General features: G+C 33.1%; 2 protein-coding genes and 1 non-coding gene across 3 annotated transcripts; 2 read left to right on the top strand and 1 right to left on the bottom strand.

Moving 5' to 3' along the window:
- Positions 1-13,991: 13,991 nt before the first annotated feature.
- Positions 13,992-15,350, bottom strand: LOC129220873 (hexokinase-2-like). The gene has a single exon (XM_054855306.1). It carries the CDS (start codon positions 15,348-15,350, stop codon positions 13,992-13,994), a length of 1,359 nt encoding a protein of 452 aa, XP_054711281.1.
- A 16,125-nt stretch (positions 15,351-31,475) lies between these two features.
- On the top strand, positions 31,476-69,686 carry LOC129221651 (60S ribosomal protein L35-like). Its single transcript, XM_054856178.1, has 3 exons — positions 31,476-31,604; positions 55,508-55,644; positions 69,428-69,686. The coding sequence occupies exons 1-3, from the start codon at positions 31,602-31,604 to the stop codon at positions 69,657-69,659; spliced, it is 372 nt and encodes a 123-aa protein (XP_054712153.1). The 5' UTR covers positions 31,476-31,601; the 3' UTR covers positions 69,660-69,686.
- On the top strand, positions 65,750-65,819 carry LOC129221657 (small nucleolar RNA SNORD61). Its single transcript, XR_008580534.1, has one exon. It is a non-coding gene; the product is annotated as a small nucleolar RNA SNORD61 (small nucleolar RNA).
- Positions 69,687-72,089: the final 2,403 nt, after the last annotated feature.

The raw sequence follows: 72,089 nt of genomic DNA, 5'->3' as shown, positions 1-72,089 counted from the left end.
ATTTTAAAAAATTAATTAAAAAATAACTGTTGGGAAAATAAAAAAAATTTCTGGGTCCATGTTTTTTTTTTTTTTTTATTTTTTTATTTTTTTTTTTGCTTATTCTGTCAGTTACAATGACTAAAAGTACTACTTTTGACTGGAGGAAACAACCCCATTGGTGAAGACTTGAGAAACACGAAAAAGTTGATTGAAATCGGATAATATGTTCTCTGATCCCGCAATGAGCCTTAAAATTCTCTATCTCTATCTCTTTTTTTATCCAAGTGCATTGAGAAAACGAAAATAGTATATCTAATTTGAATAATTTCTTTGATAGGTTAGTAAACACAAATTGCAACTTTTCCGCTTTATAGGGGTTTGAAGATAAGAATTTCGCTTTTCTTCGTATTACTCTGTTGCACAGGCTAATACCGAATTATCTACTCTATTTCTTGAACATGGGTCATCTCCCGAACTATCATCCTACTGATATCATTAGCAAATGTTTGAAAATTCACGAAAAGAAGAAAAAAAATTCATTTTGCAATAATATAAAGCATTTGTTAAAACGAAAAGTTAATCTGTAAACTGTAAATCGCAATATTAATTAATTTTCTTAAGAATTATAAGATGACGCATTAGTGCCGTCTTATGAGAACTTAGTACTTGTAACTTTTAGCTCTTGAGATAAAGTACCCCAAAACCAGCACCCAAAACACAGTTCCTAAAACTGACATTTTTAAATAAAACAAATATTTATGAACGATTTTCTAAAACAACTGGAATGGCTTTTTATCCTAAAACTCGCTCTTCTTTGCATTGAAAAAAGTGTCCTTTGAAACCCCGAAACACGTGTCTGCAATCAGATTGCTAATTAGTGCTTGTCACACACACACACATATACATTCTTCACTATTGTTACTATGTTATGAAAAATATCGATTCATATCTAATTTGGAATGAGTTTTTCTTTCTTAACAAGAAAGAAACATGCTATTCTGATTATCAGCTCGAAAATAAAGAAAATTAATTTTAGGACCTAATTTACCATGTTGTTGTTGGCTTGTCCATATGTCCATGGAACATTTAAATTGGACCGAAGGTGGTCCAGACAACCTCGGTAATTTCAGTGCAGTTATCTTCATAGAGGTTTGCGTGTGCCTTTCCAATCATTTGTTTCAGCTTCCTTCGGCTTGGCAGGGCAGAAAAGATGTAAACCGCGATTAATGCGTACTCGGGACAGTTCCTACAGTTATGAAATGTTCGTGTATTATCCTTTTGAATTTTCTTTATTCGGTAGTGTTTCGTCCTGAGTCTTCTTGGGGTCTTTGCAATGATTCTATTGGAGTTAGTTCGCCGACTTGATGCTCAGTCTTGATTGTTTTGTCATTGAGCTAGTTAGATTTTTCTACTGCGATAATGTCATTTTGAGTGACATGAGAGGATGAATCTGTGTTGCGGTCTCTCGCCTCCTTTTCCAAGGTATCGGCAGACTCATTTCCTGCAATGCCAACATGCACTGAGATGCATAAGACAATTCATGTTCAAATTAAGAATATGGTCTAGCGAACTGTGTATGATGCGAACGAGTCGGGAGCAACTTTTCTCAAATGCCTGTATAGCAGGCTTATGGAGTCGCTAAAAAAAACTAATCCACACTTAGCCATTTCTAGCATAGTTGTATCTACTCTTGAAAGAAATGGGAAGAAGTTTGTATCCTAAGTAAGTTCACAAAAACAAATTCACATCACCAAAATGGCTGACGAGTCGGTTTGTGTCCGTAGAATTTTTGCGTCATCCTGAAGAATTCTCGATGCCAGATTAATCTGGCAAGAGATGATAGTTTTCGTGACTTAGAAGAGAAAGGAAAATCAGAAAAACTTGAAAAAATTGCAAACGCGGTCTTCCAGAAGATGAATGCAGTCCAATTAATCATGTATTACGTCATCACCCTTCAAGAAGAAACATTTTTAATCTAAACCTCAAGTTATTTTGTCTTTAGTTTTTTTTACCAGAAGTATTTGATAAAGAATATTTTTGGTGTAAAATATATAGTCGAAGTTTATGAAAATATTTTCAAGTAATTTCCATCCAGTGATTTTTTTTTACTGACAGGTAAAAATTCTTTATACTGAAAACGATCAAAGAGTAGTTCGTCCAGATCTTAACAAGCCTACTTTGCCGTATTTCAACAACGGTTTTCTGACTGCCCACTCCATTGTCTGAAGCATCAACCTTTTTATGAATAAAAGGGACATATGATACAAAAGTATGACAAATGTTAGGGGTACCGACGAGAAGGAGGGAGGGTCAGGGCGTTGTGTCGCCATGAAATATTTAGGGGGGTATTTTGACAGGAGTATTGATCTTTGTATGCTCTGATTCGGAGGGGGGGGGGGGACGTGCTCCATTTCCCTTGGGTGTATGGGTACATCTGAAAATGTGAAACGTAAACAAGGAAGTTTATCGAAAAAACATGTCAAATTCATTCCGATAAGAATGAATTTCTCTTTTTTTTTCAGAGAATTACCTTTATGTTTTCAATTTTTTGCCTGTCCTAATGTCTTTGTTTTCGTCTCACTTTTGCATTGTAATATATGTTTTCTGCTCAAAATAATTTTCATTTCTTCCTTATAGTTTCTAATTCAAAATTTGAAACCTAATACTTGTGTTTATTTCAAAAAAAAATTTTCAAACCTCTAGTAGTTTTGTGCTTTCTACTTACTCTTCAAGCAATGTTGCATTTTGGGCACTTTCTTTCTTTTTTCGACTTTCAAACTATCGTTCGGTGCAGTATCACCAATTAAGGGTCTAGTTCTATAAAAACCAATCGAACCATCAACCGTTTTCTCAAATTACTCGTGATTTAGTAAATTCTAACTTTAAAAAAAAAGCAGGACTATTTAAACTCAATCACCTTTCTTTCAATATCTAATAGGTCAAAAATAAGAGAAACACAAGCAATTAAATCAGAACAAAAAGAACGAGATATCTTATGTCTATACAACGCACACACCGCTCACTATGAAATTTTAGTCAGTTCAGTCTCGTAGTCTGTTATGATCACTGACTAGGCACGAAAAAAATCTATGACTACATAGTACCAGAAATATTTTATTAATAAAAGCTTACTCTTGCACTTTTTTTTGCTTTTTAGTTTCATACAAAGTATGATTATGTATTTTAAAGTTATTTTAAACTTCTGTCTTTTATGCAATGAAAATATTTTGGGTTTTTAATTTCCTATAAGTATTATTACAACACTAAATTCTGTACATCAGAGCCAGAAGAACGTAAGTCACATTATGATAATTTTACAGGAGGAAGGAAAAACTTTTTTCTGGCGCATGCAAAAGATGGGACGCGCGCTCTTTTAACCCTGATAATAAAAAAAAAAAGGAAAAAGGGTTATTTTTTAAGAATTACGTTCACCTGGCTCGATGTAGAATAGGCTTCAACATACAATGCACATTTAAACGGAAAATCGTAGTTATTGGACTTACATCACTCTGGCCCTGAGTACAGAATAGTTGACATACTATTTAAGAAGAAAAAAGTTCAAAAAATAAAAACATTAAGAACTCATAAATATTTAATAATAAGAGTAATTAACAATAAACATACTAAATGAATATTGAAAAAATGTGGATAGCGAAATCAAGGGTGCCCATATAGGGGGGCAACGGGGGCTCGAGCCCCCCTCCCCCCCCCCTCCTTAGAAATTAGAACTTCCTTGCTTTTAGTAATTTTTTCTTTGCAAAAATGTAAAATCATTTCTTCTCCAGCCATTAGTGAATAAATAATTAAAAATGTCAAATTTTATTGACTCCAATCTGTCCTGAAATCCGCTTAAATGGGGAAAATATCCTGCTAAACCGTGGTTAAAATATCTGAGCACTCTCACCCCCCCCCCCCCCCTTACAATTTTGCATATGGGCGCCCATGAGCGAAATTAAGTAAAGCGAGTGAGTTTTGACCAGAAGTCAAGGTGAAAGGGACAAGGTGTCAGATCCTCACGTTTTGCTTTAAAGGGGATATCACGATCACACGAGTGAAATTACGGGACATCGCAACCGCAATAGGAACCGTCCGGTTTTCCTACTCACTTCCACAAACGATCGCTCCAAAATTCTCGTGTGCTATGGAAATTCGCAGTTGCTCGTATAGGGGCAAATTTTTTCCTCCGCTAGAAAAAAATTGCCTTTAATTCTAGGCAAGTTACGAAGGAACCAACCAGGGCGCTGGGATTTCGTGACGTCAGGCAGCGTCACTGTAAAATACAATTGCAATCGTTGCGACAGAAATGTGGGAATTCCTTTTTATCGTTCTATTTATTTTATGTTTCAAACATTTTTTCAGTTGCACTTTAAAAAACGGATGAGCGACATTTAATCTTTGGTTTTGCATCTGATTTTGAATTTAAATTGCTACTTATATGTTGGTTAACATCAGTGCAAATTTTATGCATTTCTTAATTTATATTGGTGCTTTTTGTTTCATTGGGTTTTTGAAAATTGTTTTGCACAAATATTACAATGCGGTCGTTTCCAAAATTTAAATGTGTTTATTTCTGAAAGATCATGCTTAAAAACATAGGATCTGACCATTTTTAAAGTAATTTGTTTTTGTTTAATATTTTAAAAAAATTACTTAAATAGTTGCGATTTCATTGTTTACATTTCTGTCGTGTGACGTCATAAATGATGAAATGCCATTTCGTGTTGCCATTCACAGAGCAAAATATTTAATTCGCATCTTTATTACTCATGTTTATTGGCAACGATAGGTTTGATAGCAAGCGTAGAGCGCAATTTTAATTCGCTTCTTGATTATCATAACGTGGAAACGTGGTGAAAGATGCGGCAAAGTGCATCATTTGTGAGTCACCAAGGCCACGCCTTGTTTGAAAAATCGGACATTTAAAAAAATTAATTGGTTGGAAAAATGGAAGTATTTTCTGTGTCCAAGTTTTTTTTTTTTTTTTTTTTTTTTTTGCTTATTCTATCAATTTCAGTGACGAAAGTCACTGAAGTCATTTCAGTCTATCAATTTCAGTTCAAGTACTTCTTTTGATTGGAGGAAACAACCCCATTCTGATACTTGAACAATTACAGTAAATTTTTTCCTTGAAAAGGTTACGTGAAAATTCCTTTTTAAAAATCATAGCATTTTGAAGCTGTACTTTTTTTAAATTCAAACTGATGGGCACATACAGTATGTACCATTTAAAAATACTTGAAATGTAGGGGAATGTGAGGCAAAGTGAAATGGTGAAATATTTACTCTACTATTAGCGCCACCTATTTAGTAATATTTTGACTGTGTAGTAACACGTGTACTCGATTCCAGTCAAGAAAAAAAATCCCTCTGAAAATCAAAAAATATGATAATACAAAGAATTTTTAAAAAATGATACGCACATTGTAATATTTTGTTGAGATGTAAAAAAAAAATATGTTTGGCATTATTAAATTATAAAGTTCTTTTTATTAACATTTGAAATATTGCTTGAGACCTACTAATATTCAATGCAGTGTTTATTTGCTCAGTATTAAGCTTATTTGTATTATAAAAGCTTGTATAGTTAAACATGTCCACGCGGGGCAAAGTGAAATAGTTCGTATCATATTCGGTCTTTGATCAAATCACTTACGTATTCAATTATTAATTAGTTCATTTACATTCCTTCTACAATACTTCCCTTATTTATTCATTTATTGACTTATTTTCTTAATAATTCGCTATTTTATTCACTCATGAATTTATTTTCGTTTATTCCTTCATTTTCTTTTCACTTATTCATTCTTTCTTTTATTTACACACTTATTTGACAAAAAATAGCTTTATTGATAGAATGGAAAAACTTTCAATAGAAAAATATTTAATTTTTCACTTTGCTCCATGGAAAAAAAAGATGAAAAATTACAGCTTTTTTTTTTTTTTTTAGTAATCTGGAATATTATTAAAAGTTTTAATTTTCTCAACTTTTTAACGTTACTAGGCAAGGTTCTGATTGTGTTAAACAGTTTTTCAGCTCAAATTATGAGAGTTCAGTCTGCAATCCCAGTTATTTACGCGTAGCATATTTAACAGAAATTTTAATGATTTTATTAATCGACTAAAAGGTGATTTTTAAAAAGTTTCAAAATTGTGCATTAAATAATACTGGCTTTTTTGCGCTTCTTCGTTTCATCACAACATTTTATTTTTAAATGTCTGGAACTATTTTAATAAACTCGACCACACATTTTTCTGTGTGCAATATGTATCTAGTGGCGTTATATTTGTGTAGGTTAAAGTGTTAGTTTAAAAAAATAACTATGAAAGACCTATTGATCAGATGCTGGCTCTTTTTTTTTTTTTTTTGAATTTTTCATGTTTGTTTTTAACTATGAATTTAGGTATAAATTTCTTAGAATTTAAATTTTTCCTTACCTGTCAATAAATGACTAATAATTCCTATCTAAAATTAAGATTTTATTTAGTAGTTATGGGGCGAAATAAGCCTAGAGAAATCATATATTCTGTATGTCTTCTTTAAATGTAACAAGAGTATCACTTTAAATCAAACATTCAATTAATAGTAATAAAATTTTTCTGTTTTTCTGAAATTTTCTAAGTTCTACAAATTAATGTTAAAACTCAAATATGAATTTAACAGGAGGGGCTTTGGAGACTGCATGAAATAATAATTGATGCTCTAGCTCTGAAATCATTGCCTTGATCATTTCCTTTTTTTTTTTTTTTTTTTTTTTGCCATCTTCTCACAAATTTACATACAATTAAAGCTGCAAGAGCTGCATTAAGTATTTGATTACTAATTTCATCCATAAGTGTCAAATTAAAGCGACGCAGTGTGATAACCAAATGCAGAACTGACGAAAAGCGATGAACAAGCGCAAGTACATGGATGTAAACAAAAATATGGTAGCCCCCGTTGTGAACAAATCGAGCAACCGTTCGCGCAACCGGCAGCAACCCTGTAGGCAAGTTCCTGTCCGAAAAAACAGTTCCAGATAGCGTTGACAGTTGCTATTGTGGTTGTGATTTCCTGTAATTTCTCTCCTGTGATATCCCCTTTAGGATGGATGTGTGAGCAACTTTTATCAGTTTTTACCTTTTATATTCTTTACAAAGTTACCGTTTTAGTGTTTCTGCAAATAAATGCTTGAATGTGTATCGTTTCCTGTAATGCATTGTAGAACTCGCATCCGCGCTATCGCTACAGCTCCGCATAGGAATTTCCGATAATTAATATAAATATTACGGATAGGGAAACTGTTCACATATGAAGCAGTGAGAAGCAAAGGGATGTAAGTGGCAAACTTAAAAATTTGGAGATAGCCAGTACAAATGGTAGGTGAACCCCTCGTCTGTGTTGTGGCAAGAGATGGTACTAGTAACCCTGGTAGGAGCTACTGTGCAGCATGATTTGGAAAACAAATCAATGAAAGCCTACCTAGGACGTTATTTTTAAATGCGTTTTACTCAAAACTTGAAAATGTCCACTTACATCCTTTTGCTTCTCACTGCCTCATATGGTCCTAAATGTTATGTTCGCAAGTGCCCCATCATCTACATTAGAACTGTCGAATCTTCTATCGCAGATCTTGTCTAAGCCTGATTGTTGAACATACGTCTCTTGACACAACTTTTATTTTCGATGTAGACTGTACAACGCAGCTACTGTCCAACCACGGATTGCATGGAATTTTCAAATGTCCAGATAAGACGAATCTATGTGAGTAAGGAGGAAAAGTAAAAATTTGATGCTCGTATTCCACTCGCTCGGATGAGACTCTGCTTCACAAAAGCTGACATCGATAAAAAAAAATAATAATAGATTCGTCTATTTCCGGCTGTAAAACGGATGTTTGTCTTTCCATACAATCCGTGGTCAGACAGTAGTTAATGATAAAGTGTTTGCATGACCATGCTTCTTTCGTACGATACAGGTACTTGGAGCAGAAGACATTAGACCAATTCGATTTTAAGAAAAATGTAAAATTATATTTTTGTATTTTTTGATGTCTTGTGAAGGATTCTATGCAGTTTCTGCTTCGCAATGGAAATCAATACAAATATTTTCAGCGAGATTCTGCCTGTAGTTTGATTTTAAAATGTGGTAACCTCATCAAAAATACAGAAGCTAGGCAGTTGCTTGAGACAGAAACTGTTCAAAACTTCTTGAATGTAATAGTAGTTTTGTTGCACAGATCAACATGTTTATTTGCTCTACTTATTTCAAATTCATTTCTATCTTTGTTTAAAGAATAACCCGTTCCGTTCCCTACATTCATCATGGAATTCCACGTAAAAAGTCCACCAAGTAGAATTGTAAAACTTCAAAATGAAATAAATTAGGTGATCAATTAATTTCCCCTTTCAAAAACTTATTTCTCATTCGTGATTAATCTGAAAATTCTCTCTTTCAACTTCAAAATGAAGAAAGATAAATAGTAAAAACTCAGTAAAAAATGTTCGTTAAAACAAGGGCACTTCATTAACCGAATATCACGTCACGCAATTAAAAAAAAAGGGGGGGGGTCATCTCCAAATGCATCCGAGGAACAACTTAGTCATATTTTTCAGCTGTCATTCAGTACTTGGAAGAAAATATATTCTGACAAATGCAATTTTCCCTTAATAAGAAGAAAAACTCATCAAATCTCAATTCCAAGAATAAAAAATTTTAATTTATTGTTATCTACACAAGTTTATCTCGTACTGCTTTTATCAAACCACATTGACAAACTAATAAATAGCAAGAAAAAATAACAATCGTGCTAGGTTTTATGTGTCACTGAATGTTCTTTTTAAAAAAATTCAAACGGCGGTGTCTGTGCCATTGACCCCCAGCACTTTTACTCTTCCCTCGTAGGCATCCGTGATTTAAGAAAGGTCGAATTCAGGAACTGTTTCTAATTTCCAAGTTTGGCAGAGTTTAGGCATTGCATTTTCACTAGGAGCCAAAAAACGTTCACCTTAGCGATGTCAAAAAAAGGCTCCGCTCCGTTTTCAATGAAGTGCGAGTAATGTAAGTTTTAAAAAATTAATTAATTTAAATTTTGACATCTTACCAGGAAACATCACGAGTTCAGTAATCATGAAAAAAGTTAAAAATGGTCGCATTCGAAAGAGTATCTTTAGAAAAAAATTTGACCCAAATATTGTGTGCCCTCGTCCTTTTGTTTTTGAGATATGAGGGGTCAAAGTCTGTCGAAATCTTACGAAAATTCGCCAAATTTCAAGACTTGGCAATAAATGGAAAATACCACGTGATTTCATCGCCTGCGTCTAGCAAGACTCTCATTTCCATTTCTGGTCATCTGCAAAGCGCGTAAACGATGTTTCGAATTAACCCTTTACTTGTGTGGGTAAAATTAAAAAGTAACTATGAAGCCTGTGAAATGGAAACTAGAGAGCTTTATCCAGAGGAGCTACAACTTTATAACGAAATTGAACGTAGGATTTAACTTTGTAATCGTGATAATAATGCATTTCAGAATTTAAGTGCATTTCAAGTGTGTTTTACTTAACGAATTTAAGTTTGTACTCTTGTTATGAAATGTGTTGTAAGTAATTAATAATTATGTACGAGAACTAATATGAATAAGTAAAAAAAAAAAACATGCTTATTAAAGCTTATATATTGAAAATAAAATGGATATTTTTTGATGTTGAAAGAAAATGATCATGGATTGTAGTATCCCAGCTCTTATTTTTTTTTTTTTCAAAAGTTATTATCATTCATGAAGTTTTATTGTCTGACCACTGCTAGCGAAAATGTTTAATTTTTAATTTAAAATCAAAAAAAAATAATAATTAAAAAAAAGAAAACAACGGATAGTAAATGTCAAAAATTTGCACAGCAAAACTAACGATGTCGGAAATTACTTCATAACAGATTCTTATCAAAAATTTTATAGTCGACAATCATTACAACAACCCCTGTAGTTCGAAAAAGTCTGTCACTGCAACTGAAAGTTGCTATAACGTAAATGCACATCATATTGCATGTTATTTACTCATTTTTAAAAATACCTAAGTCACTTTTACCAATTATGTTTCACGTTAAAAGGGAATTCAAATACGATCAAAATAAAAATTAATACAGTTTTTTTTTTCATTTGACTTGTTAGAGGGCTTACACATAACTTGAAAACGATACACATAACGAAAAACACACTGGAAATAACTGACAGAAATCGTTTTTTTTTTTAATTTGAGAACATGGTTTGAAATCTTTAAAAATGTCGTTGTCTTCGTATTTAGATACTGTTGAAGACTTCAGACTTACGACTTTTCAAAAAAAAAAAAGACTTTAAAGTGTGTTTACCGTTTCTCTACGGTTATCATATTTTTTTCAATACAGTTTCATCATCGAATAAACTCTTTCAGTGGAAATATTTCACCCTCAGAAGCATAAAAGTTTTAAACATCAGTTTTTTAACAGACAGTCTTAAGAATAACAAAAAAGTTTAAACTTTGAAAGGTATATTCAAATGTATTCAGTTAATACGTTCTATTGGACGCTAAAATATCATCACATCTGTGGAATTTTAAACGAGATTTTGTGCTCGAACCCTATGACAGATCGGTCGCAGTAATAGGAGGTCGTTCTTGTTGACTGCAGTTAGGAGCGCACTGGTGGGAGGCCACTGTGACCTCCCAAAAAATTTCCTTATTCGACAAAGTTCGTCTGACAGTTCGGCAAATTAGAGGATATAATTACAATTTTTTAACTACCGAAAGTTACTTTTCATACATGATTATTTGCGCATACTCGTATTTTATCGCTCGGCAAAATTTGAATTTTCTTTCGGTAAATTGAGAATTTTTGCTTTCCCAAAAGTTTAAGCTCGGGGAACCTCTCACTGCAGTATATTTTAATTTGCCCCGCGCCATGGTAGTCACCCCGAGTAAAGAATTAATGCGATATTTCTCACGCGCTTTGGTGGTGACCAAATATGGAAGTGAAATGTCTTGTCAGATGCAGATGTTGAATTCGTGCCGTACCTTCATTTCTGAACAAAACTCGCTAAATTTGGCGACTTTGCTAAAAATTTTGGCAATTTTTAAGACCTCATATTTCGATAACGTGGTCACGAGGGCACGTAGTTTCAGTGCCATAAACATGTTTTCCAATGCTCTTTCGAATGCCACCAATTTGGAATTTTTTTGAATTTCCTTGATCGTGATGTTTCCTGGTTAGATTCAAATTATGTTTTTCGCAATCGCGTGTGTGTATGTAGGCGTGTGAGTTTGTGTCTGTGTGCAGGCATGAGTGTGTGTGGCTGTGTGTGTACATGTGTATAGGTATGTGTGTAGGTGTGTATGTGTGTGTAGGTGTGTATGTGTGTGTGTAGGTGTGTATGTGTGTGTAGGTGTGTGTGTATGTATACCTGTGTGTGTAGGATATGGACGCAACGTGGAGAGGGTTTTCGCTAGAGGAGCAGCAGCGTGAAGTCGGTCGACGGTGGTGCTGCAGAGGGAGGCGGGAGGGAAATAAAATCATAGGAAGCAAAAAACAGTAAAATGAGAAAAATAAGCAATGTGATTGCTCAAAAATGGAGTTGTTTCCTTCAGTCAAAAGTACTACTTTTAGTCACTGAAATTGATAGAATAAGCAAAAAAAAAAAAACATGGACCCAGAAAATACTTTTATTTTCCCAAATGTTATTTTTAATTAATTTCTTAAAATGTCTAATTTTTCAAACAAGATGATGTCTTTATGACGTCACAAATGATGCAATGATGCACTGGTGCATTCAACTTGCGCGCGGAATGTTTACGCTTGCTGTCTACCGCATTTCCAGGTTATGATAATTCAGAAGCGAGTTAAATATTGCACTCTACGCTTGCTATCAACCATACCGTTGCCACTACATACAAGTAAAGGAGTGAATTAATATTGCGCTCTGCGCTTCCGGCAACATTGGATTGCAGTTGAAATTGCAGCTGAAGCGTAAAAAATAAAATTGAGTCTGCGCACCTTCTTTAATATTTTTTTTAATAGTAAACTTTGTCAAATTATTTAAAAAATGGCTAAATCCTGTGTTTTTAAGCATGCTCTTTCAGAAAAAAAAAATACTTTTAAAATTTCGGAAACGACCCTATTCTATTGAGGATATTGTTTTTTATGATCTTACTAGAAATTCCACTGATTTTTGACCGAGTTTGCCTTTGAAGAAAACAACCCCCATTGCAAATGTTCTTGAATTCACAAAATGTCAGTGAAATGATGCGTAGGGGGTGAGGTGCCACCCTAAGGTTTTCCTTAGTTATAACCGAAATTTGGCAACCTCACTAATGTACCAACTGTCTAAAAAAGCCTAATACAGGGTATCCGAGAAAGATCCGTACAACTTCAACAATTTATTGAAAAAGAAACAATAGGGTTACAGCGAAACTAATTAGTACATTAGATAGAATAACTCAAAAAGTTTTTTTCTGCAGTATATTTCTGACCATATATGGCGCTACATGTCACGCAAAGGAATATTAAAGCATTTTAGTTATTTTAATGGCGATCGCGTGAAGAAAGCTCAATGTGTTGCGTGGTCTATCGAAACAAAATCCGATACGCAAACACAACGGAACAAAACATCCAAACAGCTGTAGCTATTGTTGATGTTAGCATGCTTAAACGGTCGTGGATGGAATTGGATTATCGTCTTGATATTGTTCGTGCTACTGCTACGAAAGCGTCTCATGTAGAAATTTCCTAAGGTAATAACTTAAGTTATAGGAAAAAAACTTTTTGAGTTATTCTATCTAATGTATTAATTAGTTTCGCTGTAATCCTATTGTTTCTTTTTCAATAAATTTTTGAAGTTGTACGGATCTTTCTCGGACACTCTGTATTTCTAATCTGCAATAGACCGCTTAAAGTTAATAGTAATTATTGGGATTACACTTTTTCTTGCATTTGGAAAATTAAATATTTGCAAAACGAATATTTTTTGTAGCGCAGTGCTTACTTTTTAGTGTCTGCAACTAAATCGACAATAGTGTGATTCATTTGCAGACAATAAAACTCAAACTTAGATGGGATTTTATCAGAGTTTGAAGTTCCCAATGATAACAAGTAAGCATAACATTTGGCGAGTTATGGAAATGCGTTTGATAAATTAATTGCTTGTCCCCAAAATATTCAGCAAAACTCCATCTCTCGCCGAAAAAAGTTCAGAAACGGAAGTTTACTTTTGTCGAGAAATTGTCTTAACGTGGAACACTTGGCACTTTTACAAAGTTTTTAGCGAAACTAGTCGACACAAAGTGCTTATCTGCTTATCAAACGCGGATTAAAATAATGTTGCTGACATTTAAAGCTTAATGTCTAATTCTTAAACAAAGCTCACCATTATTGACGATTAAAAATTCCATTACAATAAAAAATAATCTGCGAAATTATTATAAACCATCATAAAGTAAAAAACTAGTCAAATAAATACATTATGTCATATCGAAGCAATAAACTTTTCATTTAATTTTTTTCTGAAAAGAAAGCAAGATAAGCAAAAAGTGTCAAAAGTAATTTCAGCAGCAGGAACTTTCATCGCCAATACGGCGTGTTCCACGTCATAAAGATTCCTTCTATTATGTGATATTTTGGCTGCTTGCTGCAATTCTTAAGTACCTTTTCCGTTAAATGCAATGTTTTTGAAAAGGTACTATCAGTTATAATGAGAACCATACGTGGGCGACTGGTTTTCGAGTAGTCCCCCATAAATAGCATTAAATTCGAACAAACCGTTATTAACAAATTGTCGATATAAGAGAATATGATCCACCTATTTGTTCTAACAGCAACCGCTGTTAATAGAACTTGGAACAGCATTGGCAAGTTGGAGAACTTGGCTTCATAGTCTCTCTATAACCGATAAATATGTTTGAAATTTTAACATTATAAAATAAGTAGTATACTATAAGCAGCCAGATAAGTCTGAAACAATTTTAAGAGTTTTACAACACTTTATTTAATATCTTACTTAAAAGAATGTCATTTATAATTTTCTGTCCTTTTCGCGTTTTTCTCTGACTGCCGCAGCAGCAACAAAAGCAGCGCCGCGCCCACTTCCATCTTCTGACAACATAAGTTTAAATTTATATCTTGGATCAGTTAGATCTGCGATTTTCTCCTCCATTATCTGCTTGAAAAATGGGTGGTATCTATACACAGATCCATCAACGCCAATCGTCGTTTCGGGTCTTTGCATTTTGTTCAGCAACGTGGCAACAGCCGCCGAAACTAAATGCGCTGCCCTTGTAGAGACACGTCTGCACACCCGTTTTAGAATTTCACAATCTTCTTCTGGTGTTTCAATGAAGCCTAATTTCCACAGAACACTTTTCGTTTTGGGGTACAATCCTTCGCCATCTTCTTCAATGTGAGAAACATATTTGCTCTTGAATGAACCTTGCTCTCTAACTCTATTGGGCAATCTCTGTGGAATCAGTCCTTTCTCGTCAAACTCAACTAAAACTTTTCGAACGATTTCTCCCATGTACATACCAGAAATCATCTTCTCGAACACTTGCTTTCCCTTGTTGCACGACTCCTTGTCAATTTCCTTATCAAATTTCGTTCTCAAAAAATCCAGGCAACCATCATCGCCGAATGCACCCCACTCAGTGTTCACAATCATTTTTTCCCGATCCTCATAACCAGGCTGTAATGTGTGAATGTTTTTTGTGTCTTCCACGTAGCAAGCATTACAACCTGTCCCAACTATTAAACCTACTTTGCAGTTTTCGTCCTTATAAGCACAAGTTGTCAGAGTACCTGTGGTGTCATTGACAAAAGCAATCACTTCGACACTGATTTTCCCGCTACGTTGAATGGCATCGTTGAGTAGTTGAACGACATCTCTTCCTTCTACGTCTGAACATTCGAATCCTTTTGTCCAAAATACAAGAGTTGCACTTGTTAAAGAATGTTGTACACAGGGGAAGCTGAAAGTAAAACCGAGTGGTAATGTATCTTTAATCTGATCAACGTCCAATAACAATTTCTCCAAGCAATTTACAATAAAGTCAAAGAGCTTATTTCCAGGCCCTTTCATGATTTCTTCAGGTATGCTATAAATATTACCAGCAATTTTTACGTCAGTTTGCATCTCTATGGTCAAAACTCGGAAGTTACTTCCACCCAAATCTAATGCAAGAAATCTACCTGTTTCTTTGCCATTGGGAAATGAAGTAACATAAGTAGGGAACATCTTTACAGTAGCAATACTATTATGTTCTGCGCTCAAGCCTCTTTCCATTTGTTGCAGTAACAATGAAGAAACTTTGAAAAGGGTGTCATCATCGAGAACAAACTTATCTAATATCGCATCCATCTGTTCCAACTCAGAAGCCATTTTAATGTATACTGTTTATTTGAAGCTGTTTATTTCAAACTTCTTTACTGTTGCCACAAAATAAAATTATCAAAACAATAAATGGCGATTACGTTTTAAAGTTTCTTCATTAATATGACTACAAGCAAAGCTTCGTTGAAGCCTTGCTACAAGGAATCATTTCATAAAATGCTTTTATTAAATTTATACAAAGACTGAACTTGATCTTAACTGTAAGAAGAAACAGTTGCCGAATCCAGTCCTTCAACTTTTGTCAAACTTAATCTTTACTAATAATAAAGCAGAAAGTCTCTCTGTCCGGAGGATGTCTGTAGGATGTCTGTGACGCGCATAGCGCCTAGACCATTGGGCCGATTTTCATGAAATTTGGCACAAAGTTAGTTTGTAGCATGAGGGTGTGCACCTCGAAGCGATTTTTCGAAAATTCGATGTGGTTCTTTTTCTATTCCAATTTTAAGAAAAAAACTATGATAAATTACGAAATTATCATAACGTGGAACCGTAACATGGGCATAAGCCAATTGGCGAGATACGAAATTATCATAACGTGGAACTGTAACGTGGGTACAAGCCAATTGGCGAGAAAATTCACCATACATTATTTGTAAATATACAGGCGAACCAAAAGACCTTTTAATTTTTCTATTACGGGCAAAGCCGTGCGGGTGCCACTAGTTACCAATATAACAGTTAAGTAGGTTTGATTGGGGGTGGCTTTTAAGATTCAGATGGGTGTCCCACTTACTCCATTAGATAAGGAAAATGGGACATCTCCCTTTTATTTAAATTTAAATCGAGCGTATTTAAAGAAGGGTAAATGGGTCATACTTAATGAAGTATGTACATTTTTAGCATGATGTTTTTTTTTTTTTTTTTTTGAAAATGCATCCTTGTATGAAATATCAATTTATTTAAATCTGTATGACGGAAAATTATATAACATAAAGCAAAACAAATACATCTGTGAAATTTGTTGAAAGCCTATAATAGGTAAATATTTTACTTTTACATACTAGTCGACTTCGCTAGCTGCTCGTTGCCGCTTGCTAACCACCGAAGATTGCTACGAAATCTTGTTTGGTTCACGAAGATTTAAACTACCTGTTAAGAAGAATCAGTTACAATACGCATTACGATTAGAACAAAATGAAAAGCATGCTCCCCTTCCCGTAAAAAATGAGAATTTTAGTAAAACACTCATGAAACATATAAAAATATTTAAATCCCACTCCGTCCCGAGGACAAAAAGAACTTAATAAAATACGTGTAACAAAATTGTTTTTAAAGAAACGCCTCAAAGAACACCCCTTTCCAAAGAGTACAAAATAACTGTACCAAATTAAACGGCTTAAGGGCCTCCTGAACATAGCAAAATAGTCGTTTTGTATGTTTGAAAAGTCGCTTTCAAATTCGTTGTATCTAGTAATATATTTTGCTGTTTATCTCCTAGCTTGATTTGAGCTCAGCCTAGAACTTTTCGCTAAAATAGAAACCCTAATATCTGCTGTTCTAATTCATTGAGAAAATTGGAAGAAGCTTTATTTGATGCAGAAAAGAAATCTCTTTCGAATGACATAGAATGCTGAGGGGTGTGGGAAATCTTTCATACCTTAAAAAGGCAATTTACTTGAAATTTAAGCTTAAAAAATTTCTTACAAAAAAACTAATTCGAAATTCTCTTAGACGCAGGCCCGCCACAGACTTTCTTTCAAAATTCTTTGACCTTACTTTTTTTTTCTTCAAATATATAGAGATAAGGGTATGTTAAATAAATGTAACACGGTTAGGATCAACTTAGATAAATTAGTCTAAATTATGGAGTTGGAAAAGAAATTTAAAACACTAAATGGGCAGCATCTACTTAGTTGGCTAAGAGAGAGCCATTATCACTTCCAACCTCAGTAATAATTCCAACATTACTGCCCGATCTTGAAAGTAAAGACTAGCACTCAGAATGGATTCCATTTTAAAAAGGGGCGATAGGTTGAAGATGGGCACTTTCCGCTCATACTCTCTGTCTTTTTCGACGCTACTTTGCAAGATCTGCTGAACACGTTATTTGCAACCTTTACTTCCCTCTCTATTTCGATAAAATTGGAGCAGACCTGACGCATGCACAAATTGACGCTAGGTCTCAGCTAAGGAAAACTGACAGTACAGTGAAACCTGTGTAAGTTGACCACTTGCCGTGCACTACTTTAGTGATCAACTTAAACAGGTGGTCAACTTATAGAGGTTGAATTAAATGCTATAGATCTAATTCTGTGCCTGAAACTAGCGGTCACCTTAGACAGGTGGTCAACTTACAAGGGTGGTCAACTTTACAAGTTTTACTGTATCTGCGTCAGGCAAATAAACACTGTTTCTATATTTCTATTCGTTTTAGCAAATTCAGCAGTTTTTTTTTTTTTTTTTTTTTCATTTGCATTTGCATCATGAACTTCAAAACTTAGAGCTTCATAACACTTTATGGTTTATGCAAGTTTCAAACACATAGTCCCAAGCTTTTGCAGGTTTTGTAGCTGAACTATCAATTCCTACTAAGTTTTCATAGTTATCTTCGATTCCACTAATAGAAATTTTTCATTAAAGTTGCTTTTGGTTTTAGAATCGTCACTATTATGAGGGATCCATTTGCCCCTTAGTGAGGGGGAAAGGACCCGCTTACCCCTTATGTGAAAAATTTATGGGGTAAGTGAGACCTCTACTCTTAAACACTTATTGACAATAATTTTGTGCAAAAACTCTTATTGTAGTCTGCACTACTACAAATGAAACGTTAAACTACACATGGAAAATTAATGAGCAAAAAATAAATAAATAAAAACTAACTTGGAAACACTTTTTGAAAAATATTGCTTGAACTCCTTATAAAATATTTTTTGTAACATTTTTTGACTCAAATTCTATGACGTAAACAAGAAGTTCGGTCTAGAACTAAACGAGCCTACTTTCCCGTATACACATACTACTTTCTAGTACCTGATCAATATTCTCAAAAAACTAACAAATAAAATAGCAGCACCTTTTAAACAAAGCAGCTAATGCATTTTTTTCCAGAATTTTTTTTAACAGCTTTCAAAACGAAAGAATAATAATTAAAATTAATAAATTCATTAAAATAAATACATCATATCAAAAAACAAAAAAAAAATTGTTTCTTTTTCCCCTGCTGCCAAAAATAATTTGAATGAATTAATGCACTTACCAAAATAAATAAAAACAATAAAATGTCAACTTAAAGAAATAATTTTCATTGTCAAAAAAAAAAAAAAATCGTCTGCGCATATCTTTATGTAGAAACATAAATAAATGATTTCGAATTTATCCGCCGAAAACTGAATACACCTAAATTAAAACTTTAGCGTGAAAATAAAAACAAGTCATATCAACAATAATTATTTCACAGTTAAAACTATAGCTGTGGAGTCGGAGTCGGAGTCAATCTCATTTTGAGATAAAGGAGTCGGAGTCGAATATCCAAGAATCAGAGTCAGTCATTTGTCCTCCGTGAATAAATTTTTGCCAAAGCTACGAAATCAGAGTCGAAGTCGGGGAATCGGAGTCCGACTAATTGTCGGGCACAGTAGTCGGAGTTGGGGTCAGGTGCCCTTAAATTCTAGGAGTCGGAGTGTCTGGAGTTTGGCGTCAAGAGCTATTTCCAACAAAATTTGTTTGAAGTAAATCCGCTTTCAAGTACGGAATCTACATTGACTTTCAGTTTCCCCGTAGGCGCTAATGTTAAGGGATTTGAACTGTTCAAAATTGAACGGAAAATTGTTCAAATCAAAAAGATATTTTATATACAAGTTTTTCTTCAAAAGCTTTTTCCTACAAAGTTTGTTTGAAGCAAATTCGGCTCACAGTTCGGAATTGCCTTGAATTTCCCCGTAGGAGCTAATGTTAAGTTTTTTTGAACTGTTCAAAATTGAACAAAAAATAGTTCAAATCAAAAAATGAAATATAGGAATGAGGTGTCCTTGCCGAGATCTTTCGAATAAAAAAAAAATTATTCGAATCGGACTATTCACTCAAAAGTTACTAGGGGGGGGACAGACAGACATTTTCCCCCATCTCAATACCCTACTTTCCAATTTTTAATATTTCGATATTTATTTAATTATTTTATTTATTTTTGACTTTTTTTTTTTGTTTTTCGCGATATTTTTAAGATGCATTAAGCCTTCTTTCATGCTTTTTTCTTCTTTTTCTGACTTGTACTGGGAAAGTAGGCTAAAAAAAGCTCCACTAAACCTAAATATATACAAAATCAATCACTGTGATGAAATGTGACATTTATAAAAAAGTACAAAAGTCATACCTCTATCAGTTTTTGAGGGGACCCATTTTAATCATGTAAAAACACAACACTCCTCTCCCAGTCTAACCTTAGAGCTGGAATTAGCAGATAGTAATTTGAAAAACGTTCTGGAGTGGGGAAGCAAAGGTTTTGTATTCAGCACATTTTGAGGGAAAAAACAACAAAATACCTTACAAAAATGCAAGGTTACATTACATTTCCAAAATTCAGAGGGTTCGATTGCCCCCCTCCCCCCCCCCTCCATCGTCGCCCAAATGATGGGCTTGGGGATTAGCAATTTTAAATACTAAGAATCCTTGATTGGAAGAGTTCACATTGTAATAGGTGCGAGGACAACTGTGTTTCAGAGGTTTATATTATCACTAGAGACGTACCGAGTATTCGGTAACTACTCGGTACTCGGCCTACTCGGTCAATTTGCCGAGTACTCGGTACGCGGCCAAATTCTGATCAGATACTCGGCCAATACCAAGTAGTTGCAAAAAATTGAATATTATTAAAGACAGATACTAAAATTTATATAAAAAAAAAAAAAAGAGCAAGCATTATATTCTGCAATCATTTACAATTGAAATTTATAAGTCAAATTTAAATTTTGAGAATAATGAAGTTTGTAATGCTTCAATGGAATAAATCTTATTTCAATGTCCGTAAAGTTAATAAAGCTTATTCATTAAAAATTATGCAAAAAAGGTAAGTATAGAAAATATGGAATTTTTATATTAAAAATGAATCTTTGCTGCAAACAAAAATTAGTTATAAAAAATATAAAAATACCTTTTCTTAAAAAATAAAAGGAAATAAAACAACGTTAAAAGCACAGTGCAGGAACACTGCAGACACGTGTTTTGGCGTTACAAGGAATTCCTTTTTCAATGCACAAAATGGGAGCTCGTGGATTTAAAGGCATCCGACAAAAGTCGGATTTTTTTGTCGAATGTCTTTACATTCTTTAGCTCACATGTATGCACTCAAAAAGACGTTCCTTGTAACGGGGGGGGGGGGGCAGAAACACGTGGTCTGCAGTGTTCCTGCACATTTGTTTTATCTGCTTTTAAAAATTATTTATGTTTGGGGGACTAGAACTATAATTGATTAATATACAGTGAAACCCCTCCTAACGGACACCCCTCAAAGGCGGACACCTCTCTATTGCGAACAAAAAAAAGTGTCCTGTTAGTGTCCACATTAGAGGGATTTTACTGTAATTTGTTTTAATACCAACTTGATTAATATACCTTTAGTTTATTTATTTTTAATTTAAAAAATAATGTTTTTGTAAAATTTTTGACACAAACAAAATTGTTTATATAATGCGTAATTAAATTTCAGCAGGAATTTAGTTTTAAAAACTATTGTATGGACAAGAAGGTCTAATCTATTCCAAATAAGTTCAAAATTCATCACATGCGTGTCGGTGGTTCTTCTTAAAACATAATTGGTACTTGGTAACTCGGTCGAGTAGTGAAAGGCCGAGTACTCGGTAACTTGGTACTCGGCCGAGTAGTGAATGGCCGAGTACTCGGTACTCGGCCAAAGTGCTACTCGGTACGTCTCTAATTATCACAAAATAAAATTTAAATTCTTCAAAAATAACAACTTTACTGTTTTGACTAAGTGAACTGAGCAAATTAAATTCAATGTCTGTAGTTCACTTAAATGGAAAATTTTCTCAATTTAAATAACTCAAGAAAATTCGTTTAGTTTTAACTGTTAAGACATTAAGTCAGTTTATCTAGAACGAATATATGACTTTCCATTTACCATATGACAAAACTCGAAAGACTTCCAAGTACAGAAACTTCGCCTTGCTGAAACTTTGCAAATTAAATCTTAACGACGCAAATACGTTAAAAGTCAAAATATTCACATCTGTCTTTATCTGTCTCCAGGAAGCGAACCTCACAAGTACATAATGAAGGTTTAAATATTTATAGCAGTGGAATGGCAACGGCAGATGTTTTACTCACGAGTTCCTCTTTGTCTCGTCTGCTTACGTAATCGCAAAGCAAAATGGAAATATTAAAATTTCAGCTGCTAAAATCCATAAGCGAAATAACGTTTTTATTGCGAATGCATTCCTCCCAACATTCTAGCATCCAACTGAGAATTATGTTTGCAAATCAACTGTTCAACACCAAAAACTACAAAAAAGAACATTTTCCTTTTGATTTACGATATCTGCATTTGGGTGGTGTCCGTTAGAAAGGGAAAAACTTAAAATGCATTTTGTTTCGTATGAAACATTGGTTTCGTTGACAAAGAACTAATAAAACAAATGTATTTAGTGTCTGTCAATTTTTAAAACACAGTATAAAATTCACCATTAAAAACAGAAGAACATACATACGAGTTAGGAAAATTTAAATCCTCAATTTTCGGATGAAAATCAGATTTCTGATCCAAAAAAAAAAAAAAAAAGTCACAAAAAAAAAAAATTAAATTATTTGAATTTTGACGTCTTGAGTTCAAGTTATGTTTTTCGCAATCACGAATTGTGGACAGGACTCTACTGGTTGGGTTTCTTGTTTTTATAAATGGAATATACAGAGATGTGAAAATTATAGTTAACTCTTGTTATGTTAAGGAAATAATACTTTATTTTAAAAATATTGATGCATTTAATACTGAGGGTGCATGCTCCTGTTTTTCATTAAAGATTTAAATCGTCGTCCTACTTTTTATAAGTTTTTGGCAATTTATTTGTATTTCCTCGTCATGGTGCCAAATTTGGATGAATCCTTCTATTAGACAATTCTTGTTTGTAAAGTACGATTTCTTTAACCTTTTCTTTACAATGGTTCAAATATTCTCAATTGGGATCATATCTGGACTGCTTCCATGCTGTGGAAGTGTTTATATATTTTTTTCTTTCAAAACTTTGGTCACAGATACAACTTCAATATACAGAGCTCCATCATCCATGAATGTGAAGTTTTCATTTAGAAGCAAATCTTTTAACTGTAGAACCTTTGCTCAAGCACTTTTTCATACTGATACTGATACTAGGTCATAATGCGTGTTACAATGTTTAAACATCCAGCACCCTGAGCGGAAATTAAGCTCTCATACAGAACTTGGGTACGATGTTGAACCGTTTGTGCTATGCAATTCGGAGGAAATTCTTTACTGGTACTTCTTTTCACATACTGACTGCTTTCTTTTGATATTTTAAACATTGATTCATCAGGAAACTATGTCTAAAAGGTAAAAAATACTTTAATGCACGTAATTTATTGAGAAATATTCTCCTAAAGAAGTTTTAGTCGCATTTATAAGCAGTTCTGAATTTTTAGTCAGTATGCAATAAATATGATTTCAGGAAAAGGAATGAGCGGAGCAAGTTGAATTCAACTGAATAATTGAAAGAAGTTTAATATTTCTCACGTTGCTAGAATTACTTACAAATTTTTTATTCACAATTTTTGCCCAAGCAAGTCTTTTTTACACAGCAAATATAATGTAGCCCTTTTTTGCTAGAGCAACGAGCATCGAGGCATCGAGTACAGCAGAGAGCAGAGATGAGACTTCTGTACGGATAGAAGAATCACATTCATTTCCTCCATACACTTGTAGATATATTTTTAGTTCATGATCAGTTGTTTATCTGTTGACTTTAGTAATTTGAATTAATTTACTTTCCGTTCTTGCAGTAAATTTTGCTTTTCCTACTGCGTTTCCCTGCTCTAGAATTTATATTTTCAAGTTTGAAATGCAAAACTCTTTTTATTTGACACACAGATGCTTGCAAAGTTTTTAGTTTTTTTAGCGATTTCTTGTTGCGTATGGGGATTTTCCTGGACGAGGCACTTTATCACTGCTAGTTTTCTATGAAAAATGTCACTTGCTTTATTCATGATCACGCAATTATCCTTTGACAAAAGAAAAAAAAGTTATCGATTATAAACTAATTAAAACTGCGAAATGAATCGCCTTAAGGATGAAATGCTACTGATATCAAGTGGGGGAAAGAAAATAAAATACTAGCACAGCAAGCAGATAATTTAAACATTTTGTTTTAAATTCGATTGTTAATCGAACACATTCTTTATGCAATGCAAACAATTTCATTACTTTGGATCAAATGTTTTTCTTTCTTAAAAATGCCTACATTTTTAGCAGGTTTAACAATACAAAATCCCCAAAACTACTCTAGAGTGAAATATTGTTTGGAACAACAAACCAAATTACTCTTCATAAATTATTGCAAGTGTATACGAAATTATTTACGAAAAACTGAAAAAATCACAATTATTATAATAATTTACACACCTCTGGAATCGAAATGGCCAAGAAAATGGCTCAAAAAAAAAAAAAAAAAAAAAAAAGATATATGTTTCACTTCTATCATGTTTCTTTACGACACATAATTTTTTATATGCATATACGAGTATGTATTTTTTTTTTATTCTGTTGGTGGATTGCAAAAGTCGCTAAAGGACAAGCTTTAAACTTTTCGCTAAGTAATCCGGTTACTTGAAAGAAATCCATTTTACCCACCTCCCCCCCCCCCCTGTTACTGTCGAAAACAGATTTATTTCTCGCCAAGAAAGGCGAAATACGTGCAGTACATATGCTCTTTATTACCTCCTTTTCGGAGTACGAAGTGACCACATCTTATTCATTATAATAAGCATGTATCTTACGCAGTATCATCAACTTAGCATGTTTCCGACTGATCTAGGTAATGTGGTCCATTGGCGATTTGAACTACAGTTTTGGAGAATTGTTTTGTATTTTAACGGATCTTTAAATGATGAATAGCGGCAAAAATAGGAAAAGAAATTTTAAAAAATAGTAATTTTTTAGGTATTTGGTGGGCAGAGTTACGATAACGTGGTTGTGACCATGGCTGCAGAGTCGGAGCAATTGTTATTTTTTGTTGGATGTTTTCGATTACTGCTTTCGTGCCAGAACTTATTTGAATTTGCCACCTCCTGAGAAGTTTCTACTAAGGCTACGGGCCCCGACTTGTCCCAGGGATACATTTCTTTTACTATTTTATAACTGAGATCAAAGTAAAAAAAATATTTTATCATTACTGTTTGAAGTTGATTACTTCTGATTCAAAAACTGCTTCTACTTACAAAATATTAAAGAACAAAACCTTTACTGACAGTCAAAAAAAAAAGATATAAAAACAAGCAAACTAGCGGGTCGGCGGATTTAACTCTTATAAAGAGTGAAACTTCGATAAACAAAGCAATCAACTTGTTGCCAATGGCAGTTATTTTCTTATTAGTTGGTCTTTATACATAAATCGCACCAATGTAGTCAGTTTTGTTTGAAAATGTAAGGACAGTCAGTGAAAGTTGAAGAAAAAATGATGCCTGGAGCCGGAATCTGCATGTTTTCCAACTACTCCTTTACCCCAAAATCAATCCGGCTCTGACTCTTTGACTCCGACTCCAACTCCACAGCCCTGGTTGTGACGAATGTTCAAAAATTGGCGCTACTGCAGTTACAAAAGTTGCATTAAAACGTAAAAATCCTACCAAATCAGTTCGGGTAAAAAAAATCATCAAATACTATATTAAAGTTTAAATTAATTTTTTAAAGAGTTTTTTATGCTAATTAGGATTGTGTGGGACCAACGTCCTTGTTTTCATGGTGACAACTGTTCTATTGTTCTTATTTTAAATGGCGTTTTTTTAATGCTATTGGACCTTTTCTGATGAAGATTTTCGTAACTATTCTTGACGGAGATTTTTCTAGTAGGGAGCTCGATATTATTCGTGATTTCAGGGAATGTTTTTCTTTTCCAAACCAAGTTCTATCTACTATTGTTCTCATTTAAATGGGAATTTTCAAAAACTCTTGTGCTTACTCTGATTTTAACGGTATTGAGCTTTTTGCTATTTTAAACGGGACCGTTGACGTTATTCAGAAATTGTTGACTTGTTTTTGATAGGGATTTTAAAAGACTGATGACTCTATTGAATTGACATTTTAGGAATTAGATTCAAATTAGGATTTGTAGTGTCTGTTGACGTTATTTTGAGACCTGTGATCTTTACATTTCAAGCGTGTTTTGTGTTTCTCCTTATTTTTTCAAAAGTGACACGTGTCATGTGATCTCTGTTCCTTTGTCCGGCAAGGAGCAATGCAACAATTTAAAAAGCCCACTCCGCATAACGAATGGGCAGCATATGATCAGGATCGAGATTTTAAGGGAAACGTTTTTATTTGAGAACTGTTCATCTTATTCGCTTGGGAGTTTTTTAGAATTGACCGTGTTAACTTCTTTTGTACTCCAATACGTTTTCCTAATTAGAATTGTGTGATTTTTTTCTTTTCTTTTTTTGTGTGTGAGTGTGTGTAACGGTTTGACAATAGCCAATATGTTGGCCAGGTACCTGAGTCGATTGACAAAATCTACACCACGAACGAAGCAAGTTTATTAGTAAATAAATAAATAAAATTCTTAATATTTAAGCTGCCTGTTTTTCATTCTCGTTGCTTTTACCGGTTATATTTTTCTTTACATTCAGAGCCTACTGTGTTGCGTTAAAAAGGGAGTTCCTTGAAACTTGAAACACGTGTACGCACTACTCTCCTAATTTTGTGCGAAAAAAAAAAATAGTTCATTTTCTTTTACTTTTCGGCACGAATGTTTTCTCAGCAGTTTTATTGAAGTGTACATTTAATTTAGTATATCGTAATTCTGAAAAACAATTCTATGCGATAAAATAAAATATTGATTGCTGATGCTGAGACAAAACGTCTTTATTCTGTGGATTCTGTTACCCGTCAATTTGCAAGATTAAGTTATTTGTTCGTGCTGCCATCTATGAGCTTTAAGTAGAAACAAAACAATTCTTTTCTTCTCTCTATTTCTTTGTGGTTACTTTTAATAGCAATAATAAAGTTTGAATAGCATTTTAAAGAAATAGAACTTTTTAAGACGCGGGGTGTAGACCTAAAGGTAATGTAGTTTTGTGTTGCAGCAGCCTATATCTTACTGACCCAGTTGTTTTCAACGTTTTGATGTAGATTGTAGGTACTCTAGTTAAAGACTTTCTTTTCCGTTTTCAAACTTCAGGACGAATAGATAAAGACTAACAATAGCGTATTAGTGTTTACATAGTTTTTTTTATTTAGATTCAGGTAAAAGTAAAAAAATAAAACAAAAAGAATCTGTGCATCTAAACTCTGCCAACACAAATAATTCAATAATTTTACAGAATATAGCGAATAAAAAAAAACTATCACTTCATAAAAAAATAAATTACTTTTTTGAAAAACAGATTCGTGGAACCCATCATATAATATTTTATTTTAGTTTATTCCCGAAAGACATATTTCCCCCCTTAATGAACTTGGCTGACAAATTTTCTTTCATCTTAGTATTCATTGACACTCATAAGGGGAGGCATACGGGACCCTAGCCCCCTCCCCCTCTGTTCCCCCCCACATCCCTCTTGACATTAGAACTGTCATATTTTAAATGTTGAGCATAAATGCAGAACCATTTTATTATGACCCAACAGTGAATGACTATCTAAACAGAAGAGCGGCTCTTGTTCTGGACAAACCGGACCCTTGTCCAAGACGGCTAATTTTATTGGTGGCATTTTGGCGGAGATATCTAAAATTCCTTTCTCACTATAGGAATGAAATTGAAAAAAAAAAGTGTTTTCAAAGTCCTATTTGTAGCTTGAAAGCCTTTAAAGTGTGAGTGTGGTATCAATTAAGTGCATTTTTAAATGTATTCATTTCAATGCTACTCTTTTTTTAGCTGCTGTTGATGCAAGAATGGACCATTTAGTTGAAATATGTAAATAAAGGTTTACTTTAAAACCACCGAATGTTAAATCCTCTTAAAGAATTGAAATTTGTATGTTCTATCAGTGGCGTCACTACGGGGGGTGAGGGAGATCACCCCAGGTGTCACCCGTCTGGGGGATGACACCCAAAGTGTAATTGCAAGTTTTGAAAATTATGAAGCTAAAATGCATTTTTAAGACTACAAATTTGAAAATCATCCCGGGGGGGGGGGACCCCGGACAACGCTCCTTAACATGCCACATCACAGAGGTTCGCTCAGGATTAGGTTCATATGGTCAATACTTAAAACTAGTTGTGACTTCATCTAGTATCAAATTTTTTTCAGTTTAAATCTTATATTTTGATACATGCAAAAGGGGAGGGAGGGTTAAATGTCGGCAAAACTACTGGTAACCATTTTTCTTATCTGATGCTCTCCCAAATTTGCCCGTATGGTTTCAATTACTGGACCGGATCCAGGCACTATCGTGTCCCAAGCGACAACTTCTAAGGATGACAAACGGACAGGACGCCCCATTAAAAAATTACCTTTTCTGACACCACAGCAGTGGCGGATCCATGGGGGAAAGGCGATTGGGTCGATCGCCTACCCCCCCCCCCCCAACACAACACAAAAAATCGCTTACAACTATTTTTACGACTTTAATTCCAAAAATATTCCAGGGAAGGGGGGGTTCCTCAACCCCCTCTTTCCAATGTCATTGAAGATCGTTAAAAATTTTGAATTTTTGGAACTTTAATTTCGAAAAATCGCCGGAATCGGAAACTTTTTCAAAAATGACGTTAGTAAAGGCTTTCAATTTCGTCTTTCGAACTTCAATTCCGAAAAAAATCCGGGGGAGAGCCGCCGTCCCCCGATCTCGAGTTTTCTTCCTAGCATCAATGAAGACCCACTAAAATTACGTTTCTGAAGCTTCAATAGTTGAAGTAGAGCTCCTGATCTTCCCTTACCGTTACCAAAAATGGCCAACCATCGCCCTTCAAGGCTCCAATTTCGAACAATTTCCCATGGAAAGTTCCAAACCCCGTTCCTTCCCCATATACGACGTCATAAATGATGGCTTACAACTGCGTTTTCAGGACTTCAATTTCGAAAAATTTCTGGGGAGGAGCCCCTATGTCCTTCTTTCCTCAACTTCCAACATCATTCAATAATCATCTAAAACAGCGTTTTTGGAACTCCTACATCGAAAAGTTTCTGCTGAACCTCATTTCTTCTGCTACGAAAAGTTCTGAACCCCATTTATTTTGCTACGTCATCAAAGGTGGCCTACATTTGAACTTTAAGGACTTCAATTACAAAATTTTTTCCAGGGGAAAGTCCCCAAATCCTCTAATATAGAAAAAAAAAACTGTTTGAGAGTTCCTGAATGTCATCCTTTCCCATCTAGAAAACAAAGAAAGCAAATAATTGTGTTTTCGAAAATATACCCTTAAATTTTAAAGAATTTCCAGAGAGGGAATTCCACACCAGCTTTCCTCTAATTAACTACCAAGTAGTCTAAAAATGCGTTCCTAAAAAGAATTTTCGAGGGGGGGGGGGGGTCCGCAAACACTCCTATTTATGCGCAAATATTAAACAACTCAATCAACAAACAAATCCATAACTACCTTCAAATTGCATTTACAAATGCAATTGAAGTATATTTCATTATGTTATGCATGGAAACTGACAAAAAGAGATGCCATCCTGATATTGCAACCTTTCTTTTATGGAAAAAAGTACAATTGAGGACCTGGAATGGTCAACTGAAAATACTTCACGAGTCCTCAAACAAATGTAAAGTTGAAGGGTTTAATTTAGATAATGGATTCAGAATATTAGTAAAAATTCTTTTTTTTTTTTTTTTAATTTTTTATTCTTGGTATTCGAAACACTAAAACTTTCATTCAAACTCCTTAAACGGTACACATTGTTCGGGGTGGGGGGTGGGGAAGCATGCTTCAGTTCTTAAACTTTTTCTAAATTTTATTTTCATCAGTCACCTCCCCCCCCCCCTATAATGCATTACTCAGTCGCTCCTCCCAACAGCATCATCTGGATCCGCCACTGCAACACTGAAGACAGCTTTAAAATATGCTATTAGGAATGCCTTTAGAGCTTCAGAGTTTACCACTCCTTCCTCTATCATCCCCAAAGATAGCGTTAGAATTGCGTTTTCTGAACCTTAATTCCAAAAATCTCCGGGGAGATCACCACAAAACTCTTTTGCTTCCCCTATCTCCCACTGTCATCACACGAGACACACACTCTAAACTCACTTTTTTGACTTTCAGTGTAAAAAAAAAAAAAAAATCAAAGGGGAATAACCATCCCTAGCATCTCAGCATATAGCCTAAAATGGCGTTTTTAATACTTCAACATCAAAGAAATTTAGAGAACTGACCCGAACCTTTCGCCTTCTCCAGACCCGGATCCATAAATTAAGGGCCTCCTGCAACAAAATCTGTTGGGCGCCTCCACAGGGACCATCAATGTATATTTGCAACGTTATAAGTCTTAATGTTTTTTTTTAGCAATCACGATTGCTTATTGTTCACACTTGACAGTCCTTGATGTTCCGGTTCCTTTTTCAGCTTGGACCAGGCCTGCAGCACCACCGTCCACCGGCGGCGGCGCGGCTGGTCCTGAGCACTATCCCCCGGAATCCACTTTTGCTGGGCGGTGGCGTCCATGTCCTACACACGCATGCTCATACGCAGTCGCCTACGCGCGCACGCCTTTACACACATACACACGCCTACGTACACACACGTAAGCCTACACACACACGCACACAACTATATACACGTAAGCACCCAGGAGGAGGGACATGCTTGGGCGGGGGAGCCATTTCTAGAAACAATAACTCTAACCAGTAGAGTCTTGTCGCAACTCGTGATTGCGAAAAACATAATTTGAATTCAAAGTTTCGGAATTCAAATTAGAGTAATTTTTTTCCCCCATTTCTTGGGCTGTTGGTCCCTTTAAGGATGTGGGCTCCCCTGCACTGCTAGGTCAGCGAGTACGCTAATCCGGGTCTGGCCTTCGCCTAACATTACAGTTTAAAGTGTTTTTCAGGATTTCTATTCAAAAACAGTTTCGGGGACAAGGGATTAAACCATTCTTTTCCTAACATTAGTTCTAAAGGTAGGTAGAGTTTTAATAAGATTTCAATTTCGAACATATTACGAAGCAGATCCGTATACCCTGACTCCCTCCCTACTAACAATTCCAATGATAGCCAGCTTTTCCAATGACAGCCCAAATCTGCGTTTTAAAACTTCAACTCCGAAATTTTTATAGGGAGGGGAGGAGGTTCCATCCCCCCCATTTTATTTAATCAATCAACTCCCTGCATAGCTTGAAAACTTGTTTTGAGTAATATCAGTTAGGGTGAAATTTCAAATCCTTTTTTCCCAAAGATAGCTTTAACTATAGTGCCTAGGCACTATACTTTAATCAACTTCGGTTTTGAAAAGAATTCCGGGGAACGACCCTCCCCCCCCCCATAAAAGTCAAAATTAGAAAGTCAATAGAAGTGCTAAAAAGATATCAAATGATTGAAAACAGCAAAAGAGCATGAGAATGAACGTACAAGCAGATATCAATACAAGAAATCAAAATATGAAAAGAAAACTACTAAATCTGTAGGTAATGAATTGTTTCTGCATTCGAAAAAAAAAAAAAAACAATTCCTAACAAACCAAGCACAAAATACGGAAAAAAGATAAGAATATCAATTACTAGAAATAATTAGAAAAGTAATGATTTATGGCAGCTTAATAGCAGAAGATAGTAGTAGACAAGTTGGTTCCGTTTTTATCCTAGTTACAGCGTCACCTGTTGTATCTTACGTTCGAGGACCTCGACAGGTAGCTACCAGCTGGTTGATCACATGATAGTTAATGATCACTTGCTCCAATCAACCAATCAACAGCTTTAAAACAGTAACCGGTGCGGTAACCGTTTGATCATAGAACGCTGCGGTTAGTACCGTTTCCCGGTTGAGCTTGTCGAACGCAACCTTAGTGAAAATCAAAATGAAAACCTAGTTTGTACATATAAGTGGCAACATCGCAACTTGCCTTGTACTGAAAGTGGTACCGTAGTGTTAAAATTGTAAATATTAATCTAAAACTTCGAAAATCTAAAATTAAGGATGGTAAGTATCATTTTGAGTTGAAATATATATATTGTTATGCTCTCCTATGTTATTAGATGAATTTAGCAATGTATAATGTGTTCTACGTGACCTGATGTTTTAGATGTGAATGGATTATTTACGTCACTTTTTCGATTATTCTCGCAGGTTTACTCCGCACATGTTCGTAATAACTTTTAAATAGTAGTTCGCTAACAGCTTAAATACTAGTGGTATATTGTGATAGTATAGCGATCGTTCCTTCGCTATTTAAGGTGAAGTTTTCGTTGAATTTCGAACTTGGACAGAAGAGGGTAAGCAAGGTGCATTATTCAAACGTGTTACGAATATTGTTGATGTGTGTTATGTTTTAAAGGTTTTCATTGAGACCTGCAATCAAGTTAATACCTTATGTGTATAGTAAATAATTAAAATGAATTCTTTTGCAATTTGTAATATCAAAGTCTAAAATCTTGTCTTGTGATTTGTTCACTTTAGATCTACAATTTAGTGCGAAATTTATTTGGGTTGAATTAGCTTTAAGAAACTCCTTAATTAAAAAAAAATACCGTTTGTTTTTTCAACATCTAAATGTCTTGAATTGAGCATTCTTGATAAGTTCTAGTTATAATTGGGCAATTCCACCGTTACGGACGTAACAATCACAGACTTTAAATACGCATAATTTCAATTTGGTTTCATAAAAAGCTACACTTTTTTTTTCTGTTGTATAGTTTGGTGTTATTAATGCTATCAAAAATTTGGGTGCAGATTGCTTTATTACAAAAAGTAACAAAAATTAAAAACTGCCTGTTACGGACGTAACTCAGAAAACAGCAAAATGTATACATTATCATACAATTGCCAATATTCCTGTGAATTACTCATAGATTTCTAAAATTTTCTTTGAAATACTTGTTCTAGAGATTTCAAATTTTCTAAAACCATAAAGTTTTCATGGATATTATTCGTAAAATTTATGATAGGAATTTATATATTTGTTACGGACGTAATATGTCTGATATGCTAATTGCACAAAGCAAATAAAAGCTTAAGTATACTAATAATTTTTGTTAAGAGAGTGCAATGGTCTAGATCAGCGGTTCCCAACCTTTTACCCCTTGCGAACCCCTTCCAAACCCCGAAAGAAGTTGGCGAACCCCTTGGGTACTAAGTAATAAGTAACAAGCAAAAAAAAAAAAAAAAAAAAATTGCGCGGGCACACAACTACACATAGACAATAAAATTTGTGAGATTTAGTTTGATGCTGCTGCATAGTTTATAACAAGAACGAAAACATAATTGTAAAATATTGAATTGCAAATATTACTACGAACTAAAATGATAGCTAAAAAATGAATGAACAACAAATTCAACAAAAAATAAACACAGTGATTGTTTTGTTTTGAGCTTCAATCAACTTCAAAATTATGAAAATAGGATATTTGGAACAAAGAGGCTCTAAAAGTTTGGCTGAAATTTTTCTGACCCTAGGGTACATTTATCTCTGTTATCACTAAATCAGAAGTGAATTAAATATTCATCTTTAAAATACCTTTCAGAGCACTCTCAGATTAACTAAATGAAATTTTTTTCTTACTGTAAAATGAGAAAGATCTCTCTGTCTTCTTGAAAAAGACTACGAGCCTAGCTGTTTGATAAAGATTTACTGCTTACATCAATTGTTTGATTGCCGAAAAATTTTCTTGTAATTATGCTATAAATGAGGTGTAAACTGCGTATATTAAAAAATAATAGAAGCGTATATTTTCAATAAACGCATTTACACTAATTTTTACTCAAAAGGTAATTTTAACAAAACAAATATTGTTAAGCTCACTCACTACATGAAAAATTTTCTGCACAAATCTCATAAATTCCTTATTTACATACAGTGCAAACTAAGTTGCATGGTTAAATTCCGTTGATTTTTTTTTACTGCGTAAACCTAACACTGCCAAACTTTCACCCTCGAAAATTTTCTATAGTAATAAATTTTTCATACTTCCTGTGGTATTTTTGGTTGCTAACCGTTCTTTCCCTTTTCCAACAATAAAGCTCGAAGTAAATTATAGTGTATGTAGGGTGAAAATTATAACAACAAGCAAGCGCGTGATCACACTTCTATGCATTTTTGACTCAATACAAGAAAAGAGCGATAGACCTTCGTCAGACTCAAATGGTAAAGAAACTAAACATGAAAATATTTTAGACGCTCGTATATGCTCCATACTCCATGTAATGTTTCCATCAAGTTTAATCAATCCTTCCGATCAAAAGCTTCTGAGGAAACGAACGCTTCCAAATTCTTTCATCTGAAGACATTGCATTCATAAGTAAAGGACGTTAAATATGCTCGTAGTCCCAAAGTCCTCAGGGTGAAACGATACCACTGGGGGTGCTGAACCAGGGATTGCTCTGTTTCTGGTCTGGTTCAAAAAATCAGAGCTGTCTTTAGGGTCCCATCCAAATGGTTAAGCCACAAAAAGTGGTAGGTACGTGGGATTCTGGAGTGAAGAGTAGAGCTTTTTTAGCATGTCTTCAGGGCTATCACCTATAATTGTCAATCGAAGCACTAAAACCGGCACTTCGCAATGACGGACTAAATCATTTAAATGTAAAATATGTCAGGAAGTAGGCAAATATTTTCAAGCTGAGAGTATCAAATGTGCGAGAGACAAATGAATAGAAAAGGAGCAAAATTTGGTTGAAACCGCTTGAGCATTAAACTTCATCAGAAACAGGCATGTTAAAACTCCGCCATTACAATATTTTTTTTGTGGGGGGTTCGCGAACCACCGGTTGGGAAACGCTGGTCTAGATTAACACATTATTTTGACCCTTTAAGTTATTCCTTAATAGTTTTTAAAGATTTCGGGAGGTAGGGAGCATATACCACCACGCATATACCACCATGTAAATAAATATAAAATATGAATTGGTGCGTCATAAAAAGTAAAATTATCCAAGGGGAAAATAAGCAAAACAAAAGTTAAATTATTCAGTTACAAATAAAGTTTTCAAATTTTTAACATAAACATGGAGAGAGGAGGGGGGGGGGGCTTCTACAAGGGAGTATTTTTACAGGTTGAGAATTTTCGATGATTTTCTCTATCTCTCAACAAACATATTAACTGCCAAATTACGTTTAAAGTTTAACAGTTGCCTTTGATTTCGATCGCTTTTTAATACATTGGCACGTTTTTACCAAAGGTGGAAAAAAAAAACGGTCAAAACTGACATCGGAAAAATACATTTTGGCCAACATTTGCCTAAGTAGTCTAAATCTTGCTTCAAAACTAAATGCTTTATCTGAGGATCAGATGTAGCTAGTTTAATATTTAGTACTTTTAACTCTAATCTAATTATGCTTTTTAATTAAAGTTTTAAAACTATAAAAAATTCAACGCATCAATGAAACAGTAATCTAAATATTACTTTTTTGTGAAGAGTAAATAACAATGAAAAGTAACTCAGTAACTTTGGTTTAAACTATTAAACAGGACAAATTCTTATCTCTAAGTTAGTTTTTAAATAAGAAGTAATATCAATTTGGCTATGCTTTCAGAATGATAGAAGTTCGAAGAGAAAAACTATGATTAATATCTGTAATATAATTTTTTTTTTTGAAAAAAAAAAAAAAACTTTATTAATAAAAATTATGCACAAAATGCTTTGGATTTCATCGTGTTAAATGATCAAGTAATTTTCACAAAAATCTACTTGGAGAACTATATTTTTTGTGTCATAGTGCATTGATGAAGCAAAGTGTGAGAAATTAAGGAACCCTCTAGAATATTTTTCTGCACGTTATTAAGCATTAATTGCTAACCTAGAATTATTAGCACCAATTGAATTTATTGTATGATTTGGAGGACGAAAAATCTTACCTTGAGAGGAACACCTCAGAGCAACAGTAGGATATCTTAGTGATATTCCTAGGATTAAATGTCTTAATGTTGCTCTGAGGCGACGATGTGTATTTCAATAATTTAAAAAAATAAAATTAAATATCCACTAATATTTATAACATTTTGGAAATCACAGTATCAGAAGTTTTTTATATCATATTACATGTCATACCCTATATTTTCATTGCCATCTTGTACATTTTTCTTTTTAATTGGAAATATACATGTGTTACGGACGTAACGTACTGCTTTTTGTTACGTCCGTAACAAAAAATGTTACGTCTGTAACGCCATTTTTTTTAAAATAAAAGAAATTCTAATGTTTTAAACTATGGTAAACAATTACTCTGATGAATTGCTAAAAGGAAAAAAAAAGATTTCTTTAAACTTTGATTTTTTAGGGAGTAACGACAACTTTTGCTAAATTTTTGTTAGATGTAACATTGAACTTCATTTTTTTTAAATTGCCTAATTTTATTTTGTAAAAAAATTAAAATAAATGCATGTTATTATGGTATTATGTTAATAGTTTAAGCTGTACTGCAATTAATTTTGTTTATTTTTATTTTGTTATTAGAAATAATCGTTTGAAAATGGGGTATTTTTTTCTGATTGTTTTGAAGACCCGACTATTGTACTTCCAACTGGAAAAAAATTTATTACTTAATTTTTATTAAAAAAGCAATGCAATATTCTGAAAATACACATTTCAAGCTTTACAATGATGTATAATATAGCAAAATAAATGCAATATGAAATTTTGACCTACTAGTTTCACTTTTCATGGAATTGCCCAATTGCAATTGTCGGCCAATTTAGTTTTTTTGTCGTGTCTATGAAAGTTGTATCAGAACAGCTGTAAGCTTGATGATGGCTTTGGCAATTTTATTGTTTTTAGTATAAAGTTAAGGCAGTGGTTGCGGCACCGACCGCCGGAAATGCAATGAAGTACCGACCTCCTTCTGCGCATGTGCAGAGTAGAAATTACTGCCTTGGGGTTGGGATTGTTTTATGAACCCGACCAAGGGGGCGTTAAGATGGGCGGGATCTAATTTCAACAGCCGACCAATGATATTCTATGCGGTCGGACGAATTATGTATGGCTGACCACACAAATTAAGATACTTTCCCAATGACCGTGCTAAACGGTCGGACGAAATATGTATGGCCGAACACACAAGTTAAGATTCTTTCCCAATGAGTCTAAGCGGTCGGACGAATTATGTATGGCAGACCACACAAATTAAGATACTTTCCCAATGACCATGCTGAGCGGTCGGACGAAATATGTATGGCCGACCACACAAATTAAGATTCTTTCCCAATGAGTCTAAGCGGTCGGACGAATTATGTATGGCAAACCACCACAAATTAAGATACTTTCCCAATGACCATGCTGAGCGGTCGGACGAAATATGTACGGCCGACCACACAAATTAAGATTCTTTCCCAATGACATTCTAAGCGGTCGGACGAGTAATATATGGCCGACTACGCAAATTAAGATATATACGCCGAGCGAAATGATAGTTCTGGAATTAATATAGATATTAAAACGGCATACACGATCTGTAATTATGCTTTAATCATAATTCAATTATTCGATGCGATACATCGACCATCTCCGACCCATGCCCTCGAGTGCCGCTGCTTTGGGTCGGACATGATTCAAATAGACCTTATGAAATTCTATGGAGGTCGGATGTATAATATGAGACTTAATATGAATTTCCAGTGAAATACTATATTTAGCGATAATTTAATAAGAATTAAGGTAGATTTACGGCGACTAACCGATGTGTGTCACCGCCGGTCGTATAATACGGCAGGAATTCTTTTCCGAACTCTAACTCATGCCCTCGAGCGCGAAATTGTAGGGAGGAAATCCGTAGAGCTATTCATTTTGAACCCTTTTAAACAGTTTTCGAATATTCAATGTACGCTTTGAAACTCGCTCCGCGTTCCATGATGCTAGCCATTTTTACACGAACCAAGCACGCACGCACATGGTCGGAAGTAGTTGGAACTAGTGACGTCGCTAGCTGGAACCGCCACGCGAAGCGAAGGAGGCGTGTCAATCCGTTGAAAGTGTCAGATTTGCGCATGCGCAAGTTTCTAGGTCGGATGCCGAATCCAGCTCCGACGGTCGGTGCCGCAACCACTGCGTAAAGTTAAACCTTGTCCCTTTGTCCCTTATGAGCAACATCAAAAATGTTATTTGTGGAATACGTATGAAAACGGAATACAAAACTCACCAGAACTGTTTAGATTTTGACACATGATAATTTTAGTGGCCAGATAAAGTAACTTTCTTTTTTGAGTTAATTTTGGCGAAGCAAAGGAGAATTTACTTGCATTGAAGTTTGGCGTGCCTTACTTTAAGTACACTCCTATCAACTTTAAAAGAATCGAAACATTTACCTGCAAGTGATTGTGAATGATAAATTTTTATGCAAGTATAAAAATCCTTAATAAAGGAAGGTGTTTAAAATATAAAGAGGCTTCAGTAAAGTGAATACAGGTTGCTAGAGAGCAATCCTTTCCATCCGTAAGAATACAAGCTTCCACAAAAAGCATTGGCATTTGAAATTTCGTATCTAGAATGGATATAGCAACGGAATTTTATAGACAGAGTACCTTATTTTGTTGAGCATAATGGAAGACCTTATAATGCATTCTGGTGATGAACAGAAAGAATAAATTCAGCCAGTGATAAAATAATCTTCAATTCAAAAAAGGACAAACTCTGTAGTAATATTTTTTTATATATCATCTGTCGTAATTTCTTGCTCTTTTCATTTTCGATAACTCAAATTTTTTTCTTTGTAACTTTGACTTGTTGAAGTTTTACTATGTAAAAGCTTGATTAGCCATCTGCTTTCGAGATGATTTATTCTTTATTACAAGATCGGATACAATTACAGCAACAATTATTTCTGTATAAAATATGGCATCAAATGTAAATTAAAATAAGTTAAATATTGTTTTTAACAAGTGATAGCTAATTGTTATCTTGGTTTTGAATGCAGGGTCATTCCATGTCAAATCAACCACAAAAATGGGATTTTAACACCCACCGTCTCGGAATTTGATAAAACTTGGTATACTTCATCCCTTTATGGTTATAAGCAACCCCCTAATTTTTTTTCTTTCAATATCAATTCGTTTTGTTTTTATAGCCTTTTGAAATTCGGCGATTTTGCATTTTTTATCATTTTTGAGACACTCAAACTGAGAAGATGTTGTTTATTAAAAAAATTGTTTCTTGGTAAGTAATGCTATAATCTTTCTGAAAATTTTTGCATAAAATGTAAAGACTTTAAACATGTTGATAAAAAATATCTTAATAGTTTTAGTTTACATAAGAAATTTTTAAAAAATTAGAAAAGTGAAAATTTTAAATTTTTTTTGTCAAAAAAAGGTGTTGACTTAATTCTGAATTTCAACAAGAGGGTCAGCTTTAAAAATCATAATTTTTTTAAAAAATGATCATGAATATGTATTCTAACTTATCCAATAAAAAACATTAGGGGACTTTAAAGGAATCTGCCCCCCCCCCCATTCTGAAAAAAAAAAGCAGGAAACATCATACAGACAATCTCTTCCATATTCTTAAAAACTGAATTGTCAGCAATTACGACAAAAATTCAAATATAGTGTGTTGAACATTGGACTCAAATGTAAAAAAAAATCTAAGCTTCTTTTTCATTTGAAATAACTTAAAATATGGGGTAGTTCCACCCCAAATCTACCGTAAAAATGGGATTTTAACATGTACCACCTCAGATTTTGATGAAACTTGGTATACTTCCTTATTTTGTGGTAAAAAGCAACCCCTTAGTTTTTTTTCTTTCAATCTCAATGTATTTTGATATTATAGACTTATCAAATTTTTTGATTTTGCATTTTTTGTCATCTTTAAGACATTCAAACTGAACTGTTGTTTAATGGGAAAAAATTGTTTCTTAGCAACTAATAAACTTACCTTTTTGGAAATTTTCATAAAAAATGCTAAGATTTTGAATATTTTTATTAAAAATATTATAATAATCTTGGTTTATACTAAGAATTTTTAAAAAATTGGAAAAAGAAAAATTTTGATTTTTTTTTTTTTTCGGTGAAAAAAGCCATTGTCAAATTTTTAACATCAGGGTCAGTTTTAAAAATCATGTTTAACAATGAAAAATGATCATGAGTATGAGTCCTAACTTCCCATATGAAAAAAGTTATGGGTCTTTTAGGGATTCTGCCCTCCCCCCCCCCCCCCCCCTCTTCAGAAAAAACGAAAGCATCAGAGAAAAGCTCTTCTATGTCTTTGAAAACAGAGTTCCCAACAATTATTTTTTTTTAAAAATATATATAAAATGTGTTTAATATTGAAGTCAGACATATAAATTTAATATTTAAGGTTTTTTTTAAATTTGAAATAGTTAAAAATTGTCTAAAATATATAGACATTCTGAAAATAAGATATCATGAAATTTAAAAGTTACAGACAATAATATCTGCATACAGATTACTGCATTTTAGTTAAGACAACAGAAAACAAAAATTAATTCTTAACACCAATTTATAATCATGCAGTTTCTAGCACTTTCAGGATCCTCCCCCCCCCCTCCCACCTAAACCCTTATGTTTGAGAAAAATTGCTATAGTGGAACTGTATTTTGTAGTAAGTTACCGCCCTAATTCTCCTGGCTTGCTAATTCTGTATAAGCTACCAGTTTGTTTGGCTCTCTTGGCTCCCTTAAGAGATTTTTCGCCTCCAGCTCATGTGATTCCTATTCCAGGCTGATGAGTGCTAAAAAGCACGAAACTGTAGTCCTCAGATGGAATAACTGAGCTTGCGGTGTATTTTAAGTATAGTGGAACTGTTTTTCATTTTAGTGTTACTGCTGTACAGCAACAAATTCATCCTTTTCATTTCTTGAAAATAGTTAACACCCCTTAAAAGTTAATAGCTTGATTGCTTAGTAATAATATGTTCTAAATAAAGTAAATTACCTTCCCCCCTCCCTTCATAGCAAATGAGGAAATAAATTGCATCTCTCATATTCAATGGATTTTTGTATATTTTTTTTAATGAGAATAAGAAACTAAATTAGTATTTGAAGGGAAAAAAACAATATTTGTCCGGATTCCCCCCCCCCCCCCCCAACATAACTTGCATCTTTTCCTCAACTGCTTTTGGGAGTGTACACTAGTGCAATGCAATTAAGTGCAATAAATAGAATAGAGAAAAGAAATTAATATAAAATGTGCTAATTCAAACTACAACGGAACCTCCATAACTCAACAAACCAAGGAAACATGAAAAAATTTCGACTTAAGTGGACGTCAACTTACTGGGGTTCTAAAATTTTAATTCCTAAAGAGTTTCTGTGTGTACAACTTACTTACTGATGCTTAATATTCACATTATGAAAACTAATTCCAGTAAAGGAATTTTCTATTCTTTTCATTTTCTTTCTTTGAAAAGTATATAGTAAAATCAATAATATATTTGAATATATTGTGAAGCATAAATATGTAATTGTTGAAAAGAGATAAAAGCTTCTTGTTAGTCATGTCTGTTAAAGATAAAAAGTCCTGCTCACACTTATTTAGAATACAGGTATAATGGTGCCTTCTTTCTCTACAGTTTGGTATATTTTATCCTATCCTTTTAGAATTGCACTAACAGCACAGAGTGGTTGCGTACTCCCCTGGATAAAAGATAGAATTCTCTAAAAGAGATTTCCTAAAACTCTGAAAAAGTTAATATGAAAGAATGTTGGTAGCAAAAATTGAACTAGAATAGCAATTGGGTGTGGACTGATAGGGGGTTCTCGCAAATGTGTGTCAAGCTAGATAGATTTTCAGTCATTGAATTTGGCATTGGGCCAGCCTTAAGGCTGCTCTTCAGTGAGGGAAAACTTTGAAGTTAGGGTGTAAATGACTTTCTTCCTTGAACGATGGGCGTGAACCTGAATCAAGTGATTGACACTTCAACAGCCAATGGAGTAGACGGTAATCGATGTAAGGCAGGAACACGTGACCTGTCACAGCTGTCATTGTTCTGGAGGGAAAGAAACCCCTAAATGACCCCCGTCGTGAAGAGCAATCAAGGAAATTAGCTGGCGGCCGAAACCCCACTTGAACAGTACCGATGCGAAGGTTGAACAGAACAGAAAATAAAGTCAGTACCAAAGGGTCTGCCGTAATTTTTGAAACAAAGTTTTTTTTTTTTTGGATATGCGTTCCCAGATTTTATATTCATGAAAAATTTATGAATGAAAAGAAAATTTATCATAAATTGAACAGGAAAAACGATTGTCTTATTTTTTTTTTTTTTAAACGATGTTTTCAATTGCCACGTCCGAATCTTATTTCGTTCATAAAGCTAATTAGTTTCTTGTCTGATGTTTAATTAAAGAATGCAATTTTTTGCGTTAGGATATGATTATATATATATATATATATATATATATATATATATATATATATATATATATAACAAGAGGTATAAGCTTAGTGTAAACCTGTGGTGTAGTCCCGGAAAAAAAGGGTGAGGGGTGAGGAGGGAAGATTACATATCGGTTATCGGATATTTACAGTCAAGAGGTGGAACGATGCTGATTTTATTTTTAATTATTGTGAGAACGGCAGAAATGTCGTAATCAGAAAACAATTTCATATTAGGATATGGTTACATTTCAAAGAGGGGGGGGGGATCCCGCTATTTTTAGTATATATGTATATATATATATGGTCGAAAAAGGAATACTTCTGCAATTCGATGGAGGATATGCAACGCTGAACTGACATTTTTGTTAATTAATCAATTACTGTTTTAGATATTTATTTATATTTTTCTGGTGATTCATCATGCGCAGGGCTGCATTTGTTTACTATCAGTAAACAAATCATCCCGCAAAAACATAGATAATCAGCATGGTGACTAGAGCAGCATACACAAGACTAAATGATTAATATACTTCTTAAAATTGAAATTCTTTTTCAAAAATAATAATAATAATAATAATAATAATAATATTTTACGCATTAGACGAAAAGTGCAACAGGCTATAATAATAAGTAGTTGGTAAGTCTTTTATTGAAGTGTATTTTCGAAGCAGCAGTTATATGATGTTTGAGAACATTTGAAAATACATTTCGTGGGTGGAATTACACGAGCAACAGGGAATTACTTGCAATAATGTACTTAAATTAAAAATACAAGCTGCAGTTTACTTGCAGTACACTTGGAACAATGTACTTCGACTTATTCAAATGCAAAATGTTAGGAGGAATAGAATAACTTTTTAAAACTTTTGATTTTTTTTTTCCTTCTCAGGTCTTTTTTTTTCCTACCGGTTTTCAATTTTTGGTTACATTAGTTATGCATTGCTTTCTGCGATTCAAAATAGTAATAATAACAATAAACATAATCAGAAATGCTTTCCTTTCTGCGGATACTATGGTGAGAAAAGCAACGGCTAAAAGCATAATTTTCAGAAAATTCATTCATGCTCGCATTTCGAAATTAAATGAAACCTCTTTATTACCACACAATGTTGACAGCTTCGTGCAAACGAAGTCCTAAACTTGATAGCTGCACTCAATCAAGCTTTCATTGATGCAAACTATTGCAATCAATCAAACAATCGTAACAATTACGTGGAATATTCCCTATTTACGTCAATTGTTTGCTTGTAAGAATGTGAACAATGTCTTACATACGTAATTTATATTCAGAAAAAAATATCAGAATTGAAAATATAATTCCACATTTGCAAATCACACACATTAGTATACTATCCTTTAAATTTTAAAAATATTTCAATTTAATTTTTCTCTTTTTGTATAAAAGTATTCATGAAGCATAATTTATAAATTGTTGAGTGTACTAACATTTATTGCTCTAATTTTTCTTTTTTTTCTTTTTTTTTTTTTTTTGATCTCTTCTCGACTTCCCGGAGAAATTTTTAACTGTTAGCAAAATTAGGGTAACTCAAATAACTCTAGAACGTGGAAGAGAAATCTGTCAGGCCCAATAAAAACTTTTTGAATGATGTAAAAGGCAGAAACACATGTATCTATCTCTATTGATAAAGATGTTCTTAATAACCCCGAAACAAGTGTAATTTAATTTGCACGTTTTTACATTAAAATAGTGTAATTTCTATGTCAATAAATGTTAACATTTAAAATCAACAAAAGTTGAGAGATGTGCGCAAAGTTGCGTGAGACTAATACCAATCATTCGCCCTCGAATACCTTATTGCTTGACCAAGACCAAATATATTCTTTTTTTGAGCGACCACAGTTGGTTATTGTTTTCACTTGTCCGTAGTTGATGTTCTTTCGACTTTAATTTTCTATTCTTTTAATGCAAACTCGTCTGTTCCACGTGTCTTCGCGAGCATGTCCCTCCTCCTGGGCGGTGAAGTTCATGTCCCCGCCATCAATTTTACTTATTCCCGACCCTCTCGATTTTACACAATACTTTTCAGACAAAAACAGCATTCAGTCAACAACGTCCAGCATCCAGCCCCTGGAATTCATTTGAATGTAGACGTCTTGTATTCAAATCATGACTTTTACAAATATAATTCTGATAGGAACCATTTGTAGAAATAAGAAACCCAACGAGTAGGGTTCTACCACAATTCGTGATTGTGAAAAACATAATTTAAATTCAAAACGTCAAAATTCAAATGAAAGCTATGGGCTGGATGCTAAATGTTTCTTTCTTTTCTGTTTGGTATTAATTTTTTTTTTTTTGAATTTTTTCCCCCCATTTATGAATAATATTAAATAATGATAATGTTTCAATGAAGCTTTAACACCATTTTAAATCGGGTGTTCCAAAATAGCTTCAATTTTTAAATGTGTAAATTGTAAATAAAATATGCACTTCAAAAAGCATGAGCTTTGTGCAAGAAATAGATAAAAGTCAAAAACAACGTCTTAAAAGCACAAGTAAAAGATGTAAATTATAAGTGTAGAAAATGCATTGCTTGATTGAAAACTTGTGGCTATGTATTTGTTTTTTTATCCAGGATATTAAAAAACTTTGACCTTTGACACTTTGAATTAAAATTCAACTAGAAATTTGGTTTTTCGTACTAATATTCAAGCCGTATATATCGTATTTATGGTTCAGTTCCCTTCTTGTTGTTTACCTTTTTATAGCGAAATTGAGGCTATATACGAAATTGTTATTCGGTTCCTTAGACTTCACTATGAACAGACGCGACTGCACAGTGCATACACACAAATATATATTGATAAAGATCGGCTAAAATTGAAAAACCTTAGGTTTCGGGGAAATGTTTTAGACGTCAGACAAATTATTTGTCTGAGCTTATGAAAATTTCAGTGTAACACGACTACCGAAAGATTCTTAGAACATGGTGTATTCATCCAGTTAAAAACAAAATGGTCAGTGTTCTCCCCCTTCCCCCATCAGTTCTCTAATTATCTGTAAATTTAAACCAGTGGTTCCCAATCTTTTGCACGTTGCGACCCTTTTTTGACTAAGTAAAGGACCTGTGATCACGTAGCCTACATGTCAGTAAAGTATCGCAAGGTGTGGACCTAACCTGGCAACATTGTGAAAGCTACGTTAGATCCTACATTACAAAACTGCTATGTTAGATTCGATCCACCCCCAACTATACTGTGGTAGGAATAATGTTTCGACCGAAGAAGAAACGCTACACGACCCCATTTGGGGTCACGACCCTGGGAACCCAACCCTGCTTTTAAACAATTTTTTTATACTCATTCATGCTTTAAAGAAATGCAGGTATGTATCATTTTTCTCCTTAGAAAGTCTTCAAAAGAAAAATTCAGTGAAATCCTGTTACAACGTATATCAGTATAACGAAGTACCCGTTTCAACCAAATAAGTTTTCAGTCCCGATTTTGAAGTTCATTGTTACTGGATTTCACTGTATTATGAATTACATGATCAATGTGTACATACCTTGTAAAGAATTTTTTACGAGTTTGGCTCGAGAAATTATTTTCAAAAATGTTTGTTGAGCTGTGGAAAGCATTTTATGCGCTTACATTTGTAGTAACATAGTATAATATAGACAAAAATAGAATCCAAATATCTAGTAAGTATCTAGAATACGGTTTTGGACTCGGTTTTTTTTTTTTTTTTTTTTTTTTTTTTAGAAATGGTCGCTTTATTTCGAACAAAGTCTCAAAAGAGTGCTGGAAATATTTTGCCAGATTTTTTATGGAGCAAAATATCAAACAGTACCTACCACCTCTTTCAACGAAATTCATTTTTTCTCGAATTTTAAACAATCAAAGAATGGATATTTCAAAAAAGGAAAAAGTACACGACACAGATAGAGGCTTGAAAAATACTCGGAAAAAAATTTACATGAAAACTTCAAAGGAATTTGTAAAATCTTCATCCAACTTTCCCCGCAGGTTAACATTGGATCCGTAGGCTTTCAGACTCTCAGTGAAAAGCATCCTTAAATTTGCTTATAAAGTAGCATTAATATACATATTTATCTTTCTTTGGATGCACCAGCTCCATTGTTTATGCCTTCTTGATGTTGTGAAAAGTAATGGGGGTAGTGCATCCCCAGAAATAGAAATATTCATTAATGCTATATTATAAGCATACTTAAGATAATTTTAATCTTAATTATATCCGTGAATGAATTTGAATAACACGAAAAGGTTCTTCACTGAAGGTCTGCGATGCAACTTTACGCAAAATGCGATACTTCCTTTTTTTTAAATTTACAACGTGAAATTTTTTTTTTTCGGATATAGGGTTTATAGGTGTGAGTCCTATACTCTGGTTTCATGCCAAAAAATAAGGGAAAAAATTGTAAAACAAACCCCTAGAAAAAAGGATGGATTTTGATGATTTTAAAAATATAATAAGTGGTAATACCCCCCATGAGTTAACCAATTTCCTTCATATGTTCTTGCGTACAAACGTAGCACCTCTCTAGCCCCTCAGAAAAGTATTAATGTATAATATAACGATAACTTCCCCTCCAAATAAAAATAATGGCTATGAAACTCAAAAACTGAAAAAAATTGCGGGCGACATTTCCAAAAAAGCGGGACGTGTGAATGGGAAAAGGTGGTCATATTTGGATTCAGGAGGTCATTTAGCACAAGAATTCACAAGAATTTCCAGAAGCACTCTTTAAAAACTATATCCTTTCTAAACACAAATCAAATCGTGAAGATGTTTCCAAGCATGTGGATTCACTTTCAAAAGCACTCATTCATTCCTTCATTGAAAAATGCCTCCGGAAAAGAGGGGAGTAGTAAATGGAAACGGTCGTTTGCGCTAATGATCGTAAATCTTATACACCTCACCCGGTTTTTCCCCTCAAGAAAGGAGGGACCAGTGAAGGGCGTGGCTTAGTAGAGAAATTGAGCTTTTTCGAAAATATTTCAGATGGTTGGAACTCCGATATTTTTTTAGAAATGGTCGCATCATTTCAAACTTAGTCTCAAAAGAGAGCTGGAAATATTTTGCGTGTTGGGGCGTTCTTAAAATTTCGATAGCACGATTTGCAGCTTTTTTACAGAGCGAAAGGTCCAACAGTACCTCGTTTTCGAAGAAATTCATTTTTTCTCGAATTTTAAAAAATCGAAGAATGGACGTATCAAAAAAGTAAAAACTAATATACACAGACATAGGCTTGAAAAATACTCAGAAAAAAAATTGACCCGAAAACTTCAAAGGAATATTGTAAAATAACCTTTAACTTTCCCCGTAGGTTAGCATTGGATCCGAAGCTTTCAGACTCTCAGTGAAGAGCACCCTTAAGAAAAATAAATGTCCAGTTACAGGGGTTATCAGTGTGTCCAGTTACTGAAGTTTCACTGTATTTAAACAGGAATATTTAGAGTAGAATGTTTATAAATCATTTGTATAAAATAAAAAGTGGCTTTCAACAACATACCGCAATTCAGGGGCGGATACAGAAAAATCTTTTGGAGGGGGCACGGGAAATTGAACTTTTCTGGGCTAATCTGTTTGATAAGCGGAAAACAAATCCATGTTTCAGTTTGATATTGCATTAGATTAATGAAACAAGTTAAAAGCTCTGCGAACTAGAAGTGTCTAGCTTCGAATTTGTCTTTTAGTCTGTTCTTTGCCCAGTTGGTTAGAGAAATCATTACTGGACAGATATCAAATTTTTACTTGTATTTGGCCTAGATCTGATTACACACAACACAATAATTAGAATGACATACATATTTTATAATCTTCTTAGTAGGAAAACAGACATAAGGTAGAAGGAATTTAAGAACTATGAGCTGGTATTCATAGGATTTGTGATACTTTGTATTAATTGCCTAGTTATAAATTAGAATTAGATGATTTCTCTTTTAATTTCTATGTTGTCTTAATGCATACTAAACAATAATTTTTAGTATGCATAAATTGTTGTAGGAAAATTTCGAATTTCGCGATAACCTGTTTTTATTGTTTATTATTAATTTATTTAATTAACTGCTTTCAATTCAAAAAAATCTTGAGTATTAAAATGTTTAAATTTGGGTTCAAACACCAATATATGTCATTGTTCAATTTTTTTTTGATGCTATTAGTAATTAGCTAAGTTTGTAAGATTGTGATCGATTTTTTTTCTTTTATCAAAATAAGGGGGGCAAGGGGGCAGAATCCCTCAAAGTCCCCTAAAGATTCTCATTTTATATGTTAGCACACATGTTACTGATCATTTAAAAACATATATAAATTATTTTAATTTAGACCCTCATGCCAAAAAATTAAAATTTTGAAAATCATTTTTTTATTGAAAAAATTTTAAAATTTTCAGTTTGTTAATTTTTTTCAATTGCTGAATATAAATTCAGATCTTTGATATATTTTTTTCTAAAATGCTTGAAGTCTTAATGTATAATGAGAAAATTTTCAAAAACTTTTTATCTTTAGTTGTTGAGAAATAATTTTTTTTGCAAACAGCTGCAGTTAATTCTGAGAGAACTGTGAATGACAACTAACGCAAAATCTCAAAACTTTGAAGGGTCATAGAATAAAAACAATTTTAAATAGAGAAGAAATACTTTAGGAGGTTACATAGGACTATGAAACATAGAAGTATACAAAGTTTCATTGAAATCTGAGATGGTGGGTGTTGGGGTGTGGTTGAACTGACATGGAATGACCCTGCAGTAGACCCTCGTTTTCCACGGTTTAAGATTTGACACCTTTATTTTATTTTACGTGGATGAATTTTGGTTTCACACGGATGCGGCAATGAACACAGATAACATTTTCCTCTCTTTCAAAATCCAGACTCCTAAAGATTGCAGATTACATGTAATAAACTGCATTTGGCATGCTAATAACCGAACTTGAGCCCCTGGAGAAAATTTTGAGCCACTCCTAGACAACTGAAATGATCTTTCTGATTTGTTAGTTAAGGAATATTCTGCCATGGAAATGACGAAAGTGATCATGGATGCACTAATGCTCTGCAAAGAACGACAGGGAAAAATTCTTAATGACTGCTAAAAGACCTATCATAGCCAGCTCCTCTTTATGAACAGAACACGAAATTAATTTTCTTTCTTTATGCATGTTATGCATAAAAATCGATATAAGTACACATTAAACTTATTATACAATTAGTCATCACTAGAATGAAGTATTTTGTTATCTATGCAACCTAATCCCTATTTTAACACTAGTATTAGGTCTCGATTTACGCTGCATTTCCGTGAAACGTAACCCGCACGTAAAACGAGGGTCTACTGTATTTTAAAAACTGGGGTTCATACTGTGCTCACAATCACTTTATGGTTGAAAATTACCAATGAAAGAGCGTTTAAATTAGAGATGTACCGAGTACTCGGTACTCCGCGAAATTCTGATCAGATACTCGGCCAATACCGAGTAGTTGCAAAAAATTGAATACTGTCCAAGACAGATACTAAAATTTATTTAAAAAAAAAGCAAGCAATATATTCTGCAATCATTTACAATTAAAATTTATAAGTCAAATTTAAATTTTGAGAATAATGAAGCTTGTAATGCTTCAATACAATAAATCTTTATTTTAATGTCCCCAAAGTAAATAAAACTTATTTATTAAAAATTATGCAAAAAAGGTAAGTATAGAAAATATGGAATTTTTATATTAAAAATGTGTTTTGCTACAAACAAAAATTAGTTATAAAAAATATAAAAATACCTTTGCTTAAAAAATAAAAGGAAATAAAACAACGTTAAAAGCACAGTGCAGGAACACTGCAGTCATGTGTTTTGGCGTTACAAGGAATTCCTTTTTCCATGAACAAAATGGGAGCTCGTAGATTTAAAGGCATCCGACAAAAGTCGGATTTTTTTCGAATGTCTTTACATTCTTTAACTCGCATGTTATGCACTGAAAAAGAGGTTCCTTGTAGGGGGGGGGGGCTGCAGAAACACGTGTCTGCAGTGTTCCTGCACATTTGTTTTATCTACTTTTAAAAATTTATGTTTAGCAGACTAGAACTATAATTGATTGGTATGCAGTGAAACCCCTCCTAACGGACACCCCTCTCATGCATACAATTTTTTATTCCTCATTTCCAATACAAATAACATTATTAAACCCCTGTCCTGTGGACACCTCTCTGTTGCGGACAAAAAAAAATTGTCCTGTTAGTGTCCGCATTAGAGGAATTTTACTGTAATTTGTTTTAATTCCAACTTGATTTTCATACCTTTTATTTATTTAAAAAAAAAAAAATTTAATTTGTAAAATTTTTGACACAAACAAAATTTTTTATTTAATGCATAATTAAATTTCAGCTGGAATTTAGTTTTAAAAACGGTTATATGGACAAGGAGGTCTATACTACTATTCGAATAAGTTCAAAATTCATCACATGTGTGTCAGTGGTTCTACTTAAAACATAATTGGTACTCGGTAACTCGGCAGAGTAGTAAAAGGCCGAGTACTCGGCTACTCGGCCAAAATGCTACTTGGTACATCTCTAGTTTAAATCCAATTTAATCCTGTAGCAGATTTTTTTCCCAACACAAAAAGTAAGTATTTAAAAAATTTAATTCCTGTTACAACGAGCTTTAAGGGTTCTCTTCACTGAGAGTCTGAAAAATTCGGATCTAATGTTAACCTACGGGGAAAGTTGGAGCTTGTTTTACAAATTCCTGTAAAGTTTTCGGATCCGTTTTTTTTTTCTGAGTATTTTTCAAGACCATGTCTGTTTCTTTTAGTTTTTACTTTTTTGATGTGTCCATTCTCCGATTTTTTAAAATTCGAGAAAAAATGAATTTCTTCGAAAACGAGGTACTGTTGGACATTTCGCTCTGTAAAACATCTGCAACTCGTGCTATCGAAATTTTAAGAACGCCCTGACACGCAAAATATTTCCAGCTCTCTTTTGAGATCTTGTTTGAAATAATGCGACCATTTTTTAAACAAATATCAAGTTCTAACTATTGAAAAAAATTTCAAAATACGTTCACTTTTTGCATTTGCCCCGCCCTAGAATAGTTACCTCCCCTTTTTGAGGGGTAAAAGCTAATGGGGTGTAAGATTTATTACCCTCTCATTAGTTCCCCTCAATGACCTCCGCTGGACGTCCTTTCTTCTTTCCTCTTTTCCTAAGGCTTTCGTGAAGAATCAAGTGCTTTTGAAAGTGAATCCATGTAGATGCGTGCTATTAGCTGTTAAATTCGCAACATCTGCTTTTTTTCAAATTTGTGGTTTGAAAAGAAATAGATTTGAAAGGAATATTTCTGAGTCAAATTGTTTATTTACAATATAATGAACATTGTTACAATGCTGTCGTTTTCCCTTCCAGTAGAAAAAATATTTTTATATATAGATTAAATCGTATTCCAGATACTGGGTATTTTGCATCGTTTTACATGTGTTTTATGTTACTACAAATGGTACACACATAAAGTGCTTTCCACAGCTCAACAAACATTTTTGAAAATTATTTGTGTCTTTAAGAGCCAGACTCGTCAAATTTCTTTAGAAGATTTGGGAGGTGGAAAATTCAATAGCGGAAAACATTCCGAACACCAACATACTCATTAAATACATAGAAAATCATGAAAAATATATTAGCAATTTAATATGATTCAGTTAATGTAAAAAACACACCGTGGTAGAATTACTAAGCATTGTATGTATTAGTTTTAATGACGTTTTCAGCCTTATGTTGCCGACAAAGCTAACTAAAATGTGAACAATATAGAATGGGGGTTACAAGTTTTCACTGTTTTCTATTTTCATTCTCAGAAGCTAGATCAACATTTTAATACAATGTAGAAAAAATTAATTACAGGCATAAAGGTTTTCAGGTCACATAAGCACCCCCCCCCCCCTTAAAAAAACATCATTAAAGATCGTCTTAAATTTCGTTTTTATGGCTTTAATTTCAAAAAATTTCGGGAAGGGAGTTTGTGAAAAGTCCTTCTTTGACCATAAAAAAAAAAAAAAAAAAAAAAAAAAAAAAAAAAAAAAAAAAAAAAGTCGTCTAAAATTGCATTTTTGGATTTCAAAAACCTGCATGTTCCCAACGTTAATAAAGATGGCCTACAATCATGTTTATAACACTTTAAAAATTTTGCCTCCCCCCCAACATCACACTAAGACTGCGTTTTTAGACTATTTCGAAAAATTTCGGGGAAAGCTTCCGAACTCCCCGTTTCCTAACAGAATTGAAGAACCTGAAATTGTGTTTTTGACGTTTCAAGTTCAAAAATTTGCTGGTGGAAGATCACAGGACCTCTTACTTACTTCCAAATACTACCAGAGATCGTCTAAAAGTGCATTTTGAAAATTTTTTATTTTCGAGAAAATTAAAAGGCATAGCCCCCAAACAGAGTGCTTGGGAAAATAGGGAGTATTTCTGAGTAAATAGTATGCTTACGATAAAGATCATGTTAATTAAATATAGAAATGGTTCCCTCTCCTAAACAAGAAGCTAAATCCTTTCTCTCGCTGTATTTACATATTACTAGGAGTCAATAGAATAGAAAATGTGGGATCTCAAAAAAGATTTTTGTTCTATACGAATGAAAATTACTTGATAATCATTGGATTAGAACATTCATTTTATTCTGTGACTGAAGACAGGATACGATAATTTTTCGGCACAGAAGTGCGTAACACAGAACTTAAAAGAAAAAGTTTGTCTTGTTTTTTTTTTTTAATTGTGAACCCTTACTTGTACCTATAATTGCTTTCCTAAATGTAAGCCTTTCATTTTTGTTTCAACTTTACGTATTTCCTGCAAATCTGTTTCTTGCCCTTTTTTTTATTTTTTATTATTGATTCATTAAATGCAAGATGCATGAAAACGAGGCAGAGCGATAAAAACTTTAAAATCTGGCAGAGCGAGGCGTTGAGATTTTTTTCATCTAAGTATTTCGAGATTTTTTTTTTTTTTTTTCAGGCAGATATACATGTAGGTAATATTTTCGTGCCTTCTGAGAAAAAGGACAACCCTTAATATTTATTATGACAACTAACGAGGATCAGACACCAACAAGACTCATTAGAAAATTTTAATAAAAACTCAATGTGTTGAAGTAGAAGCACTATATACACTATATGACCAAAAGCATTGGGACACTTTCAAAAATTCACATGTTTAGGGATTTCTCGAGAAATAATAGACCAATTGCTCTATAATTTGTTTCGCATAAAATGTATACTCTAGTTGTCATTTTCCAATAAAAATTAAGTCTGCTATTCATTTAGGGGACCGACAACAAATTGAGTAAAAAAGTTTTTTGATAATTTTCCATTGCAAATTGCTGGGAATAAGCTATAATTTTCAGAAATGAGTTAAAAATCTATCAAAAACTTATTTTTATATTTTTGTGAAAGTATCTCTTATACCCATGGAAATATAAGCATTTCTTTCAAAAATGCAAAATTTTTTTGAAGGTTTTCGCCTTATATTACGCAGAGTATTTCGTCAAACGTTACTAAACTTTTAAAATATTTGACAGCATTTTAGAGAAACATAATAATAAAATTTGAAGTTAAAATATTGAAAATTTGTTGAAATATGAACAGTTAAAGCTATTAATTTTTCACTGCGCAGACACGAAAGATAGCAATTTATAACGTTCATAATTCAGAGCTCAGATACATCCTACAACCCATGAAAAAAATTCCACCGCAATTTCTTTAAATTTTAAAAAGTTATCAGCAATCTAATGAGCCGAATTTCTATAATTCTAGGATAGGCGACGAATGATAAGGAATTGTTAGCAAACTGGCAACACTTTCCTGCCATCGTTATAGAGTGATTCATGATAAGAACAGATTATTTGTTGCTGGTCCCCTAAATGAATATCAGACTTAATTGTTATTGGATTTGACGTCTGGAGTATACTTTTCATGAGAAAAAAATTACAGAGCAGAGAGCAATTGGTCTTTTATTTTTTGAGAAATCCGTAAAATTGTGAATTTTTGAAAGTATCCCAATACTTTTGGTCATATAATGCATGTAATACCTCATGTATTTTGCCGAATTTAGTAACTGGGAATCTGAGACTCTAAAAGTGCTAGGTTTAGTTTTATTGCAAAATTTCAACGCAAGATAGTTTACAAACATTGAGAGTGGGGGAAGGAGTGATTTTTGCCTTTGAGCTTGGAGCAGGGTGAGCACCCTTGCATACAAAGATCAGAGAAAAATCTTTAATTTTTCAAATTCAGGAAATCCTTATCCGTAGCCGTCCGCGACTTTGCCGTTGTTATGCTCAATTTGAAAGAACTTTCACCATAACAACCCCTTGAGAAATGCTATCGTAGCCTTCTCATCTGCATATAGTACTTAGATAAATAAATAAATATTTTTTCAAAAAGAAAAGGATTCAAAGATAAAGATTAGGGGAATTTTCTGGTCACCAGTGGTGAGAAAAGGCATTTATAGTAGCCACATTTTTTTCTAGTCGCCACTACATTTGTAAAACAGGTAACTAACCAACAAAGTAGTATTTAATTTAGCACTAAAATATAAATATTATCAGTTCAAATAAAGGTTAATGTAAGTAATTAGTGGCATTAATGTTTATTGTACAATCAAGTATTAACTATGCAAAGAGGATCTAGTTTCATTTTTAAGAATGTTTTCTGCTAACTCGGATGGGGTTGGGGAGAGTGGCAAACAGGCAGAGGAAGTGAAAGAATTTCGCCAACCGATAACTAGTTAGTCCCCACTTTTATTCGGCACTCGATTTTTCAGATTTATTAAGTAGGATCATCCATTTTTAAAGAATATTTTTTTGTTAGAATTTGGAGTTCATTTCGTTAAAATTCAGTGTGGTCATGTAGGCTATCTTTTTTTTTCCTTCCTTTTTTGATATTATCAATTTTCAATAACGAACATTTTCTCTAAAAATAAAACGAATTTATAAATTTATTTATTGCAAATATTCATTCATTCGTTAATTTTTCCTAGATGAGATCAGGAACCGTATTAATGGGGAAAAAAAATCTTCGTTTCAAAAATTAATTTTAGTGCGAATGCAAATAAATTAATATCACAAGCGGGATTGCAAAATGCCGCGCCTTTTACACTGAGCAATTTTTCTTTTACCTATGTAGTCAAGACTCAAGAGGGAAAGAACTAGAATTTCCTTGGAAGGGTCTGTAAAAAGCTGCGGTTTCATTTCGCCGTCAGCTATTACCTCCTTCGACTACTCTGCACAGCAGGGGAGCGTCCGGTCTGTCCCCCTGCAAAATGTGACAGGTCACATGATCCACACTTTCATCGGCCACCGCTCGTTCTATTGGTTGTTGAAGTGTCAATCACTTCACTGATGAACATTGCTTTCGTTTAAAAAAAAAGCCCATTTTCAAGCGAGATCGTTTTTCTTCCCCACTGAAGAGCAGCCTTAAGGGACTGCAAATTTTATTTGTCATAATGGACTTTAAGCAATGTTATTTTGAACTATTAAATGGGGACATGTTTTGTTTTGTAGGTATTTTTTGTAGTTGTGTTTCACTGTATCAATTATGCATGTTATAGGTCAAAGTTAAAGCTCGAGAACTTCGTGGTAAGAAAAAGGAAGAGGTTGAAAAGCAATTAGAGGAATTGAAACAAGAACTTGCAGCATTAAGGATAGCTAAAGTGACTGGTGGTGCTGCTTCTAAGCTGTCAAAAATGTGAGTGAATCTGAAGTATCCTAGTTTTAAAACTGTAGCTTCTTCTTGTGATGATGTCAGAACTTAAGGAAATTGAATGGATTGGTAAAAATGACTATGTCACTGGTAAAAACTGGCCAAAACTAAATCCCCCCCCCCCCCCCAATAGCTTGCCAAAACTAGATTTTATAAAAATGCTAATATGCTTGTATATGCATAAAGGCAGCAGAAAATGTATTTATCATTTTTGAAGTAATTTTTTAAACTGGTTTAGTAATTAAAAATACAAGTTTTCTTATATCAACATTCAAAATTGTTCATTAAGAAGAATAAGGACACTAGTTTGTTAGGAACCTCAAACAACCTGTAATAAGTAATATACAGTCGGACCTTCATATATCAAAGTAGCAAATTGTTGGGGGGAAAATTCAATATATAGAAACAATCTTATTTTATTGTAAAAGTCTCCTAAAACATTAAAATTAAAGCCAACTTGCATATATGAAACCCAATTTCTAATTGATACGAGCATCAGATTAACTAAAAGTTAATAATTAAAAAAATAACGGAAATTACATTTTTACGTCTACATACATCTTCATTCTTCTTCAATTTAACTTGATCCACAACATTAGGGGATTTTCATTTTTACAATGTAATAGGAAGAAAAGTAAAAAATCAATCTGCTTAACTTGAATGATTTTTACTGCAGCTAAAAAGACTAGGAATGATAATCAACAGACAAAAGGGAGAACTTGAAACTGATTTTACAATATTGCTGGTTACAACTAAGATTTTCAATAAACTTAAAAGAATATAAGAACTCCAGAAACTGATTTTACAATGTTGCTGGTTACAACTAAGATTTTAAATAAACTTAAGGAAATATAAAAACTCCAGAACGAAACAACGACCTATCTACACACCTCTCAACCCCAGATTCCTTATGAGTTTCCTAGCAACCTTTAATAAACACAATTTTCTCTCCTAACCTTCATTTTTCATGAGACAAACTGTCTAAAATGGAAAAAAAAATCTAAGAGTGTCTCGGGGGGGGGGGGGGGAATCGATATATAGAGATATTTTCGATATGTAGAAACAATTTTTCTATGTAATGAACATAAAAATTTGCTAGGATTTCAATATATAGAAAATTTTGATGTGTGGAAATTCGATATGGGGGTTTGACTGTACTTTTTTAAACAAATTTGAAATTCATTTTCTACTCATGCGACTATAAAACAAATTGTACAGTCTACACTGTTTGCCGATTTTCCTAAAGTCAACATATGTGTTTCATATTCCTTTTAATTATGAACTCATTTATTTCTTAACTTGGTTATATCCTTGTCCAATGGAAAGAACCATTTTTTTTCAAGCCAGTTTTGTCTGAGAACATCCACCCACTGGCCAAAATTCGTACAACCCCACTCACTGCCTCTTGTTCACCTGAAACTTCCTCAGTCTCAGCTCTCCCCATCCCTCCCCTTTTTAGTTCTATAGGACATTCCTGGTGTAAACTGAAATTATGCACCAAAACCCTACATCAGGGTTGCAGTTTTGACGGGAAAAAACCCATTTTGGCCTTGCCATTGGCCAAAACTGGATTTAACCACCACAGAGTTGGTCAAAACTGTATTTTATAAATGCACATTTTAATGCATAATTAAAAGAAATAGAATGTATATTTTTATCATTATTGTGCATCATTAAATAATTTTTAAACCTGATTTATTGAAAGAATGCAACTTTTTTTAACATAAAAAATTATTCACAATGATAAAGGGACACTTGTTTATTAGGAATACTAAACGTACTCATTTATTGATTGTAAATTTTATTATTTTCTATATCCATGTCTAATGGACAAAACTGATTTTATCAAAGCTTGTTTTAACCGGTTTTATCCATGGTTAAAATATACCTCAATGCTCAAATTTTGAATTGGTAGCCAATGGCTACCAGGTGTTCACAAAATGGTAGCCAAATCTCAAAAAATGATAGCCAAACTTTATTTTAGTTTAAACTATTTAATTTATTTTATTACGTTTATTTATTTAGTATGTGTGTATATGTCATTGGCGTGGCAAAGAACGTTTCTTATAAAATAATAATTAAAAATAAATAAGTAAATTAAAAATAATAAAAGAATAAATAAAATAAAAAGCGAGCTAAAAATAAAAAGGAAAAGAGGGTTGAGGAAAAATTTTGGAGGGGGGGGGGGGATCGAACTTGGGGGGAACAGGCACCCCTGCCCAGATATTATTTAACACATCTTTTGCAAACTATAATCTGCATTAATTCATCTTTAAGCAAAACACATCACGATAAAAAAATAAATAAATAAAAAATATTATTATTATTATTATTAATTTTTTTCAGCTTTCAAAACTTCTAGAAACATTACAGCTTTCAACCAAAACACGAGTTAGTTCCTTGATAAAGAAAACAAAATACCAAAAACTTGAACAGAATGTAAAACCTAAACCATTTGCGATTCTACAAAATATTTTTTTGTTTTTACAAATGCATGCAGAATTTTATAAAAATCGAAGCCTGAGTGTCAAAAAATGAATAAATAAAAGAAAGGTAAACAATATAAAACAAAACGAAAAAAAAACAGAAAATGAAATAAAAGATCCAGTAGAAGAAAAAAAGGGTTTCAGCTGTATTCTTTCCACCTTCTCTAGACGCAAGGGTGCCATTTTTGTTAATATTATTTATGTGTTTTATAAATACGATTGTACTTCTCTTTATTTATTTTGGAGCACACATTTTCCTCTTCTAACTGGTGAAAATAACAATCTACAACGCGGCGCCATTTTGAAAATTTACCGCGAAACTTAAAAATAACTTTTTTAAGGAGAAATAAAGTAAATAAACGGATATGTCCTCTCCTCCAGTAGATTTTATATTTTAAAAAGAAAAAAAAAGGAAAAACAAACAATAAGATTAAAACAAAAAATCAAAAATCTTGCAAAAAAAATTTTTTTTTAGCGATATCGTTTTTACCTTGTCTCGGTGCATTTTGACTCAAAGGCGCCATTTTTGTTTATTCATATGTAAATCAAATGTACAAGATTAAAATTCTTTTTATTTTGGAAAGGACATTTTCGTCTTAACTGGTAAAAATGAACAATAACAACGCGACGCCATTTTGAAAACGCGTAGTTTAAAAATACCGCAAAACGAAGAAATAGCGATTTGTTAAGGAAAAATAAAGTTGAAAAATGAATTTAAGATCAAAAAAGCATAATTTACTAAATTGGTGTATGAAATTTGTGTATATTTACGATCGCGTGTAAAGAAAGCCGAGTTTTCAAAATAGCATGTTCAATAGCAATCAAAATTTGCCGTTGTGATTGCGATTTTTGTTTTCTATTCAGAATATGAACACATAGCACAATTAGCCACAATTGGACAATACTCCCCTTCCCTCCTTCACCCCCGGCGATCCGATAGCCGAACTTTTAATGAACAAAAGAATTTGGGGAAAGGTCATATGTCAAGACTCTAGGTCAGGGAAGGTTGCATTGGCGAATGGTAGCCACATTGGCGACTGAAGTGAAAATAATGGTCGCCAAAATTTGAAAATTGGTCGCATTTGGCGACTGGCGACCGCGAGTTTTGAGCTTTAGGTTAAAACCACCACTTGCCGAAACTTTTAACAACCCTGCCCCACACGGTAGAAGACAATTTATATCCCTAGTGATGATAAAATTGAGGGGCAGGATGGATCAGGGAGTAGAATTTCAGCTAAGATAAAAGTAGACAAGATGCTTAAATGTCTACTTTCCAGAAACAGCAAAATTATGTGTTTATTCAACATCAAACTAATGAAAATGGTTCAAAATGTGCTGTAAATCGTTGTTCTTTGTTATTACTTTGAAAAAAAATTTGAGAAATGAAAAATTTTATACAATTCTCATCGTTTTGGATTCTAATGTGCTACAAAATTTTTCAACTAAATTATATTTTTATTTTTTACTTTTTTTTGGGGGGGGGGGGCAGGCTTCATTTTGGACGTTAATGTGCTAAAAACTATTTCATCTAAGTTAGTTTCTTGAAGACTTCTGATTACTTTTATTGAGCCATTTCAAAATCTTTTTACCATCTTAAATGTTTCGTATTATCTCTGTTTGGTCATTCTCAAGATAAATGAAACAAAGACTCTTAATTGCCTGGGTTTCCAGAAACAAAATTTGATATTTATCGCAGTGCAAACCATTGCAAAAAACATAAGGTATGCCAAAAGTTTTTTTTTAAGCAAATGTCAATGAATTATTAAGTAATAAAGTGAATGAATTACTTATTACTCTCAATTGACCACAAATGATGTTCCTTTGACTTTCATGTCAAGCCCTCTGCTAGCACCATTGTCCACACACTTCCGATCCCCCTGGACAGCCCAGTGGCAGAAAGTTTTGTAGCTGTCTGCGACAAGCTTTCAGAACTTCATAATCTGTTTGCAAAATTTCGAGCGGGGTTTCAATAAAAAAGTCTTAAGGCAGGAGGTGCCCCCCCCCCCTAAATTGAGCCCAAACACTCGATTCTGGGGCCAGGATTTTTTACAGGGTCCTTTTTTTTTGTGGAAAAGCAAATAATTTTGCGTGGGGGAGGGTGAAATTTCAAAATGGGTGTTTTTGGGAAAAAAAAAAATTTCCCGTTTATAATATTAATTTCCTTTAAATAATTGATTTAAAAAGATATCAAGCAGTGGTTGAGCATTTAACTCTTTGAAACTCTTATAAATCTCAGAATTTCGTTAAAAACATCTAGATTTCGTGACTTTGATAAAAATAAAGGAGAATTTATTTGTTCGTCTCTTAACAAAGCAAACTATACGTGGGCAGTTCTCAAAAGGTGGGAACAAAAAAGTTAACTTTGAGCAATTTCAAAAATTTTCAAATTCAACATCAATTTTGCTTTTATTCTACAGCATGCATACCTCGAACACAATATATGAACATGAAAAGACAGCAGGTATTTGTAAAAATTGTTAATTAGCAAATCAAATCAGCAGCTGTAGGTAACAGATTTTGGATATTGTTGTCCTGTAGGTAACGGATTTTGGACATCATCATAATTTAAGTTTCACCATTTTTGACAATTGTTAATCTGATTTTTAACTTTTCCAATGAAAATTTTATTTATATTAATGAAGTACTTGAATGGCTATACATACTGCTCTTTACATGTAATAAAGCTTTGGAATCATTTTGAAGAAGTTGATGAAAGGTAAAAAAAAAGCTTCATGGAAATAACTATACAAACTCGTAGCTTCTTTTATTAAATAACATTTGTATTTCTCTGGATTATTAACTTTCATTTCTGCAGATATTTTCCAAACTTAGAATGTACTTCTACCAGAACCTCACTTTTTGTTCTACTTCTAGGAGACATAATCTCGTGTGAGCATTAAAATTTGCAATAAATCCTTTTGCAAATAGGTATTAAAAATCAATAATGACTTCAAAAAGCATATAAATGCAACACAAATTCCATAAAAGAACTTAAATTGTTTAAAGCAATTTTTCAAAACATGTTGTTAATTCAAAAGGCTTACTATCTCTCAAATCTCAAGATAGAATGAAAATTACCAACTAATATTTGTTTACAGATCAACTGCAGACAATTTCTTTTTAACTCTAAAAATAAAAAAATTGCTAGCGCAGGTGATAAAGTCGTCAAAACTGGTGCAGCTGACGATAAACTAAATTTGTCAAACTGGAATTCCCCTCTGGTAACTTTTAGCTTATCGGATACTCTTTTGTCGCTAATGGAGGTTTGCTTGGCGATTTTAGCACAAAATGGCTTTTGTTACGAACATAACCAGCCATGTTTCTACTGTAATTTATGTATTGTTCAATGTGTAGCATATTAATTATGCAGAATACCAATGGATTAAAGATAACATTATAATAACCTTTTTTATTGAGGTTAAGACAGTGGATCATCAAAAATTATGAATAAACAGACAGAATTATCGGCATCAAGATCGTAACACCATTTGGACATCTCACATGTATGTTTAAGAAAAATCATTTTCCTTCTAAGATACTGCATAAAAGCTTATGAAAACACTTTTAAACAATTAAAAATTGATTCTGAGGATCGATAAATACCTTTAAAACGAAAACATCATATACTTAGTTCTCAAATAATAGCATTGTAAAGATCGTAACTTTTGGACATACATCAAATTTCAAACATACGTTTTTCTAAAATCGTTTACAAAGTAAATAATCTATCTTTACTTTTGTTATTTGTGTAAAATATTAACAGTTATTCAGTGTAAGATTCATACCTTTAATTTTTTTTTGAAACGTATGGAAATAATTTTAAAAAAAATTTTTTCAATGGTACATTTGCTCAGTTAACGTTTTGGTATGTCCAAAATTGTGCCTTTTAGCAAAAAAAATATTTTTTTAAGGGCATTTGAAGAGCATTTTTTCCATAATTTATGTCAATTCTTGTCTCTATACAGTATTATAGTTTAACTCAAAAATTTTTGAGTTAATTAAAATGAAAGTTATTTGGTGTTGAAGCTTCAAAGTTGAGGTCTGTGTTTGCTCCCACCTTTTGAGAACGGCCCACATAAAAAATTCGTAAAATCTGATGCTCGAAGCGGATGCCATGAGATTGCAATTTTCAAAGAGAAGGCTCCAAAACTATAAGAACCGCTCATAAAAGAATTTTTTTTAATATTATTTTAGAATTGCATTTTAGAAGCCTATGACAAACATATCATTAATATTCAGTAAATTATCGCCCATTAGCCAGGGGTAAAGCAGAAATAAGTGAAATACACCGCCCGCCAAACAAACTGGTAGCTAATATAGAATCTGCTAATTCTATATTAGCTACCAGTTTGTTTCGCACTCTTGGCTTCCTTAAGAGGTTTTCCATCTCCAGCTCAGTCACTTTCCTATGCCGGGCTGATGAGTGCTAATAAGCACGAAACTGCAGTCCTCGGCTGGAAATGACTGAGCTGGCGGTGTATTTCACGCATATCATTAATATCTATCGACACAGTTGTAGGGAAACTAAAATTAAAACTATCTATTCAGCATTTAAATTTTTGACTCGTAAGAAACTGAATTTCGTAAAAAAAAACTGAATTTCGTTTCAAAATCTTGAAATGATGGTTTTAATAGACTTCATTTATTTGCCTCCATATAATGCAAAGTTAACTTGAAAAAATAAAAGTAAAAGTTAGATTCTCATATCAGATGCTTCACGTTTCAATTCGCTGACATGTTTTTTTTGTACAGAGAAAAATATGCCTTATTTTTTATTTTGATTTCAGATTTGCTATTTCAGTAAACAATTTAAAAAAGATTGTTTTGGTTTATGGGGGCAGGTGGCCATCATTTTCTCCCTGCATCAGCAGCAGTTCATGCAAATAATTGTCTGATAGTTGCAGACAGCTTTTTTTCTCTGCTGACAACTTTTTTTTCCCTCAGACAACTTTTATATTTTTAGACCAGACAGAACTGTCTGGGATAGGGTTTCATTGTCCTTGATCGTTTCTGTGGTCTATGTCCTACATACACATGCCACCATCCATTAAGAGAAGGTTTGTTGTGTGCTGGATTTGGTTTCTGTCTAAGAGGATTTAAGTAATGCACAAGAGTGTCAGGTTAAAAAGAAAGAAGTAGATTCTGGAGGATAGTAAACATTTGTAGAAAGAAAAAACCTAACGAGTGGCATCCTATCTCCATGCATGGTTGTTGAGAACAATATTTGAATTCAAGATGTCAAAATTCAAATCTGATTGTTTCCTTGAAAAGTGAATCTTATCTGCTAAAATGCAGTTTCATGCCAACTTCATTTATTTTTTGAGAAAAAATCTCTATTTATTCACTCTCCAAAATGCATTTTTTATATGTATAAGTGGTAAAAAAATTATGTTTTAGAATGTGCAAAGTTTTATTTGTTTATTCCTTTGTGAGTTGAAAACTATCCTTCCCCTGTTTTGGGCTAAGTAACTAATAATCACTTCGGGTATGATTGCCATGTTTAGAATTTCTTGACTTCTACAAACGAGTGCATCATGATTAAATATAATTCAATGCTATGATGATTCCTTAAAAAATGATTCATGATTGTTTAACCCTCTAAGAAGATCTGAGTAATTGAATTTACAGATGTACTGCCTCTCGTTACATTTAGTTTATAAGCATTGTTTAATACCAAGACTCCTTTGATTCAAATGTAATGATTTATATCATGTTACATAGTTATAGGATGCTAATTATTTTAAAAGGTGATAGAATATTCATTAATTCTTTTTAAAAACTAAAAACCCATCATATTTTTTGATGAAAAGGGAGCAAATATAATTTTAAAAACATGCTTGTATGTTAGTGGTACGCGACTTGTTTTCAACTTGATATTTTTACTGTTCGCCGCAATAGACTCTCAGACAGTTTTAAATTGTATTTAGGATTTTTTCTCTTATTTTGCAAAAGAGTGATTTATTTTTCAATTCGGAGCTGTAATGGGTTTTTCTGTGATTAAATTAAGTTCTGAATTTCTGAAGACAGCATATAAGGCAGATTATGAGAGAAAAGCCTGAGTATTTTGTAGTGAGACAAAAAAGTAGCTCTATTCATTTTTTGAAAACAAAAGGTATGGAACAATGAAAAATATACACAGATTTAGGCCCCCCCCCCTCCAAATTTTTTTAGCGATGAATTCAGCTTTATGTGCAACAAATGGCTTCATAACATAGTTTACACCAGGTATGAAATATCAAAAGGAAAAAAAGCTCTTAAAAATGATAGATTTGGTTTTGATACTAAATGCAAGTCAGTAAATCAATTTAAATTTATTAAATATAATTCAATGCTATGATGATGCTTTTATAAATGATACATGATTGTTTTACCCTCTAAGAAGATCTGAGTAATTGAATTATCAGATATACTCTTTTTCTGCAAGAAAGAATTTCTGTTTATTTTTTAAGGTTGCTTACATCAAAATCGTTTCATACAGGAGGTTTTTTTTTTTTTCAGTTTCTAAAACTTTAGATGCTATGCCGGGGTCGATCCAGGTTTTATTCTTTAGGTCCGCCTTTTGTGAAAAAGTAAAATATTCGTAGATTTTCTTTATTTTCGTGAAAAAGAAATTTTTATAGCATTTTTTTCTGTATAAGCGTAATTTCAGAGCATTTTTAGTCGTCATACTTCATTGAAAAAGCCCTAACAAGAATAAGAGCAAATGACGTAATATATAAAAAAAGATGCTTAAAATTCTTAGATTTAATCCAAGGTCTTAAAAAGTGATGCATTCAAAAAAAATTTTAATTGCATGGTATCTGCCATATTGTGAATGGGGCCGCTTTTACGATGCGGAATTTTGTGAAGGGGCCGCAAAGTGGACCCAATTTCAGCCTATATAGACCCCTGCTATGCATTTCTGTGGAACCTAAAAGATTCTCCAAAAATATTTTGTATGCTTTCTAAAAATCTGAAATGTATTGAAAGAAAAGCAGTAATATTTTCTGTTGCCGTTCTAAATTTTCGCTGCTGTTAATCTCAAATCACCTCAATATACGCTAACGCTGGATTTTCAAACAGAATTTTGAGTCCTATAGGCATTTAATTTACAAAATCCCTACTGCTATTTTAAAAATCCCTTTCATGCTCAAATTTTTATTATTAAATTTATTTGTGAAGATTTTCAAAATTTTACACGCATGTCTCTCTAGTCTTAAGTTTTCAACAATAGCAGCTATGATATTTGGCTTTTCTATGATTAAATTGTGCAATGAATAACTGTGATGACAGCTTATAAGGCAGATTATGAGAAAAGCCTGATCTGATGTGTGGAGTATACCATAGAGGTGTTTAAATGCAATTCAGGAATATGAGTTACAATTATGCAATGGTCAAGACCAATAATAGAGTGTGCATCTCAATGCTGGGGCGTTACTAACCAAATTTCTTCAAAAATGCTTATCTATTGCTACATATTTGATTTATATTTAAAAAATAAATCTTAAATCAGTCAAATGGTTTTACAATGCAGAACATCACTAAGTATTCTGCTTTGGGGAGAAGAGCTAGCATTTTTACAAAGATTTGCATGTATTCCCCGGATGTTATGAAAATATCAATATGCTATGATGATACTTCTATACATGATCACATCATGATTAAAATTTATACCCTCTAAGAAGATCTGAGCATTTTAAGGTCATAACTCATCTGAATGTTTTGATTCACATCTAGCCTACCCTTAATTGCCTATGAATCTTAACATGGCTCACAACCTTTTTACAATTTACGAAAAACTAGGTTCCTTAGTATCTCAAAACTTGTTTAAATTTTTGAAAGTATGCTTGTTTACATTGTATTTTAATGGTGCCAATGTGGGGGGGGGGGGCAAGTGAGGGCTCTAGCCCCCCCCCCCTCCTCCGTTTGAAATTGGAACTACCTTGCTTTAGTACTATTTATCTTTGCAAAATTGTAATAACAGGTCTTCTCCAGCAATTAATGAATAAGTTATTAAAAATGTCAAATTTGAATAACTCCAATATGTACATAAATCTGTTTCTATAGGGGAAATATCCTGCTAAACCATTGAGAAAATATGAGCCCCCCCCCCCCCCCTTAAAGTTTTGCATATGGGCACCCTTGTTGTATTTACTTCCCTAATGATTATGTTTGAAAGTAGTGGTCTGATGAACTGTGAGGACTGCTGTTAAATGAAGGGGCTAAATGTAATCATTTTCTATTAAAAGTAATTAAATGTTCGATTTTAAGCCTTTGAATTTATATTAAGTTTTTTTTCCCTTCAGATTTTAGGAACACATGGTAGTTTTATTTAAATCCCAATGATTAAGTTTGAAAGTAGTGGCCTGATCAACTGAGGACAGCTGTTAAATGAAGGGATTATTTAACCATTTCTTTAATAAGTTTGATTGTAAAAATGTGCTGAATATAAATCTTTTTTTTAGCATTTTAGTGTTCCATCTAAATTTTATGGTACCTTTAGAAATTTTCTATATTTGAATCCCAATGATTATGCATGAAAGTAGTGGCCTGATAAACTATGAGGACTACTGTTAAATGAAGGGACAGTAAATTTGCTTTGATAATTTAATGATGGTAAAAATGTAGTCCATAAAAGCTTTGTTTTTTAATTTGTAGTGTTTCTTACAGATTTTAGGAAAGCCTTTGGAAATAATTTTTAATCCCGATGATTATGTATGAAAGTAGTGGCCTGATAAACTATGAGGACTACTTTTGAATGAGGGGACTTGAATTCTTGATATACAATTATAATTTCAGTTTCTTTTTAAGAAATAATATACTACTACTGTTTCTTGTTGCTTATTGTTTGTCTTATTCTGCAGGAAATTCCAAAATGTCTTCTGAAATTTTCTATATTTGAATCCCAATGATTATGCATGAAAGTAGTGGCCTGATAAACTATGAGGACTACTGTTAAATGAAGGGACTGTAAATTTACTTTGATAATTTAATGATGGTAAAAATGTAGTCCATAAAAGCTTTGTTTTTTTAATTTGTAGTGTTTCTTACACACATTGGTCAACATATTGTCTCACATGATCTCAATCTCTGCTCATAAACTTAAATTTGAAAAGTGGGAATGACCACATAAGAAATTAGTTTTGCATCTCAGTGAGTGATTTAAAACGTATTGATACAATATCATAAATTTCATCAAATTTTACAATGCGAGTAGAAAACTAAATGTTTTAAATGAAAATGGCAAAGCTAAATGTCGCTGCAGTGTACTTAATGATTTCAAATGACAATCTTTATGAAAAAAAAATAAGTGATTTAAATTTTTTAATGGTGTAGACTTTTTAAACATTTTCATACCCTAATTATTTGATTTGTAGAATACCAATTTGCATCAAATCTTCAATTTTGTAACAGAAAAGCCATAAAAGTTTAAAACTGAAGTCATTGTTCAAAACTATTAGAATGTACACATTTAACATTTCTTAAAATTTGTTTTCTTGTTGAAAATGTAATTAATAAAAAATTCCTAAAATTGCTCTACAAAATCAGAATTACAGGAGCAGTTGTGCCCCTCGTAATGAAATACTCATTTCCCACACTGTTCTAAGTGCGCATGTGTCTGCGGGGTAAAAAAGACCAGATTGCGATGTTTTTTATTCTTCTACCATTTGATGTAGTGGCCGGTGGACACAAGAAATAAATGGCACATATTCCCAGAGATTGAAGGGGATAAGACAAAAATTGTTTGTTCTCAAGTTCGAGCTAAAAATAAACATGTTGAATTTCTTATTTAGTTACTAATAAAAATTATACTGATAAACTAGCTCTATTTGCATTGTGCTTTTCTATGATTAAAAGAAACTAATATGAAAACTGTGATGACTGCAAATAAGGCAGATTATGAGAAAAGCCACCCTTCTAATTTGCCTTTATTTAACAGTTAAGAACCTGTATTTTAAATGTCAAATCAACAAATAGGAAATATTCGAATCAGTTAAATTTTGCTTTGGCTTTGCTCTGTTTCAAAGCATAATTCTGCGTTAAGTTCATTTTAACGTTAAATACAAGTATTTTTATTATTAATACAAGTATGTGCAGAAATAATTTCTGCAATTGAAGTTTGTTTTCTGTAAATTAATGCAAGTGTCAAATGATGCTAAATACTTTCGTTCTCCTGAAATATTATTGATGACATCATATGACTGACTAGCACTTGCTAATTTTAATGCCTTTGTTGTAACACCCTGTAGCTTTTTTTCCTTTAAATTTTTAACAGTATTGTTAAGCTATTTAATTTTTACTTTAGTTGCACAAAGCTCCATAGCAACTCTTTCAAAGATAAAAATTTTTTTATAGTAATATCCTTATGCAAGTATGTAAATATATTGTCTGCAATTAACGGCTATTTTGTGTTAGGTTCATGCAAGTGTCAAATGATGCTAAATACTTTCGTTCTCCTGAAATATATTTGATGACATCATATAACTGATAAGAACTTGCAAATCCATATTCCCTATTTAGATCCCCCCCTACATCACTTCTGCCGCATTTTATTATTTACTCCTTCTTACATTGGCAGTGAGTGATTTATTATTGTACCAACAAATGCTTTCAGTTTTGAGGGTTGATACAGTTGGATTTTACTTCTGTTGATCAGTTTACAATCCCCAAAATCTTACCAACAAACTCTGTCACATGATGTTAAATACTTTCGTTCTCCTGATGAAGTTTGAAGATTTCAGTTACCTGATGGCACTTTTGCTCTTGTTGTCGTAAGTCAATAGTACTGGATCGCACATGCCTGACATGAGTCAAACAAAAACTTAGGTGCCAAAAAAAAAATTTATATACCATCCAAGTTATATCCCGCATCATAAATCACTCTGCCTTTGTCAGACCCTGTGCAAGACCATTGTTTCACCTGCTTTTGCCAATAATGTGCCAGATGATGTTAAATACTTTCGTTCTCCTGAATGAGATATGATGATTTTAGTTACCTGATGACACATTTATCTGGCTGCTTTACAATTATTTTATTCATATATTTAATCCTACTGTTACCGCTCAAATGATGTCTCACACTTTCATTCTCCTGAAGAAATCTGATGAACTCTTCATCTCCTGATAAGTAATGTTATTTCTTTTTAGTAGTTGTAAAATATGATAGTAATTTCAAGTGACTTCAATTTCATACATTTAGTAGTTCTTTCATGAATTGGAACTAATAAAGAACTGTATTTAATTCACTTAAATATTATCCACTCTTATCATTTCCTAATTAAGTACTATGTCTTGTTTTCTAGATATATCGTGCGGAAGTCTATTGCCAGAGTTTTGACAGTAATCAACCAGAACACAAAGGAAAATTTAAAGAAAGCATTCAAGAATAAGAAGTACAAGCCCACTGATCTTAGGCCGAAAAAGACCAGGGCAATGCGTAGGGAACTTACACCTCATCAAAAAAATTTAAAGACCCCTAAAGAATTGAAGAAGATGCGATCATGGCCACAAAGGAAATATGCTGTAAAGGCATAAATTTCATTAAAGCTTATTTCAAACTTTTGTAACTGAATTCATTTTTTCTAGATATTTTGCAACTATTATAGTGACACTTTTTTATGAATTGTATTAAGTGAACTCAATGGCAAGAAAGCAAAGGTTTTAACCACATATAGAAACTTGGTGTTGCCTTTGATTTCTATTATCTTCAGATGAGATCTTGCAAAATATTAATTTTATGGGGTTCTTGTAATAAACTTGCTGATGATTTATTTCTTTTACAGCAAATACAATGTTTAACTCTTCCCCACAAAAAAGGCTTTATAATCTTAAACCCCAAAACCCTCAGCCTTAAAAAGTTATATTCAGTTTTTCTGCCAAGTATCTGCCTAACTACCGTCCTCGCTGTTTTCCTTTTTCATCACAACTAGTTTCGTGAAAACCTGCCCCCATCATCAACTCCTCACCAGTGAGGATAGATCCTTAAACATGTTTGCAATGCTGTTTGCAGGGTTCGTACGCTCCGGGAAAACCGGGAATTGTCAGGGAAAATGACACTGTCAAAAATGTCAGGGAAAAGTCAGGGAGTTTTTAAATTTTGTCCTCCAAAGTTTTTTTTTTCCCCCAAGGAATTAAGTACCATGAGATCTAATCTTCGTTTTTATTGTGATTTCACGAAAAAAATTGTAAATTTTTATCTAAACCGACGCTTAAAAACTGCATTCGAAAAATGAACTTTTTTTTTCACAACGAAAACGCGCCAAAAGAGCGAAAATTTTCTTACACGGAGTTAGTGAGGGGAACGCATTTCTTTCTACTGCCTAAAGTTTTAGATGGGTTGCCACAACATTCTGTTCGTTTTTTCCCAGGAAATTTTGTTTTATGAGATCTAATCTTCATTTTTATCGATGTATTAAAAAAAAAATTGTAACAATTTTAAAGCAATGAAAAAAGTGGCGACCCAAAAAATCTTCAGCAGCCGCCATTTTTGGCTCTCAGTAGTTCCCAAGAAAAAAAAAATCAGGTGAACAGGAATTATGCACAAACTCAACAGTTGAGAAGACAATTTACTGCTTCGGAAGCACAACCTGTAGATGGGAGAGTCGATCGGGGAAAATCGTTTTTTTTTTCTTCCTTGATCGGAAAATCATTTAAGCTACGTGTGAAACGTAGTCGCCATCTTTGGTCTTTCATAAGATGGAAGTAGATACGATCCTAAAATGGCTGAGTTTCTAAAACAAAGCAGAATTGGATGTTTTCTTTCATTGAAAACTGATGAAAATAACAGAAAATGGTCTGCAAATTGTTTTTCTATTATTATTATTATTTAAAATAATTTTCTTGAGAAATGAAAAATTTTGTTCTTAAAACTTATTCTTTTCCTCACTGCCTCGGACGCAAATGTGACAAAAATTTTTCAATGAATTGTAGTTTCATGAAGATTTATTATTTTTTAATTGTCTTCATGCGAAAAATTAAAAAAGTTATTTCTTATTTTTGGGCATAGCCGCCATATTTGGTCATTCCCAAGATGGAAGTACACAAGACTTTTTTAGTGCCTAAGTTCCCGAAAACGGCATTGGATGTTAATTGCAATGCTAACTATTGAAAACAACACAAATTGTGCCTTTTTTTCCGGATAATTTGTAATTATTTTCTGGAAAAATGCAAAATTTAATCTTCATAACATTTTTTTGTTTAAATTGATTTCGACTCTTATGTGCTAAATGCTGACTATTTTGCTTTTATTGTAGTTTTTTAAGGATTATTAATTATTTATTACTACTTTTATTACTACAAATCCAAAAATCAACTCATTATTTTAAATTTTTTACTTTGTCGCCATATTTGATCGTTTGCACAATGGAAGTAGACTTAAACTTCCAGAAACAGAATTGGATGTTTATATCAATGTGTACTATTGAAAAGAACATTAAAATGTGCAAAAAGTTATGAATTTTTGAAAATTGACTATTACTTTCTGGAAAAGAAAATTTGAAATTTTAATGTAAGCGTCCTTTAATATGTGGAAAAAAAAAGATTATTGGCATTGGCCTAAAGATCGGCGTATGTTGATTTTCGTTACTATGCATTATATGGCATGCCGATTGATGCAACAAGTTAATCATATTTATACTGAAATTTATCTTTGCATTTTGCTCAATATGTTTTGTGTAACCTACTAATAATAAAATAAAAAGAAGTATTGTAAACCAAAAGTTGATGCTAAAAGGTTGCTGCAGGACTACTGCAAAACGCTATAATATTACGCATGACATCAAAGAAACGCTAAAATAAGTTGAAAGTACTCTGTTTTCAACAAATAGTAAACAAATTAAAACAATTTTGAACAAAATGTTTAAAAAAAACTTAAAGTTTTGACAGACAAAACAAAGGAAAAAAAAATTCCAATTTTTATTTAATTTCGAATCTAAGGGGAGAAGTTTTAGTTCTTCTGCATTGCTA

Source organism: Uloborus diversus, chromosome 4, assembly GCF_026930045.1.
Source record: "Uloborus diversus isolate 005 chromosome 4, Udiv.v.3.1, whole genome shotgun sequence".
Taxonomy (NCBI): domain Eukaryota; kingdom Metazoa; phylum Arthropoda; class Arachnida; order Araneae; family Uloboridae; genus Uloborus; species Uloborus diversus.
The sequence above is the reverse complement of the archived record's forward strand: the minus strand, read 5'-3'. Positions and strand labels throughout refer to the sequence as shown.

Excerpts from the sequence above, each read along its gene's own strand:
- LOC129220873 (XM_054855306.1), bottom strand. The coding sequence starts at position 15,350 with ATGGCTTCTGAGTTGGAACAGATGGATGCGATATTAGATAAGTTTGTT.
- LOC129221651 (XM_054856178.1), top strand. Across the intron at positions 55,645-69,427 it reads GCTTCTAAGCTGTCAAAAAT|ATATATCGTGCGGAAGTCTA; the intron begins GTGAGTGAATCT and ends CTTGTTTTCTAG.